General features: G+C 36.7%; 1 protein-coding gene across 5 annotated transcripts; it reads right to left on the reverse strand.

The window, feature by feature from the left end:
- Positions 1-11,598: 11,598 nt before the first annotated feature.
- LOC136202302 (transcriptional corepressor LEUNIG) lies at positions 11,599-32,283 on the reverse strand. Of its 5 annotated transcripts, none has more exons than XM_065992828.1 (18): positions 31,957-32,282; positions 31,508-31,605; positions 31,268-31,377; positions 29,998-30,369; positions 29,808-29,893; positions 29,452-29,530; positions 29,299-29,374; positions 29,064-29,113; positions 28,600-28,911; positions 28,301-28,498; positions 27,633-27,863; positions 27,395-27,509; positions 18,507-18,616; positions 18,128-18,277; positions 17,232-17,387; positions 16,989-17,105; positions 12,798-13,004; positions 11,599-11,974 (listed from the first exon to the last, which is right to left on the reverse strand). In XM_065992828.1, the coding sequence occupies exons 1-18, from the start codon at positions 31,986-31,988 to the stop codon at positions 11,831-11,833; spliced, it is 2,643 nt and encodes an 880-aa protein (XP_065848900.1). In that variant the 5' UTR covers positions 31,989-32,282; the 3' UTR covers positions 11,599-11,830. The 5 variants fall into 5 exon arrangements, with proteins under 5 accessions (XP_065848900.1, XP_065848897.1, XP_065848898.1 ...); XM_065992825.1 differs by having other exon boundaries at positions 27,395-27,536; XM_065992826.1 differs by having other exon boundaries at positions 27,633-27,878.
- Positions 32,284-72,089: the final 39,806 nt, after the last annotated feature.

Raw genomic sequence — 72,089 nt, forward strand, 5'->3', positions numbered from 1 at the left:
TTTGTACTGTGATAACAATGGAGCCATTGCGCAAGCAAAGGAACCACGGTCTCATAATGCATCCAAGCACTACCTAAAGCGATACCACATCATAAGAGAGATTGTGGCTAGAGGAGATGTGAGAATAGAAAGAGTACCTACAGAGGACAACGTTGCAGATCCGTTGACAAAGCCTTTAACCCAGAAAGTACATGATCGTCATTTAACTTCTACTGGGATAAGTTTTAGAAACAATTGGCTTTAGTCCAAGTGGGAGTATGTTGGGGTTTGGTGTCCTATAGACAATTGTTCTAGGATACAAACTTAATGTAAATGAATTGTTCTTTATATCATTTGTTTTAATGAGATATATATTTTATAACTATATTAAGGCAATCCCTTTTAAGCACTAAATAAAGTCTAATAAAAGGAAATCCGTAAGTTTGTTTAAAGTGATTATAAAGTGTTCATACAAGCATGAAGTGAGACAAAACTTTATAATAAACTAATAAACTTAAAACCACCCCAAGTCAAGTGATATGTTTAGGATTGATATATCACTGTTGAGACTTGTATGTAACAATGTCTTCTGTCCGACAGAAAGCTGATCTCACGAGCTTCATATATATAGATATCTGGACAGTTACACAAATCCGATGAAACGTTGTTCATTAGGATTGGGGATCCGATTTGAGATAACAGGATGGGTAGATTCATCCTTGTCACATGTTCATCTCATTGGTATTAATAGGTATAACTAATCCTCAGACTCAAAGGAATGTTAATTGGGCATCCTGAATTACTGAATGTGAGACTTTGATCCTGCGGTCCCACGATCCTTAACAAAGATGACTCTGGGGTGTGAACTACAAAGGTTGGGTGTCACAGGAGGTAATGTCAGGGTAGTTATACATTGGATTGAGCATTTATCACTCCTGATTAATGGGAGATACGTCCATGGATCGCTTGTGGAAGACTCGACTCTAAATCCTTGCAAGGTGATAGCTTAAGACTTGAAATGCAGATTTCACTTAACCTATCTATTTGAGTTGACTCGGCCTGTACAAGTAAAACGAACGTCTCGCTATATGTGACTTGACATCATCCATAGTCATAAGATTCAGTTCAAGGATGTAGTTGATAAAGGATCGAATTATACTGTAACTAATACGGAAAGGTTAACGATGGAATCAACCTGTCTTCTTAACGGACTCTGGGGGAATGATTACAGACTTGCCAATAACATACTCAGTACATCATTCCGTTATGCAAAGATTAAACATAATTCTTGAAGAAATTAATTTAATAGTTGCATACGGCCATAAGTAGTAAGAACCTAATGGATCACACATAAGACTTGGAACCAAAAGAGAGATGGATGTTATTAATTGATGAAAGCCCAATTGAGCCCAGTAAGGCCCATTTAATTAAAGGGGGGGGGGGGGCGAAATTTATATATAAGTAGTAATTAATTATTTTGATTTTATTAATCCTAATTTGATTAGGAATATGAATTAAATTAATTAAGAGATAATTAAGTTAGGAGTTTTAATTAGATTAATATACTCGTATTATTATCCAATAAGGTTGTTTATTATTATCCTAGATATATTAGATATATAGTAAGATAATAATTAGGAATTCTATTCCGAATGGAATTCCTATTAAGTAACCTATTCCTATCTAACTAGGGTTTAGATACAAGTGATTATATATACCCCCTCTTTATGTGAATTTCGACTAGGCCTTATCCCTCCCCTCTTGGTGATTTTCGAAATACTCCTTTAGAGAGAGAAAGTGAATTCGCATCCCCTAGTTCGTGGACAAGAATTCATACGGTTTCCGTCGATTGATTAATTTCATTCATCTCCTTTTCTCTTTGATATTGTGTTGATTAATTAGAGGCAATCTATTTTGGTTGCATCTCATACGGTTGATTCTTACTTAACCTCACCGTGTTTTACTTCGTGCATGGGAACTCGGAGAAGAGTTGTGGGCGCTTCTTTAACAACGGTAGATTGTTCTTCAAAAGGTATTTCTTCTTATCCCTCTTTATATGAAATAACGATTAACGGATCCTATGGTTAAAAAGGAAATAGGCTAAAAATTTTATATTTCCGCTGCTATACCTTAGCCTAATTTTCCAACAGTTATTACGTCGTAAATGTTCCTAAGAACGACATCGATCCCACAGAGACTAGTTTCCTATTCCTTATTCGACTAAAATCCTATATTAACTAATCAATTGATTAAGATGTTGGTTGTTTGATTAATCTACTAAAATGTAAAAGCAATGATTTAATAGTTGGTTATTCTATGAATAAGTGAGAGGCTGAGATATCGGGATCCCTATGTTCATCTCCTATGGTGTCATGTCGTGTGACGTGACAAATAACCAAACCTAAAAGAAGGTAACTTTCCTTAAGAAGTAAATAACCTTGGCCTAAGGTTATCAACTCTATTCCTAATTCCTTAGACCGATGCTTGATTAGACAAAATCTCTAAATGATTAGGAAGCATGAATATTAATGAAAGCTAAATCTAAGTCGTGACCTAGACTACGAAGCCGCACTATCCGGTTAGGGTATAGGTAAAGTTAGGGTTTGCTTGGTTGGATTGATCGCTTGGTTAGGCTACACAATCCAACACCTATACTAATCACTTGGTTAGGTTATTCAGTATAGACAAAGTCTCCTAACTAAATCTTTTGATTTATTTCTTTTCACAACACAGATTAAACATTAACTGGACTTAAACCATAATTGTTAAACATAGTTCACCCTTAATCTCAGCCAAAGAGTGGTTTTAGTTCATGTTGGAGCTAAAACACAGATTGGGGATAAGATGGAGGAAGAGTGAGCTCATGTTCATCAGTTACTATTAAGATTCAATATGATAGAAAGTTCTGGATGAAGAGAATTGAACTATAACAAGTAATTTGATAGAATTGAGATGAAGAACAAACCAAAATTGAAATCTTACAACTAAGGGATGAATGTACCTTGGTTGATTGAATACAAAACAAAACTGAACTTACTTGAATGTAAAACGACTAAGTAAAAGCTAATTTAAGACTAAAACTAAGAATAATTAAAAATGAATGCCTAATACAATGGTTCTAGCCTCTATTTATAATGTTATTATCATTATTCTAGTCTAGTTTGGTCTTCTCTCTATCATTGGATCGGATTGAGGTGTTCCTTTTTTACTTAAAGTTGGATAATTGAAGTAGAATTGGAGCAGGATTCGTAAGTCTACTCGTTGAGTAAGGGGCTTGCTCACCGAGTAGATGACTGGTTTCGAGCTCAACTTGGTTGACTTTTATCTCTCTTTCATTGACTTGGATTGGTGACTGCCTGGTCACGATGAGTTATTTAGCTCATCAAGAAGCTGAATTAACTCGCCGAGTAACAAAACCTACTCGCCGAGTAGAGAGTTCTTTCAACCTTCGTTTTGCTCCGTTTCTTCTTCAATTGTACCTGAAACACCTCAAGGTGCACATCAAGTCTGTAATGGAGAAAACACCACATAAACTATGGTAAATAGATGATAATTACACATAAATGGGCCTAAAACCATACCCAAGACTCTATATAATACGACCCTAACAACGTGCCTCTAAACTTGTTCTTCAAAGAATCTCATAGATCCTTTGCTGTCTCTTTAGCTCGATACTCTTTTGAAAGATCATCATCCATCGAACTAAGCAAGATAAGTCCTGCTTGAGTGTTTTTCTTCTTCCAAGCCACATAAAGATCCATATCCCTTCGATGCTGAGCAGTAGGTCCTTCCTCAGGTTCGGTCATAACCGTCGGTAAGGTACTGAGAACATTATTGTCCTCAAGCAGGTACTCCATTTTGACGCTCCAAGCATCATAGTTGTTTCCATTATGTTTGAGGTCTTTGCATAATTCAACCACTATTGATTGTGTAGCTGAAGTCATTGTGATTCAGATCTACAATAAAGTAAGGTTGCACGACTTATTAAGAAGTTCCTATAATACGCGTTTAAGTTCTTTATACAACCTATATCTAGTCAATCTCAACTTCACACTAGAGGTTAATTCGAAAAAGAGAACTATTTAGGCTCTAATCACCCTCTCATTCTAATGTTTGGCCTTCATTAACTAGATAACATGCATAGAGAACACTTGTTGTTGGTTTGGAATTAACTTAACGGGTGTTAAGCTAATAATTGAAAGTTTAATGGTTTATGTAGTGCTCTCAATTCTATCTTAAACATTTATAAAAGCTATGTTACAGCAACATATTAAATGACAAACCATTATATGAAAAACAAATTCTCACATTTTACTCAATCAATGAAACCAACAATCTCCCGAAAATGGAAGTTCTAATAAAAAGAATAAATGCAAAAACCACATGAACAAACCATCTACTAAAGCAAAATAGAGATCTTAACTTATCCAAAAACAAAATAGGTCCTAACCTATAACCCCTGGACACATCCACTACCTAAGCTCCAAAGTATGATTTTCTAATTGGAACATGTCTTATGACATGTACTATGTACCTATCAATGTTACTAGTCAAGGTGCTGGCGTATACACGAGTAAAAATTATCTTTCCCGATCATAGAGTTATAATTGAACTGTTTCGAGGAACTCTAACACCTATTTCCCCTAGCGTGCCCATGAACAACCGCACAGTCTTACTGTAGCTGTTCTCGTGAATTTCCCATGTTGCATCTAAGATACTCTTAAGCTTCTCATGTTGCAATGAGTCGTGGAGTCGCCTAAGTAGGGCATACTCATCGTACCCTTTATGTAAAACCACCTGCCCAAATGCACTCTTGCATCTGAGTGTGCAATGACTCCAAATGGCGCGTAATAGCCTCAATGTCATTCCAGATGATCTATTTACTTAAGCAACACCTCCTAATGTTCCACTCCATTTGACTAAGTCTTGCACATTAGTGGGGAAAACGAGCAAGGATTGGAGTCCTCACAGTGCCAACCATGATTGGCAAGGCACAAAAGAAAAGAGAAAGATTAGGTCATGAACTAAATCTTTCGGGGATCAAAAACCAACTTTAATCCATTTCTTTGAGGAACATACGACTCACGACAAAAACAATTTTCCAGTTTACGTGTGTATGATTATATTGGTTACGTAGTATTTGCAAATAGATTACAATCATACAGTTATAAGCAACAGACGACGTATAAGTTTTTAAAAATAGTATTTGATTATCTATTATTAATTAATAATCAATTAATTAGAAAATATTTCTAATAATTATTTTTAATGACACGTCTATTCAAAATATATTAAAAATGCATTTTGAATATCTAAAAATTAAAAAAGAATAATAATCTTTTATTGCAAACACTTTTATTTAGAGACGGGTCTCGTCAAATTAAAATTTTCAGAATCTAGAAAAAATTTTAGTTTTTTTAATTTAATTTTAATTTATAATAATTTCTAGGTATTTTTTAAATACTCTTTACATATTAAAAACAATTACAGAAGCCTAATTAATTTGATATCAATTATTCTATGTATCTAAAAATAAATTAAAAATTACAAAAAAATCACAAATATTATTTCGAGCATGTGGGAAAAAATTGACTCTAAGCAGACGTCGGGAAAATTAGCATGGGCCACACGTGTCGTGTATGTGGGCGACGGTCGGCGATGCGTGGCCTTCCCGACGTCCGATGGTTATGGAAGCTCCTATGATGGGGGGTTTTGGGGTCTCTGAGTTCGATGGTGTGCTCAATTTCAGGTTTTGTCGACTAAAAATATGCGTTATAGAGGAAACAGACCCTAATTAACGCGTATTAAACTACTTAATGTCTCTTGAGTTGAGGGGGTTAAATGAATAAAAAGGACAACTTTAGGGAGCTGGACATGCATTAAGCCTATTATTTATGATAATTTGGATGTAATAGCTAATTTGGATATTTTGGATACTTGTTTTTAGTATAATAACTAATGTGGATGATTTTGGATGATTTGAAATAGTTGGATGTAATAGCTAAGGTTAACATGATCTGATGTAATGTTTTTGTCGTTATGGAATTACATGTCAGAATATTTTGTTTAGGTGATTGTGGAATTATAGGTTATAATATTTTGTTTTGTGGTTATGGAATTATAGATCATAATGGTTATGGAATTGAGGTTATGGAATTATCGGTCATAATGTTTTGATTTTGTAACTATTGAATTATAAACCATAATGGTTATAATTGTTATGGAACTATAGGTCATAATTATTATGGAATTATAGTGTATAATGGTTAGAGAATTATAGGTCATGTTATCACAATACACTCAAACATTATATTATCACTTTACTCTCTAACTTATCACATTACCTTATCTCACTCAAACATTACAATATCACATTACACTCAAAGATTGCATTATCACATTACACTCCAACTTAACTTCTAACTTATTGCATTAGCGTATCACACTCAAAAATTATAATATCACATTACACTCAAACATTACATTATCATATTACATTTTAACTTAACTTCTAACTTATCATATTACCTTATCACAAAATAATTAACAAACATAAACACATTTCACATCTTCAATAACTACATTATATTGATAACACAATTACACTAGTGCATTCTACTACAATCACATTAGTACATCAAGGGCAATACATTATATTCCCATTGAATCCTCTGATATCACAAAAAAATATACATAAATAAGCTAATGCTTACACAAGAATACCAATAACTTAGTTCATTGCAATATATAACATGACCACGATACTTTATCATCAAAAACACAGGTTCATCACTTTTTCACTACATGATAAACATAAAATGATCATATCTCATGTGATGACAAGCAATATAAGTAACATTGTCTTTTTTTTCACAACCTTCAAACTCTTCTCCATTTCATGATTCTTATCAAGTTGATCTTGGATGAGGGACTACTAGCATATAACATCATCATTGGCAGTGTATTCTCCATCTGTCCTCAATTTTTGATTTTCCTCCTTTAGATGCTTATTCTATTGGCGGAGCTCATCAATCACATTTTTTGCTCTCACATACATCTTGTCCTACAAATTAACAATCAAACCCAAACATGCTGCATTATATACTTAAATTACATTATAACAATCTTGATTATATACTAAAATTAACAAGCTTTATTATATACTATAATGTACTAGATTATATACTAAAATTACATTATAACATACTAAGATTACATTATATACATTATAATAATCAACCCAAACATTATATACTAAAACCATTTTCTTAATTGATTTGGAGAAAATAAGAAGTATATTTCATAACTTCACACAACATACATACAAATTTTCCAAAAAATTTAAGATTTTATATCTATAAACAAAAAAAACCCTAATAATTTGGATACTTGAAATTCCTAAAATAAAAACATAAAAAACTTACACGAAATTTAGGACAAGCATAAATTCTCATTCCCGTATTCTTAGCATTTCAGCTTGTCATTTCAATGCCTTCAATTTATAATAGTAAAACTTAGATAGATCATCATTGTCTATGTGATCAAAATCAGGATCCTTTATATGTTTGTTCCATCCTTCTATAGGGTAGAAAATGTATAGAAGCAACTGAACCTTCACTTGTCATCTTCTAACTAACTAATACCAATAGGAAAAAAAAAAGAGAAAAACAAGTTTACACAATAAACCTTAAATCATTTCAGCAAGAGAAAGAGAAGAAGCTTAGAATTTGGGAGAAGAACCTTGCGATTTGAGAAGGGGAAAATTGTGTTTTATATAGCCACATCATCTTTTTTCTTTAATGTGCGGCAAGTCACGTGGGTTAGATGCAGCATCACATGTGGCTCGCTGTTTATATCACATATTGAGTTTATTAGTTAAAAGTATTTTTGGTGCAATTTGAAAATTATCATAGCAAATTTGGGTTTTTATTTGATATAGAGAATAATGTTTTTAAATTTGAAAACACGTGAGCAAATATATTTAGTGCCAGCCCCAAATTTATACTTTTAGCCCATGGAATAGATCATACTACCATTTGCATTAAATTTCAAAAAACTCAAAACCTCTCAAGAACCCTATACAATTTTTGCTCAAATCCGGACAAATTACTGAACCAAATCATTGATGGTGACAGAATTCGCAAAGGAAAAGATAAAATGGTAAGATTTGCCGCTTTATTTCGTTGATTTGTAGCTCGAATTGAATCTGTTGGTTTATTGAAAAAAATCGCCGGAATCGCAGTCGGGCGTATGAACATCACGCCCGATCTGCGGTTTGGGCTATGAGTATCACGCCCGACCAGTGGTGCGGGCGTGATAGCCACATGCTCGAACCAGTGGTAGGGCATGATACTCATACGCCCGAACCGCTGATAGAGCGTGATGCTCATACGCCCGCCCAGTGGTTCGGGCGTGATTCCCTTACGCCCCACGCTGTTTTTGTATAAAAAAAAATATTATTTAAAATTTTAGTATTAATTTAGTAGTATTTATTTTAGTATAATGTATTATAATTTTATTAATTTAGTGTAATTTATTATTATAATTAGTATTAATTTAGTGTTATTTTAGTATAATTTTATATAAATTGAGTATAACTTTAGTATAATTTAGTATAAATTGAGTACAATTTTAGTATAATTTATCATAATTTTATTAATTTAGTGTAATTTATTATTATCATTTGTATTAATTTAGTAGTATTTTAGCATAATTTTATAAATTTAGTATAATTTACAATTTTATTAATTTAGTGTAATTTTTTTTGTAGACGGAGCGGCCTACTAGGGGTGGGAAATCCATCCCGTCATCTGCTCATCGTCTAGATATGGACGACGAGGATGATACACCACGGCATATGAGATTGCGTGGTATAGATATATCTGGTCGTAGGCGGAGAGGGGCTGCGACGGAGCAGGTGAGGAGGGGGCCGATTGCGGATAAACTCGATATTCATGGATCAGAGGGGGCGACTGATTTTGAGGTCAGAGAGCCTGATAGCGATTCTTTTCAGGACTACCTAGATGTGGCAGCCCGGGCAGTGCGACAGTCTGCAGTTGCACATGATCGCGAGGTTGAGGAGAGCGATGAGCAGCCGACCCCGGGGAGACAGCCGACCCAACGCGTAGGAGGTCGTTTTGCGAGTACATGTATTTTTTATAATTTTAGTTATATTTATAACTTTAGTATAACTTTAGTAATTTTAGTATATTTATAATTTTAGTATAATTTTAGTATAATTTTAATTTTAGTATAACTTTAATATAACTTTAGTATATTTATAACTTTAGTATAATTTTAGTATAACTTTAGTAATTTATAATTTTAGTATATTTATAATTTTAGTATAATTTTAGTATGTTTATAACTTTAGTATAATTTTAGTATAACTTTAGTATATTTATAACTTTAGTATAACTTTAGTAATTTTAGTATATTTATAATTTTAGTATAACTTTAATATAACTTTAGTATATTTATAATTTTAGTATAATTATAATTTTAGTATAACTTTAGTAATTTATAATTTTAGTATATTTATAATTTTAGTATAATTTATAATTTTAGTATAATTTTAGTATATTTATAGTATATTTAGTATAATTTATAATTTTAGTATAATTTATAATTTTAGTATAATTTTAGCATATTTAAGTATAATTTTAGTATATTTAGTATAATTTATAATTTTAATATAATTTTATAATTTTCAGGGACAAGCAAACGTCCCAAAGCTAGTGAGGACAAGAGCTGGGTAGTTACTGCACCGGTTGATGGTTGTGGCGTGTCACCCAACTATCAGCTACCCACCGATCTGACGAGGATGTTCCACGCATTAAGAGGGAGATGGATGAGTTTATGGATGCGTGGCGTCGGGCGAGCTGAATTTTTGTTGTAGAAATTCATACATTTTAACACTTTTTGTTGTATATATTATATTCAACCATTTACGTTTATAAATGTTTATGTTTATTAATGTTTATTTTAATTTTTAAGTTTTCTATTTCTATTTGTTACGTACAATTCTGTAGTTACGGGCTTAACGGCCTATTTACGGGTTTCACGGCATATTTACGGGTTTAACGAACTATTTACGGGGTTAAAAAGCTATTTTTTTTGCCAATCCGACACGCGGACGTGTGGATATCACGCCTCACCGTGTGGTCGGACGTGATAGCCCCACATCCGACCTTGCAGTGAAGCGTGGGGCTATCACGTCCGACCACGCGGTGAGGCGTGTGTATATCACGTGCGATCACGCGGTGAGACGTAATATCCACACGCCCGCGTGTCGGATTGGCAAAAAAAATTAGAAATTCCCCTCCCAAATTCCATGAAAGGGCATTTTCATCCTTTCACGAGGCTAGGGGTGGGAATTTGGAGCTGGGTTTAACAACACCCTATATTTATTAATCCTTTTAATTATTAACACCTATTGTGTACCTCGATAGTTTGATTAAATTTTTCCACCATATAACCTTTCCTACTTTAGTGCCATATTCCTAAGGCTGAATATTTAAAAGGATAATCAATTATAAAATTTCAAACCAATAAAAAAAAAACAAAAATATTAACTCAATTTTGATTTGCAAATTACTTCCCAAAAAAAAAATGATTTGCAAATTCATATAATTCTTCTTAAATTGATTTTTTGGAATCCGTTGCTTTTTTCAAAATCTGGAATTTACACCAAAACAAAACCTAAATTTTTAAAATTTAATGTCTTGTAGGAGTTGTATAAATATAACTGAAGGTAATTTAGACATTGTACATTGTTCACAAGTCTATGGTATCTACGATTGATGAATTATCCAAAAATGTACTGCTTGCCATGAAAGAGTACAAGTCATGAAAATAAAAATAATATCAAAATGCGAACGAAATCTCAGGGAAGAATACAACATTGTCTTAAGAAATATCAAAAAAATCTATTAAAAGAAAGAGTACAAGTCATGAGAATGAAAATAATGGCCAAGTTTTCATGATTTTTCCATGAAAGAAGAAGAAAAATGAGAGTTATAATTTTTGTACCGAATTTTGAATTTTTTTAAATATAAAAAAAAAGTAAACAAAAATTGATAAATTTACCCTCCCACATCAGCAATTTTGATGGTGTTGGGGAATCGGATCAAACTACAAAGTTGTTGTTGGCGCAAAAAAAAAAAAAAAAAAAAAATCACAAGTAACTTTACTGGGTTTTCTTTAAATTAACCCTGAAAAAGTGACATGCCATCAAGCCCAACCTAAACACATTCATGTAAAAAAAATGGACATGACATGCTTCCTTCTTAACCAAGGTCAGTTTCGCCAGTTTTGGGTTTAGTGACGTCATTTTTTAAAGTATTTTTAATCCGCATAGAGAACTTATTTGCAGTATCCTCCATGTGTCCATTCTAATGATTGTTATTGTCAGAATCCAGTAAAAAAAGACTACATTAGAAATCAAATCAGAGTGGTTTTGATGTTCAAAAATGAAATTTTGTAGCATTTTTGTTCCATTCGCATACTATGGATGCAATTAACCCAAATGAAACAGTAGAATGTAGATAGAATTTAAGAAGAGATTGAACCAGTGCAGAAAGTACTCTACTGGCATAAGAACTTTTCTTACTGACTATGTAGTATTGAAGGAGTGTATATATATAGTAGAAGCAAAATCTGGAAGAAAACACATGAAGCTTCATCTCTAAGTTAACAACACAGCAGTCATGTAAAGAACATAGATGGTTAGCGTGCCGTCTAGGGGGTAGGTTCTATGGACGTGAAATTTTAATATAAAGCAAAATAGGCAGGTCTTGAGGGACCAAAATAAACACATTAAAAGCATTTAGTAGAAAACAAAAGAATGTTGTTACTTCCATAGCTTGATATACTTATCATGACTAGCAGAAGCAACTACCCCTGTGACAGGTGATACTGCCAACGCGGCGATAAGTCCTTCATGAGCTGAAAGTGTCATTGTCTTGTTCTCTGTCATGTTCCACAGCTCCAAAGACTGCAGTAGCATACACCCAAACTACCAAAATCAGAGACAGAGATTTCTTTGCATGAGCACATATATCATTATCAAGTGTAATCTCCTCAGCAAACAATGATGGAAGGCAAAAGCAAAGCTATTAATTGACCTCCGTACTTGCAGCAATTAATCATTTTGATATTCGTATTTTAATTTTGGCACATTTATACCCTTTCTGAAAATTTGATGTCTGGTCAAACTATATCCTCTAATTCTGTGATGGTGTTTGTAATACATTGTTAACTAAACCGCCAATTAAGAGCCAAAATTTGTGAAAAGATTAGGAGCCACGTGTCAAATTGAACTAGAAATTGGAAATCATGCCAAATTTAAAATACATAGGTCAAAATGACAACTTGTGTCAGTAAAGGAGCCAATTTTTGACCTCTCCAAAGGTTAATAATATTGTAGTTTTGATTTTCTCAATAAGAGATGCAAAAGTACAGAATCTTTCATGTTTTTTTAATATAATAGAGATGTACACCAGATCGTTCTTCACAAGTTGTTGCAAGAATTTTCTACAGGTGAAAATCAAGAAAATATTTTTGTTAAGTTTCAAATTCGTGTGAACCCCAAGTGCATCATCATCATTCGAGGGAAATCACCCATTCAATGTTTAGACAAAAAGAATGCAGGTTACAGCCATATTAATGTAGTGTAACTTCATGCCAGTCGAGCAATCCCAGAAGTTAACCATGGAAAACTCATTATGGACGTGTATTCAACTCACCAACCATAAGAGACAACGTAAAGAATAAATTTAAGATGTATATGCAGAGAATATTGGTTAAACATTACTTGCCTGGTAACAACCGATGACTAGCAATGATTGATAAGTAGGGTGAAAAACACAGGAATGGAATTTGTTGCCGTTGCAGCTCAAGTCATGAACGCAGTCCCCCTCACCCCCAGATCCAAGTCTCCAGACTCTGACAGAATCCTCACTCACGGATGCTAGGTACTCGCCCGTAGGATCCCAGCACACTGAATGAATTGGTTTAGTATGTCCCTACAGTTTACAATACAGATTCGATGAAGTTCTATCGTGAGAAAGGAATGAATTGGTTTAGTATGTCCCTACAGTTTACAATACAGATTCGATGAAGTTCTATCGTGAGAAAGAAAGGAGATACGGCAGTTAAAGTAGACAGCAATCATGAGCAAAACTTAAAAACAATCAGATCACTGTCAGGACTTATATGCCCATAAAACAAAATATTAATATCTTCAAGCATAACCAATATGCACGTTTCATAATATAGAACGTCTCGATTACTAGATGGAGATTAACCAGCTACTCATGTCACTCTGAGCTCCAAGAAATTGAAAATTAAAAGCTTCCATTCACCCAATAATTTAACAAATCGGCATCAGTGAATCAAAGTTTAAACCAGCATGTAAGTATTTGTCATCAAGAAATCTAAGAGCATCAGCAACTTCAAAAGTTGCCAAAACTTAACACACCATCCTAAAATATAATATTTTATTCTCTCACTTTTGGCAACTTTTATTAAAAAAAATACTGTGTGAGAAACTCAAAACAGGGAAGGCAATATAAAGAGAAATATTGATAGATTGATAATACTAATGAAATGGAAACATAAGACAAGGGAGAACAAAAGGCAAAATGGATAGAGCCAACCATAGTTGTTAAAGGCGCGCCTCAGGCGCGCCTCGGCTAAGGCTCCAACCTTAGCGCCTCTGGAGCCCAAAGGCGGGCGCGATCAGTCAGGCGCGCGCCTTGGTGCGCCTTAAGCCAGGCGCAAGGCGCGCGCCTTGGCGCGCCTCAGCTACCTTAGGGTATTTTAGGGTTGAGGGTACTTAGGGTTTTGAGGGTATTTTAAGGTTAAGGTATTTTAGGGTCTTTTAAGTTCAGAAAATAAAAGAAAAGCATGGATAGACAAAGATCAACAGTTTTTACTTCACATATCGCAACAGTTAACTCATGCCTTAGTAGTTAACTAGAACTTAACTCATGCATTTTATGGTTTTATTGTTGTTATTTGACTATTTGTGATTATTTGTGACTAGTATTATGAATTTATGATATTTTTTTTGTGTGCGCCTCGGGTCGCTCGGGCGCGCGCCTTAAGTTGCGCCTTGCGCCAAGGCTCCAGGACCCCCCTTGCGCCTTGCGCCTTTAATAACTAAGCCAACCCTCTAATCCCCGCAGGAGAAACCTTCCTCTCTACCGGAGTAGAGCCTCTGCCAAAGGCAACCAAAGAAAAATGCAAAAACTCCCTCTTCCTTCCCTACAACTATCGTTATATACTAATGATTCATACACTAAATACTAGTACTAATGCCTTGTGCCCGAAATGCCCCTTTTTCTACTATTGGGCTACACCATTCTCTATCATACTCCAATGCTAAGCAAGTCCAAAAGTTGTCACTCTAGTCCCACATATCGTTATTTTATTGTTTAAAATTTTATTTGTTATTGAAAAAAAAAGAGATGGCAATCTTACCAAAAAGTGGCAACGTTGCCATAAAAAAGCAAGCGACCTTTGTCTCTCCAATGCATGGCACTACTCATTGGAGATGCTTGTCACGACTATTAAGGGAAATCACAGGGAATTATTTAGCTATTAATTAGGAGTTAATCGTCTTATTATTTGCTTGTTATTGCTTATTTAGTGGTTCTTTCCTATTAGGAGTTTGTTACTCAATAGCTCTAAAATAGTACATGTGTGTGCTATGGTAACTGTTGCCACGTCAGCATAGCTTTTCCCTATTTAGTCTCTTCCTTGGGAACGGATAAGATGAAAATTAATGAAATCTTACTTTCTCTTTCCTTATTCCTCTCTTCTAATCAATGTTCTTCTCCCTTTGAAGCATTACTAATTGGTAGTTACAATAATCTATATCATGGTGTTATTGTGTATTACCGGGCCATGGATAGGAGCATAAAGAAACACAGAATTAATTTCATGGCGAAGGAATTAAAGAATAAAGTTGCGAATGAAGCCAATATAACTTTCTTCATTTATCATAGAGGCACCTGGAGAAAAGACCCTATCGAATTGGCAATTTTTGATGTAGCTCTGGTAGCATATGCTATAGCAACTAAGGAAGTAACAAAGCAACAAATAGTAGATAAGGAGAAGTATGGATTTTCAATTAATAATAAGATGGAGAAGAAGACAGCATCTGATAGATGTTTTCTCAAATGATTATGATAGTGGTAATGTTTGCTAGGGTGGCCTGGTTTAGGAAGATTCTAGATGAAAACCATGGTGAATATGATACAATTGGTGCTGATGTCCAGCCTCTCCATGTGGTGGGGTTTTGTGCTATTGAGCAAATGTTGTCACCAACAACTGACAATGGACTTAGTGCTACTCCTATAATGGAGCCGATGATTACAGTTGGAAAACTAGTCCTTCAATTACATTGGGAGCACGAACTAGTTGTTGATAGTGTATGTTGGTTACTCATGTCTTCCCTTGACATGGAAGGATTTCCCATCTTCATAATGAAGGCAGAGATAGCAATTTTGAAATGTTTGGTTTGGATGTTCCATCAAAAGCTGCATTTTGGTTTATGGGAATTAATGGTACTTGCCCACCAGTGGAGAAATATGTTGCAACGCCATCTACTCAATCAACAAAGGCTGATGAGCCATTGAGTCGTCCTCTGCACTTACATAAGCAAGGACATTTCTTTGATGTAGCTACTGAGAAAGCAATGAATGCAAAAATTGGGTTTAGGGACAACAATGTAGGGGATGGTGATTGCGGATCAACAATGTGCAAGGAAGCAGTTGTTCGTGAGGCAAGAATAATTAAAGGGCTCAACAGATTGAACATGGATACTGCAGCTCCATTAAATGAAACAATCGGTGAGGCAGATGCACCACTTGCTTTGACATCCAAGTTGAAGAAGAATGTGGGGAGTCAAGTTGTTCCTAGTTTTCATAACACTCATATATATGTTAGAGAGACAAGCTCACTAGTGCATATTACAAAGACCACAAGGGCAGCAAGGGTTGATTTAATAGTTGTTGGAGGCGCGGTTCAAGCATTTGAAGAAACTGACTGACAAGATCCGAAAGCATGTTGTAATCTTTAAATTTTCTCGCAAGAGCTATCAAGTCTTTCTCTTCATATTGATAGCAATGATGCGAAATAAGGAAGTGCTAGAGGTTTCAAATTGAGCTACTCATCCAATGGAAGTGCAAACACTAATGATGGCTTGGGAAAAGTAGGGTATAAACATGTTGCTATTGCTGCAAGTGTTTCCATGCATAGACTTCTTGAGGAATGCACTGCAAACTGTTTTGCTAAAAATGTTGAGCAACACTGAAGCTAAGCTTAGGGACGAAGCAATCTCAATAGCTGACAATTTCCAAGACTGAGAGAAGGAAACCATTCTGGTTGTGGTTCATGTAGTACTGGAGCTTAATGTGACAACAATGGGCAACCCTGGGAAGTTTCAGTGTGTTTGGCAAGTTCAATTCACTGCTTTCACACATTCTTGGGGACAAGAATGCTCTGAAGGGGAGGGTATTGACACGCCTATTAAGGGAAATCATAGGGAATTATTTAGCTATTAATTAGGAGTTAATTGTCTTATTATTTAGTGTTATTTCCTATTAGGAGTTTGTTACTCAATAGCTGTAAAATAGCACATGTGTGTGCTATGGTAACTGCTACCACGTCAGCATAGCTTTTCCCTATTTAGTCTCTTCCTTGGGAAGAGATCAGATGAAAATTAATGAAATCTTACTTTCTCTTTCCTTATTCCTCTCTTCTCTAAACTCTGGGATTCCTTCTTCTAATCTCTGTTCTTCTCTTCTCTTTTCTTCTTCTATCCTTCTCTTCCCTATTTCAATTCTACCCTAATTACTACTACCAGGAATCCCTAATCGTTACAATGCTCTAAATAATCCTCAATCAAATTTATGCAACAATGAAATTCACAAATGATGTAGCAAAAACCACCATATATGGGGATTTAAGTCAACATAGATGTGAGAAAACCTTCAACCAACCTGCAAAGAATGCCGGCAAGCTTGTGTCTCGACGTCTAGAATGGACACAACATTCTCGGCTGCTGCAGCAAGATACCTTCCTAGACGAGGCTGAAATCTCATCTGTGCCGTTCCACCCTAATCCATATAAAAAAAGATGAAGTACTATTAGATAATTATCAAGCCTATGCTCATAGGAAAGAAAATTACGAAGTAATAATATTAAGACTCTAATGAAAAGCACAAATGAAATAAAGAACCTACCTTGAATACCCTTGAGCAGCTACCGTTATTAATACTCCAGTAACGTATTTCACCATCTGAATCACATGAGCAGATCAAGTCATCCTTAGTTGGGTGAAAGTCTAGTGACATGACAGAGGCAGAATGTCCCGTGAAAGTACGTAATGAGTAGCCATGCTGCAAAACCAATCCAAGGGAACAGCTTAATGAACCAACACCAAAATGAAACAAAAATTGTCAGTTGAATTGTAGATCTATGGACCATTCCATAAAAATAGACAACTACACAGAAGCTCCAGTAGATACACTTTGCAGTCATCAACACTATGACAGTATGCGTGACTTTTTCTCTAACTATTGAATCTGTAACTGGCGTGAAAACCATGACACATTTATTCATTGAAGTGATGCACTTTATAGAGGTACAAAAGTTTTATCATCTATGTATTAAACATGTTTTATTGATGAGAAAATTTCAACGAGCAACTTTAGAGAGACTGATATTGCAGGATTGAGGATAGACAGCAACCAAATGATACTGATTCTCACATGAAACCTATCACGGCACATTGGGGTTATCATAAAATGCACAGGCATACCCTTCAGATTTAGTTTCTCTCTCAAAATTCACTGCACTCTTATGTCAGTATCAATAATACCCTTCCCTTTTTTTTCAACAAAATCGGTAATGCACTTTTCACTAATATTTTGACCAAAAAAAAGTGGTAAAATTTCTACAAAAATTAATGAGTTAAAACTAATGATGTTATTTTACTTACGAAGTAGAATAATTACCCATTTACATACATTTCAAGAGATGTAAATATCCTTCAGCATATATATGCCAATGCAAAAGAATTTTATAATAAAATATACATAGATTGAAAGGGGAAGACGAGAAAATAAAGTCAACTAACATTGTCAGCATCCCAAACCCGGACTGTTTTGTCAAAGGAGGATGTTGCTAGACGTGGCATGCTTGGACTGAAACGGACATCTGTAATCAATGATGAATGTTCCTCAAGGGTAGTTTTTTGCTTTAAATTATCTGTATACCACAAGGCAGCCTGTATAATAGACCACCAGTCAAAAAAAAATCAAATTCAACTTTTGCTAGCAAGTATATGTCACAAGCTATTGCACATGATATCTTTCTCATCTGTCTTAAATAATGTATAACAAAGACAATTTCTCGAATAAATAAAAGTGAAAATTAAAAATTTCCAGCAATATTATTTTTCATAAGAAATTTTTGGTGTTGCTCTACATTTTTAAAAAGTTCATAGCCGTACTTGCCTTTTTATCATGACCACCACTAGCAAGTAATTTCCCATCTGACGAGAAGTGGCAACAGATTACTTTGCTTGTGCTCGCTCTAACAGAACTCAGTTCAGTGAATGTGAACCCTGAGATCAAAACTCCATGCTCAGAGAATCATGGCGTATGAAGATAATGAATTTCATATGATTTAACCCATTCATTAGTTTCATGCCTAAAAGTGATGCTTCTTGAAACAAATATCTATCAGCCCCATAAAAAACAAGCAGTCAAAAGTAGTACAGAATACTCATTATTAATAACCACAGGTATTGAAATATCTAAACTTGGTTTATTTCTGAATCAAGTGGGAAAATATAGTTATTTCTTAAATGAGAAAATTATATGTTTAGGAAATTGGAGAATCGTTATATTTAAGGGACAAAATAAGGGTATTATTTCATATTATGCGCAGTTACAACAAATCTATTATCAATGGATTCAAGTTAGGAGAGTTTCCTAGTCCTCTTTGAGCTTACAAATCCAGGAACTCTACAGCATATACTTCTTCACATTGTATCAGAGCATTTAGCTCTTTAACAAAAAAAATTTGATTGGTCGCCGTATCACCCAACCGTTGTGTGCTTCACTTATAGCCTTAATTGCTGTTTTTCCAAGTGTGCTATTAATTCTTAGAGCCTTCATTTCTGAGTCTTTTTCCTCTTAATTTCTCACTTCCTATTAACCTCAGTCTCTCATAGCCTCTGAAGCAGGGATACTTCAACATGCCCGCGTATCACGTATCCGATACGTTTCGGATACGGAAACTCTCGGAAACTTCTAGGATACGTTTCGGGGACGTATCCGTAATATTCAAAAGTTGGATACCCGTATCTGTCTGGGACACCCGTTTCCCAAAAAAAAACGATTGCATTTCATTTCAGAAAAAACAGAGGTAAATAGAGCAATTATGGTCGATCCTTATTTGAAGGAAAAACGAGCAGGAATATCCAAAGGAGTACGAGGATCTTTATGTGCAACAATAAATCTTAGGTAAACCAAAAGACAGTGAGGAAAACTTTAGATAAACCAGAGCTAGAATCCCTATTTGTTGGTGAAGATATAAATAAACATTGAAGAAATAGATTTTTAGTAATCAGGAGCAAAGCTTTCATTGTTTTATCTTTTTTTCTCTGAACGTGTTTTTGACATCATTTATATTTCATGAATCTAATGATTATAGTTAGATAAGAGTTTTATAATTTCTTTTATATGTATTTATTTAGTTATATTACAAACAAATATAAAAATATATTTTTAATATTTATAAATGTGCCCCAATATTTTTAATATTTACACGTTTCCCCCACGTTTCTGTGTCCTATGTTTTATAGAAAAGATGTTTCCCGTGTCCGTGTCGGATACCGTATCCGTGTCCGGGTAACATAACTCATAGCCATGCCCGAAGCCATAGAAAATAATTCTGCTTCATTTTAATTAGACCCCGTTTTTTTGCCGGAAAATATTGGGCAAGGGAAAAAAATTGAAAAAAAAAAAAAAATCTGGTGTTTGGCTACAATACTAGAAAACGGGAAGTGGCAGGTGGTTATTATTTTCAAAAGGGAATTTCATTAATGGTGTACAACCTTTGCCCCATTTCACATTTTGGTGTACAACCTTTATTTTGTCACACTAAAATGTACCACCTTATAAGTGACCTCCCACTATAGTGTATAACAGGGAAAAATGACCGGTCAACACGCCACATCATCATTTTTCATCCAACTCATTCGTAAATCGAGACCCACAAATCATAAAAAAATTAATTTTATCTCTTTCTCTCTTTTACCCCTATTCCTTCATCTCTTCATCTTCTTCCCTTAATTTCTTTCTCTCTCTTCAAATTTTGTATCTTCAGGTCTTTTGTACCTATTCTAACTTCACTACGACCATTAATTGCTAAAATTTGAAAAGAGAGAGAGAGAGGAGTTAGAGAGAGAAAGAATTTGAGGGAAGAAGATGAAGAGATGGAGGAATAGGGTAAAAGAGAGAAAGACATAAAATTAATTTTTTAATGGGTCCCACTTTATTAATGAGTTAGATGTAAAATGATGATGCGGCACGTTGACTTCGAGTTGACCGGTCATTTATACATGCTATATACCATAGTGGAAGGTCACCTATAAGGTGGTACATTTTAGTGTGACAAAATGAAGGTTGTACACCAAAGTGTGAAATGGGGCAAAAGTTGTACACCATTGATGAAATTTACCCCAAAAAGGTAATATAATTAATGTAAAGCACTGTAATTAATGTAGAGCATACCCAAGGCTGCTGAAGGGCTACTTAGGCTATTGTATGTCTAGGCTGCTGTGGGGTAAAATGTAAAATGTCTAGGCTGCTTGTAGAGTAAAGATGTCTCCTTGCCATTAGGGGTAATATCACTAGCTAGTTGTGTATATAAATGTATGTGCATGTAATACTGACTTAGTAGAAATACCAATTAAAAATTACATGGGTAGTATTTCACAGATAGTGAATAGAGCTTGGGTCTCTTGAGTTCTTATAGTTTCAGCCGTCAACTTATCTCACCACCCCTCCCATTCCTCTTCTCCGCCTTCAATCGCGTTTACCCAAAATCCTGCCACCATCCGACCAGCGTGTGGGCCTCACGTGCCTCTGACAAACTCCTCCTCGGCTACCTTACTTTTTGGCATCGGAACTTCATTTCCGACCACCCAGTGTGCGCATCTTTGTCAGAAAAGTCCTCCCTTGAATCTGACTTTCTTCTTGTCTTTTCTTTCTACTGTATTTGATTGTGGGATTTGAGTTACTTTGTTTGGGATTTGATTGTAATACTGCTATTAAGCAAAAAAAAAAAAAAATCTTATTCACCTAACTAACTTTAAGCTCCTCTAAAATTACCGATAAAAAATTAATTGGGAGTCAAAACTATCCTCAGTGGCAACAAAGTATTTGTAGGTTTGTCAACAGTGCTGACTTAGAATACCACTTAATTGGTAACCCCCCACCTAAAACAAATGTTGATGTTTGTAAGAAATGGTTAATGCAAGATTATAAATTGTTTAATCAAATTCAGAACACTCTCGATCCCACTATTGATGATGTTGTGACGCACCGTGAGACTGTCAAGGAATCATGGGAATATCTAGAGTTTCTGTATGCTAACAAAAAGGATGTCTCAATCTTCATATATTACTATTAAGGATTTATAGTGCGGAGTAAAAAATTGGTCTCTTCTACAATACTATACTGACGTGAAACAAGCATATAAAGAAGAGAACAGTATGTTTCCCATTGGGTCTGATGTGAAACAGATGCAAACATAGGAGCGGGTTGTTGTTCAGTGCTTTCTAACAGGTTTAGGTCCTGAGTATCATGTGGCCCGTACACAGCTGTTGACTAGTGGGACCCCGTCTTTCGAGGATGTCTATTCTCGTTTACTTAACATCTATAAGGATGGCGTAATGGTTTCTGGTACATTGCCCTATGACACAGTCACATTGGTAAGCAAGGCTAGTCCAGGTCGTAGAGGTGGAGACAATACTATTCCTAGTGGCAACTGTAGTTCCCCTCGTACTTGTTATTATTGTGGGAGAGAAGGGCATGTTAAGAAAATTTACTATATGACACAGTCACATTGGTAAGCAAGGCTAGTCCAGGTCGTAGAGGTGGAGACAATACTATTCCTAGTGGCAACTGTAGTTCCCCTCGTACTTGTTATTATTGTGGGAGAGAAGGGCATGTTAAGAAAATTTACTAGAAATGGCATGGTAAACCGCCTAGGAGATATGTAAATATGGCAACTCAAGATGGCATCGTACCAACCCCGTCCTCTGTCACTATTTCTGCATATGAGTATGCTCGGTTTCAGCAATTCTGTGTAAGCTATGATGTAAAACAGTCATCAACCTCCAACTAATTAGACAAGGGACAGCTCACCCAACATCCACTATTCCTTTATCATTTGTTTTATGTTCACCCATTTTTCCTTTGAACTTATTATCTGTGAGCCAACTTACCAAGACTCTTAACTGTTGTGTTATTTTCTATCCTACCCATTGTTTTTTCAAGGATCTTGGAACGAAGCAAATAATCAATAAAGGGAACTTGGTAAATGGATTGTATCCTTTTGATTCAACGCATTGTCAGGTGCCAAGATCCATTGCCTAGTCAAGCTCGTTTCTTTTACAACTTCACTGCCAATTTGGTCATCCATCATTTCCCATTTTGCTAAAGTTATACCCTAGTCTTCCGCGGGATTCTTGAAACGACCCGGTCCGGAGTGGGTGGCTCTGGGGTAGAAGTCCTGAGCAAGGAGCGGTCCTAAGGGACGGCGATGGGGACAAGAATGAACTGAATCCCACATCGAAAATGGAGAGAGAGTGATTGGGGCTTATTAGTAAGATGATAATCCAATATATGCAGACACGTTTTAAAGCCGTGAGGCCCAAGGTGTTGGATTCGGGCCAAAACAAACAATATCTACATGGTATTAGGGCAGGATGTTACAATTGGTATCAGAGTTGACTCTCCACAATGTGTGGTTCGGAAAACCAGGCGGAAGCTGGTGGGCCTATAACGACCCGGTCCGGAATGTGTGGCGTCAGGGTAGAAGGCATGAGCAAGGAGCGACCCTAAGGGATGGTGATAGGGAGGAATTAACTGAATCCCACATCAAAAATGGAGAGAGAGTGACTAGGGCTTATTAGTAAAATGAGAATCTAATACATACATATGCATTTTAAAGTCGTGAGGCCTAAGGTGTTGGATTTGGGCCAAAGTGGACAATATCTACATGGTATTAGGGAATGATGTTACAATTCTACTCTACAACGTGAAGCTTGTCAATTTGCTAAGCATCATAGTGTTTCGTATACTCCGCGAATAAATAAACATGTGGAGTCTTCCTTTTATTTGGTGGTCCGTGTCCTATTGTGTCCAAACTTGGTTTTCGTTGTTTTGTAATCTTTGTTGATGATTATTCTCGTGTTACTTAGCTTTATCCTATGAAATATAGTTTAGAATTATTTATTGTCTTTTGTGCCATTCATGCTGAGATTAGCACCCAATTTAACAAATCTATTTGTATTTTGCAAAGTGACAATGCTAAAAAATATAGCACCTTCCTATCATATCTTTCTCATCATGGTATTATTTATAACATTTTTTGCATTGTTACCCCTCAGCAAAACGGTGTTGCTAAATGTAAGAATCATCACTTGCTAGAAGTTGCTCGAGCAATGTTGTTTCATATGTAGGTTCCCAAAGCCTTCTGGAAAGATGCGGTTTCCAGTGCCTGTTTTCTCATCAACCGTATGCCCTCTTCAGTCTTTAATGGTCAGATTCCACACTCCCTTCTTTTTCCTTTCTCTCTATTCCCTCTCACACCTCGTGTTTTTGGGTGTACTTGTTTTGTTCAAGACATGCGACCACAAGTCTCCAAACTTGATCCCAAATCACTCAAGTGTATCTTTGTGAATTATTCTCGGAATAAAAAAGAGTATCATTGCTACTCTCCTCAGGGTCGTTATTTGGTGTCTGCTAATGTTATTTTTTGAAAAAACTCTTTTCTATGGTCTTGTATCAACTCCTTCTGTTAATGCGTCAAGTCCTTTTGACAATGATTATCTTGTTTATATGGTAAGTGAACATGTGGTTTCTATTCATTCCTGACCGGTTGTCCGTCAAGTTTATTCTTGGCGTGTACATCACTCAAGTGTTGCAACCCTTAGTGCTCTCGACCTTCCTATCACCTTACAAAAAGGTACATGCCAATGCACTTACCCAGCTCCTTCATTTGTATGTTATGATGCATTATCACCTTCCTCCAAGTCTTTTGCAGCAGCTTTAGATCCTGGATGGCTTAAAGCGATGTAAGAGGAAATGCATACTCTTGAAATCTTATGTCTCTTTCGCCTCACAAGGGTGCTATCGGTTGCAAATGGGTGTTCCCTGTCAAAATCAACCCGGATGGTTCTATTGCTCAACTGAAAGCTCGCTTGGTTGCAAAAGGTTATGCTCAGACTTATGGCGTCGACTATTTAGAGACATTTACCAAACTTTCTTCTGTTCGATTGTGTGTTTCTTTGGCTGCTACTTACAATTGGTCCGCTTGGTTGTAAAGGATTATGCTCAGACTTATGGCATCGACTATTTAGAGACATTTACCCTTGTTGCTAAACTTTCTTCTGTTCGATTGTTTGTTTCTTTAGCTACTACTTACAATTGGCCGCTTTATCAACTTGACGTCAAGAATGCCTTTCTGAATGGTGATTTACGCGAGGAAGTTTATATGGAGCAACCACCTGTTTATTGCTCAGGGGTCCGGGAAAATTCACAATAAATGCAATAAATGTATGGCTACGTGTGAACTTGTATGGCTATGTCTAAGCACATCATGTATTCAATAAAAGAACAAAGCACATGAAGCATTTACCTATATCGCCAACAATCATGTATTCAATAAAAGAACAAAGCACATAGAAGTTGACTGCCACTTTACTAGAGAAAAGCTAGAAGATGGCACCACATATCAGAACAGGGGGGCAATTGGCAAACGTGTTTACGAAAGCGTTATCAAGAAATCGAGTTAACAATAGATGTACCAACCTGGAGATGATTAATATCTATGCTCCAACTTGAGGGGGAGTGTAACTAATGTAAAGCATTGTAATTAATGTAGAGCATGCCCAAGGCTGCTAAAGGGCTACTTAGGCTGTTGTATGTCTAGGCTGCTTGTAGGGTAAAGATGTCTCCTAGTCATTAGAGGTAATATCACTAGCTAGTTGTGTATATAAACATATGTAAATAGAGACCAAGTAGAAATACCAATAAAGAAATTACAGGTAAGAAGAAATGGAGTAGGGTTTCAAAAGACTTAAGAAAATGTTTCTCTTTTCAAAAGGGTAAAACATTTTCCTTGCTTTCTTCGTATATTTTTCTTTTGACTAACCTAAAATTTTCTGTTGACTTATTTTCCTAAGCAAACAAACACCGAAAAATCAGAAAAATATTTTGGCAAACAAATGGGGCATTACTAAACATAAAGCAAGCATATAGATCAAATGGAAAGAATAACTTCAATGGCCAAAGATCATTCGAACTTTTCGAAAAGGAAAGGCAAACCGAGACGCTCGGTAGAGGATCTAAAGCAGGAAATCATAGACCTAATATCTCGTATGAATCAGATGCTATGGTAATGCCTTGGCTATGTAATTCAATGCTACTAGAAATCAGCGATACATGCAGGTTCCTTGCCATTGCAAAGGAGATATGGACACATGCATGTTCCTTGCCATTGCAAAAGAGAGATGGAATGCTGTTGGACAAACTTATTCTGAGGTATTCTGAGGTTGAAGATGCTGAAATTTCAGCAACCAATGCCTTCTTCATCACACAGATTCACCTCTAATAATGCCATGTTCCAGCGATAAGAGAGATGGTACATCAATCATAGGTGCAGGCCAAGGAGGTTTAATAATTAACCAGACTTGGAAACTTGATACTGTTCTTCATGTTCCTAAACAATCCGACCTATTTCCACATAAAATCATAAAAAATCTGAACACTCTGAATTTCAGCACCAAGTTACATGGAAGAATGTAATACTTTATTTATTAAGCACTCATTATCAGGAGATTGCCTTGTCAGTATATGTAGATGATAATATAGTAGCAGAGAACAATATGGAAGGAAGAAAAACCTTGTGGAAGTGCTGATCAATGAGTTGAAATAAAAGAGCTTGGTAGACTGAAATACCCTCTTGGAGTTGAATTTCCTTACTAGTTACGTGAAATTTTTAATTACAACAAAAGTACATGCTAGCTTATGTCGAAGGAAACAAGGTAGCTGGGGTTGTAAAGCTGCTGAAACTCCTGTAGAATTTAATAACAGACTCAAGGAAGCCCTTTAAGATGTCTGATTGAGAAATGTACCTAGCTAAGACTAGTTGGAAGGTTAATTTACTTGTCATACACTAGACCTGACATTGCCATTACAGTTTGTATTGCTAGTCACTTTACACACAATCCAAAAGAAGTGCATCATTAAGCTGTAATCATGATCCTGCAATGCCTCGAGGGACTCCATGGATAGGAATCATTTTCAAAAATAGGAGAAAATTGAATCTTGCAACCTACAAAGATGCTGATTATATCAGGTCAGTGTACTTTCTTGGCTGCAACCTCATAATATGGAGTACTAACAAACAAAGCATGCTAGCAAGGTCAAAGTGCAGAGGTTGAATTTAGAGCAGCGCTTTAGACATCTGCAAGCTATTGTAGCTTAAGATCATTCTAGATTCTTCAAAGATTGAGTGGGAAAAACCAATGGAACTCTACCATGACAACAAGCCTGAAATAGCACATAATCATATAGAAAAGGACCACTCCAAACATGTGGAAATCAACAGATACTTCACAAAGGAAATGCTAGATTGTGGTCTGATTTGCACTTGATTTGTTACTGCAGAAGGATAACTTCCAGATTAACTGACCAATGGACTAAAATGGAGTGATATTTCGAAAGATAACTAGCAACCTTGGCATTTACAAGACAAATTCATCAGCTTGAGGGGAAGTGTGGGAAAATATGGTTATTTATTATTTAGAAAAATATAGTAAGCTGAGGAATCTGTATATTTCATTTCCAGAGATGAAATAAAGGATCATTTCATATTTTTTGCAGTTATGCCAAATCGTTTTGTCAAGGGATTTATGTTGGGAGAGTTTCTGGTCATCTCGAGGGTATGAAGTCGGGCATTATACAGCATATTGAAAAATAATTCAGAATCCTTTTACTTCTCCATGAATCTCATCCAATAAAAATACAAAAATAAATATGTCAAGTTTTGAAAATACTTAAGAAAATGATTTAGATCAGTACTTAATCAAGCATTTGCACACCTTTGCTGACATCCATCCGAGGAACTGTATCTCTAGGATCAGTGTCATCATGAGATAAAAAAGAATCAACGTTATCCTCAAGTGATCCATCCTCCACAAAACGATCCATATCAGCCTGCAATTCAAGATCCTTATCATCCCACTGCCAAAATGGGAATGGCAATGAGAACTCCCGCAAGGAATTTTCAATTCCTTTACCGAAGAAAAGAATGAAGAAGAAGATAAAACCAATGCTTACCAACTGGTTTGCAGGAGATGTAAGAGTGCCTGTACCATCAGTGCCAAACATCACTAGAGGCTTAGAAGAACCACCACTATGCGGCAAAGAAGGCATAGAGATCACATCTCCAGGAGTGTGAGTTGAAGGCGTAGAAGGTGCGGAACTTGGGGAAGGCCCTGCCGTATTTGCAGTACCGGAGCTATTAGCAGGACCTGAAGATGATACTGGCTGTTTCCTCTTCCTCCCAGTCTGGTTTTTTGAAACCTTAAATTGGAATAAGGAAACCCATGTTAGAAACCTGTCCAGGTTACAGATTTGCTACACCCTCAACAATTTTTCAAAAAGAATGCATATTGCCTACATGCTAAATAGAAACCAAGTTATAGAAACCCCAACTTTTAAAAATATACACTAGAATGCAAAATAATTGATCTTGCAAATTACTCAATAAAAAGTTAAAATGCATTCTATGCGCCTTAATCTGTCAGTGTATAATGACTACATATTTCCATACTGTTTTCAAATGGAAACTATACCTATTCCTAAAAACACCAAGAAACCACATTGGAAAGAGAATGACTTCTTCTGGGTGATGTTTTGGCAGGGGGGATGGAATAGCAGGGACAAATTAATATCACATGGACAGCCTGTGAGCGTAGATGTTAGAGTCAACAGAGAGAACAGACCTGATCACTTCCTCGAAAGGAGTTGGACATGCTACCATCTACAGTGACACTACCAGCACCTCCCATCTTATCTTGCTGATGAAGGTTGTGATTTGAATTCTGAGATTGCTGACTTGAAAGAGCATGCTGCTGAAGTTGCTGCTGCGCATTACTGTTCTGCTGTTGTTGTTGCTGCTGTTGAATTTGACCCATTTTTAACTACCAAAATTGTAGAAAATATAGTCATGGGAAAGAAGTCAAATCTAAAGGGGGGGATACATATAACCATTGATGAATGGCAATTGATAAAACCAAGGGACCTTAATCAGATAATCTGCATCTCGGCGAGGTAAGAGGGAGCCACCAGCTTGTAAAGGAGATCCAACATCTGGAACTACATCACTAACAGAGTTTGTAAGCCCATCCTTTCCAAGCCCCATATTACGGTTGTTCCAAAGCATTCTCAATCTTCGATTCTCATCAGTAGCAGAAGGTGATGTTAAATTTTGCTGTGCAAGCATAAGCTGTTGTTGATGTTGTGGCGTCAACATCTGAAGTTGATGAAATGGCTGAGGAGCCTGAATAAAAGATTTCTGTTGTTGAAGGAGCCCAGAGCGAAGCTGATCTAATCCCTAACATGGGAGTTCACAGGTTAAACCAAACGCTGAAGTAGCGAAGTTCTCATAATAAAAGCATTATTTCCTCTTTCGCGTCCAAAACCAATGCATTACAATCGTGATAATGAAGCTTCGGAACTGAGAAACATGAATGGCAGAATACTTACATGGAGAGGCCATCCTTTTAGAGTCAAATTGTTACCACCTTGATTTGACCCTGAAACAGTAAAATGTTTGCCAAAGAAATCTCTAAGCCACATGATTTCACAAACCATAAGGTGTATAATATCAGGCTTCCAAACAAGAAAGAAAGGTTTATTTGTCTTTAAGTCAAATAATTGGTTTTCGGAAACTCATAGGTCACAGATGCCTGAAAAGATAAAATTCAAGAGCCTCTAGTACCAGGAATCCCTATCAATGATGCCTCTGGACCAGCAGCTCTGGGATTTAGCACCGGGTTGATCTCAGTCTTTATGTCCTAATCACAAAGACAAGTTAGAAAGAAAAATAAAAAATAGAAGATGTAAAAATGGAATCACTTTGGGGAGACCATACTGGTGTGGACCCAGGAAGTGGTTGATTCCGAGACTGAACCTGTGGGGACATTCCACCGGCCGCACCATGCAACACTTGCCTGAATTCAAATGATACAACAAGATAAGCTTTACACTGATCATTGGATCAACCGTCAAACTGCAAAAAATAGAAGCCTAAAATGGATGAAGAATTATTTTGGCCATCAGATTGAAAGTAAGCACAACGTGGTCTGGCTAGTGAGACAGAGATTAGTGACTACAAATCTACAATCACCACAGAATTAGAGACACATGTACGTATAAACTGCTTCATCAGAATATTAAAGGTAAGATGAATTAGAAAGAAAGAAAGAAAGAAAAAATAAAAAAAGGCACCCTGATGGCTGTCCAGTTGCTGCAGACTTTAATATTGAGGCATGATTTGGATCCAAAAGCTGGCCCACATTCTCCCCAAATCTTTGCTGTAACAAGTTCGAAAAAATGGTTAAGCCCAATTACCTACCTTACTTTGAAACATAAAAAGTTAGTCATGCAAAGAGATAAAAGAAAAAGGAGAAAAAAATACCTTCATTGCTGCATCATCCAAAGAATCTCTTTGGATTGGCAATTTTAATCTTTCCTCGTACATTTTAGTCGCCAAGGCATTTGTTGTACCATTTAGTAGGTGGCCGCCATCCCTTCGCTGTTGTTGTTGTTGTTGTTGTTGTTGTGCAGACTGTTGTTGTTGTTGTTGCTGCTGCTGCTGCTGAACAGATTGTTGCTGTTGTTGCTGCTGCTGCTGCTGCTGTTGCTGTTGTTGTTGCTGTTGAGCATGCCTCTGCAACAAGATCTGTTGCATCTGCAGCTGCTGTTGTTGTTGTTGTTGCTGCTGCTGATGTTGTGGTGGTTGAGCTTGTTGTTGCTGCTGCTGCTGTTCCCGTGCTTTAATCATCTGTGTCTGGAATTTAAACATGCCACTTAGTTAATGTGGATGTCAAATTCATCTTATGTCCACGAACTCTAATGTATGCCCTTGTAAAATGCGATCAGTTTCTAAACTACAATACATATCTAAAGCCATACACCACAACCGCCTTAGAGTAACTTTAGGGCTAGTCAGCTTTCAAATTATAGCATGCATGCCCTGAGTTAAGTTTCAGCTCACCCTTTCCCTCCAAGTACGTAAGATGATGGTGCACATTTTGGCACCATATTGAACATATCAGGAGGTCTAGTAGACTGAAATAATATAGGAATGTATCAATTCATCACAAGGCCAGCTTTAAAAGAAGAATATAATCTATTTTTCCAATTGAAAAGTTTCAGTACATCCTAGGAAAAATGGGGGAAAGAGCGTTTGTAGGTCTTTCTAATTTTGAAGCCAGTAAATAGTTAAAGGGCATAACAATTTCAAGAAGTTCCTACAACATTGCAACTAGTGAATAATTTAAAGACTCCAATACATATTGATAAAATCAGACTTCATAGGATGGAAAGGCACTTCAGCGGAACATTTGGTTCTTACATAAGAGAAGAGGTGTTTCAAATGTCTGGAGGACTGGAGGCAGGTATTTCAATCAGTTGTCCACACCTTTGTCCTTATGCATTAATGCTAAAGAAACACAACACACAATTCTTGTCCTTTTCCTTTTATTCCTTTTGGAGGATTTCTTTTGAGAATTAAACGTTCAGAGACAACACCAGAATGTTCGAAAGGAGATTATAGGTCCTTGTATTATTATCATACTTTGTCAAACAAAGTTCATCAAAATCCCTTACTCGGTCACTCATAAATCACACACAGATAAAGCGCAAAGATAATAACAAGATATATTGCAAAAGACTTGAAAACCAACCTCAATATAAGATGCAGCAACCTCTGAGTGCTTCTCATTAGTTCTAGCAATAAATATATCCCAGAAGACCGACCACCATTCAAAGAGAAACCCTCCAGGCGCATCAATGGCTGGAAATCAGAGCCCAGAATTTAAATAAATCCATTTGAAAAATGAAAAATAATAATAGAAAAAAGAACAATGAACCTTATAATATAAATGCACAGCTCTTTCCCCTTTATCAATTTTTCGAAAGCATACCTACAGGATCAGATGATACTTTTCCTTCAGCTTGAAAAGCCTGAGCAGAAGCCTTCAAGTCTCTCTTTACTAGATAATCATGGATATAAACATCTAACCTGTTGTTTATACAAACTTAAAATAATGTTAATACTAGCAGGAACTAAACGCTAATATCGGACTATCAACAAAAACCTAGAAAAACATTTGCACTATAACTAGTTTATATCAACAAAAAGAAAAATCTTTAAGAAAAAAAGAAGGAAAAAGAAACCCAAAAGAAGGCACTGTGCATAAATATAAACCCTAGAACAACAATGTGAATGTATCATTAAAATAACAACTGAACTTTAGTCGAATACCTAAAAGAAGCTTGAAACCCATATAAAGAGTGAGCACTAGTAGGGAAGAAAAACCGAAAACCCATACAGAAATTGTAGCAAGTATGAGAGAAATGAAATAGAACTTACATTTTATCTGCTTCCCAGTTTGTTTGAGACATATTGCTTAATCAATATTGTCACATAAACAGTTCACAATATGTGAATAAAAGCTCCCAGAGCTCCCTCAACCTCTAAAATTGCAACCCAGAAATGACCATATCACAAACTTTTACCTATAACAGATATTGAACCGAAAAAGACACAGACAAAGACACCTAGTCAGAGAGAAAGATATGCACAATCCATGTGGGAAAATAGAAGCTTAAGGTTGTTGCAATCTTAGCTAATGGAAATTAAAGAAAGAAACTAAGATGTTTCTTAATGGTACAAATTGAGAAAATACTAGAAAAGAGAAAGATGGATACAATACCTGCAAACCCAAAACTTTTATTTCTTTCTTTCAGAATTCCTATAGAAAAATAATAACAATAATAATAATAATTTTTTATTTAGAAAAATAGTAAATTACACTTATGGCCCTTAATGTTGTTTGGTTTTACACTTTACAAACATAACCGCGCTTTTATAGTTGATTATAATGACAACTCCAATAGGAACTAACTTGACATTAACAACTTTAATTCTTAAACATTGTGTTTTAAGAATATTCAAGTGTTGTTTAGTTAACAGAAAGAAAGTGATCATTTGAAATGATACCTTTATAAAAATTGTGAACTTGAAAAGTTGGTTCGATAGAAAATGTGTTTTAATCAATTTTAATTTTTGAACTTTTTCATTTGAGATCGTCATTTTTACTTGGTCAACGATAAAATTGTTCAATATAGTTCAAAATTTAGAGGCTTTAATGTCCAATTTTGAACAGGATTAGTGAAAGTAAGGGAAAATTTGAGGATCATTAATGTAATTTATCATTAAAAATAAAGATTTGCAAGAATATTAATCATGTTTGGAAATTTTTTTTTTTTGAAAGAGTGGTAGCTGATTATATTAGCTTAGTTGAACTTTTTATTTAACTTCTTTTTCTTTTTGAAAAATAGCTTATTTGATGTATCTAATTTGATTAGTTTTTTTTATTGAAATACGGACCTAGCCCAACGGGAATCCCAACTAGGTTGGCACTCTCAAAAAGGCTATCTAATTTGATTAGTTGTTTATGTAAAACTGTTTGGTAAAACAAATAGTTGTTTGTGTAAAATAAAAATATTTATCTTGAATGTCTATTATTTTCTTCTTTGATAATTCATATCCTTCATTTGGGATAACAGAAAATTTAAAATAAATTCTTCAATCATGTAATTAAAAAAAATCCTAAAATCAGTTTTTTTTCAAAATTAGCGGTTTGAAACCAATCTGTTGTTTGAAATCGTTTTTTATCAAACACCACTATTAAAGGTTATGATTAGTCAGACCTAAAGTCCTAACCTGAAATTTTATCCCACACCTTTTTACTAAAGAAACCATCTGTTTTTGTCAAATTTTAAAGTTAAGAGCATCTCCAAGAGACTCTTAGTTCACTATCTAAAAATAATATAAAAAATTGACTGTTAGTGATTTCAGTAGAGACTAGTACATTTCATCTTCAATAAAAATCTTCATATTCACTCCTCATTTTTTTTATCATTAAAATTATTGTGTATTGTTATATTTATTAATAGTAAGAGGAAAGATACTCTTAATAATAACTTATTAATAAAAAAAATTGGAATAAGAAATGGACTAGGATTGGAGAGATACGTCTCAATAATTGAGAGATTAATAAGGTTCTTAGTAAGTTATTATTGAGTACTCTATTATTGAGGAGTCTCTTCATCCTCTCTATTATTGAGGAGCCTCCCTCCACTATTAGTCCCCTCCTTATTAAGTATTGTTATACTTACCAATAGTGAATATGAGGAATATTATTGAAAATGATATATATTAGTCACTCTTTAAATCACTAAGAGTCGATTGTTTATATTATTTTTAGAGAGTGGACTAAGTTGGAGATGCTGTTTTGAGTAGTCTATCTCCATTCTTAGTGACTCCTCAAGTTATTTTTTTTATTAATAACTTATTATTGAGCACTCTCTCTCTCCTCTCACTGTTGGTAAATATAACAATACATTACTAATTTTAATTGAGTATATCCCATCAATGGTGTACAAACTTTGCCTCATTTCACATTTTGGTGTGTAACCTTCAATTTGTCTCACTAATATGTACGACCTTATAGGTGACTGGACACTATGGTGTACAGCAGGTAAAAATGACCGATCAACGCTCAGTCAACACGTCACCTCAACTTTGACCGGTCAAAAAGTAAAAAAAAATGACCACCTAACATAAAATTACCTCTATACCCATATCCTCCATCCTTCATCTTTTTCCCTCTATTTCTTTCTCTCTAACCTCTTTCTCTCTCTTATATAATGAGATTAATTAATGGAGTACAAGAACCACGCTTTCCCACTACAGATCAATCTAAAAACTAATAATATGCATATGACAGATGAATTTGATTGGAAGAACATACTATCTAGTTAATAATCTTATCAAGTATCACAACATTATAACTCCATAAATGAAGTTGGAGATGCTGTTTCGACGAGTCTATCTCCATTCTTAGTGACTCCTCAAGTTATTTTTTTTATTAATAACTTATTATTGAGCACTCTCTCTCCTCTCACTGTTGGTAAATATAACAATACATTACTAATTTTAATTGAGTATATTTCATCAATGGTGTACAAACTTTGCCTCATTTCACATTTTGGTGTGTAACCTTCAATTTGTCTCAATAATATGTACGACCTTATAGGTGACTGGACACTATGGTGTACAACAAGTAAAAATGACCGGTCAACGCTCAGTCAACACGTCACCTCAGCTTTGACCGGTCAAAAAGTAAAAAAAAATGACCACCTAACATAAAATTACCTCTATACCCATATCCTCCATCCTTCATCTTTTTCCCTCTATTTCTTTCTCTCTAACCTCTTTCTCTCTCTTATATAATGAGATTAATTAATGGAGTACAAGAACCACGCTTTCCCACTACAGATCAATCTACAAACTAATAATATGCATATGACAGATGAATTTGATTGGAAGAACATACTATCTAGTTAATAATCTTATCAAGTATCATAACATTATAACTCCATAAATGAAGTTGGAGATGCTGTTTCGAGGAGTCTATCTCCATTCTTAGTGACTCCTCAAGTTATTTTTTTTATTAATAACTTATTATTGAGCACTCTCTCTCCTCTCACTGTTGGTAAATATAACAATACATTACTAATTTTAATTGAGTATATTTCATCAATGGTGTACAAACTTTGCCTCATTTCACATTTTGGTGTGTAACCTTCAATTTGTCTCACTAATATGTACGACCTTATAGGTGACTGGACATTATGGTGTACAACAGGTAAAAATGACCGATCAACGCTCAGTCAACACGTCACCTCAACTTTGACCGGTCAAAAAGTAAAAAAAAATGACCACCTAACATAAAATTACCTCTATACCCCTATCCTCCATCCTTCCTCTTTTTCCCTCTATTTCTTTCTCTCTAACCTCTTTCTCTCTCTTATATAATGAGATTAATTAATGGAGTACAAGAACCACGCTTTCCCACTACAGATCAATCTAAAAACTAATAATATGCATATGACAGATGAATTTGATTGGAAGAACATACTATCTAGTTAATAATCTTATTAAGTATCATAACATTATAACTCCATAAATGAAGTTGGAGATGTTGTTTCGAGGACTCTATCTCCATTCTTAGTGACTCCTCAAGTTATTTTTTTATTAATAACTTATTATTGAGCACTCTCTCTCCTCTCACTGTTGTTAAATATAACAATACATTACTAATTTTAATTGAGTATATTTCATCAATGGTGTACAAACTTTGCCTCATTTCACATTTTGGTGTGTAACCTTCAATTTGTCTCAATAATATGTACGACCTTATAGATGACTGGACACTATGGTGTACAACAGGTAAAAATGACTGGTCAATGCTCAGTCAACACGTCACCTCAGCTTTGACCGGTCAAAAAGTAAAAAAAATGACCACCTAACATAAAATTACCTCTATACCCCTATCCTCCATCCTTCATCTTTTTCCCTATATTTCTTTCTCTCTAACCTCTTTCTCTCTCTTATATAATGAGATTAATTAATGGAGTACAAGAACCACGCTTTCCCACTACAAATCAATCTAAAAACTAATGATATGCATATGACAGATGAATTTGATTGGAAGAACATACTATCTAGTTAATAATCTTATCAAATGTCATAACATTATAACTCCATAAAACAATAGCATGTTGGTCAATGAACAGTACTCATTGCTAGTTCCTGATATTTAACAACAACATGAACTCAATTCTCCTATGACCCAAATTAGCACATGAATGAAAGAGGCAGTTTATATTTTATTTAATAACAGTACATTAAGGCCTTAATCTAAAAACCCAAGAGACTATATCACTAAATCAGTATAAATTCCTAGTTCACCAAGATATTAAAAACCCAAGAGACTGTATCACTAAATCAGTATAAATTCAGGTCTCTTCTGGTTTGTAATCTTCTTGCTGGTCAAGTTCAGAATCAGCGGCGGCGTCATCGTCGTGATTGGGGATGAAGACGAAGCGTTCTTAGAGCACTTTTGATATTTTGTAATCAATGGAGGTAGTGTTTTGACGAGCTTGTTCTTCCGCTACGGATTCAGAGTAAGAAGCGAAATCCCATGGTGATTGAGTCCACCGGCCTCATGGTTTCTTTTCTACCTTTTCTTCCACTTCCTGTTCACCATCGTTGTCTTCTTCTTCGACAAAGGATAAATTGAGCTCTTCATCCCTTGCAGGTTCAAAGACAAAGTTTGCCATGACACTGGCAGGAATTCTAAAACTTTGAATTTCAGTCATTTATCAATTAAGCACAAATCCGGGTAAAGAAAAAATCTGGGTAAAGCAAAAATTTGAATTTCAGTCATTTACCAATAGTTCAAGAGAGAGAAAGAAAGAGAGGAGAAATAGTCTAAGAAAGAGAGAATTAATAAAAAAAAACTTTCCTTAGATAAGGGTATAGAAGTAATTTATCAATTTTTTTACTTTTTGACTGGTCAAAGCTGAGGTGGCGCGTTGATCGGTCATTTTAACCGGTTAAAGCTGATGGTGATCCCTACACACATCTGAACTCTTATATCGGAGGATGAATGTTGTTGGAGCTACAAGGACTCAGCTTTCCGCCATCTTCCCCCAAACTCTTAGTGGTGAGGCTCTATCATAGTATCGTGATTAGCCTGAAGATGTGCCCCAGAATATTGGCACCCTTATTATTGCATTTGCTAGAGGTTTTGAGCACAATCTTCCTCCACCCACAACCTTGACTGAATTAGTGGAGATTAAGCAAAATCACGATGAAGCTTTCTAGGACTATTTTGAGAGATGGACTAGCAAGATGATGCATCTCTTTGATCAGCCCCATGTATATGTCCTTATCACTATGTTCCTATTGGAAACCTTCGGTTATTCTATGGGATGTTGCGGGTTAGCACACTCACCTTATTCGAGCGAGTACACTGAGTACGGAATCAGCTTAAGAGGATGGAAGTTTCCAACCAAGTCGCTAATGATAATGTCGATTTCGAAGCCAACACCGCACCGACAGCTTGAAGAATCTTCTCTTTTTGTGCTTATTTTAATTTTTAAATGAAAAGTTTCTGCTGGTTCAGTTCCTTTGAGTTTCTCACAAGTGTTAATTTGTGTCAATCAAAATGTCTTTCCCGTCCATTTGGGTTGACTAGTTTTCACTTAATCATTGTGTCAATCATCATAAGCAGCATTCAACATTCATAACATGCATCTGCTGTATGGAGGTTCTAGGCATCACCTGATGTTTGTTGCCTATCTCAGGACCATCTGACAATATAGTTTTGTCTCGAAAAAGACAAAGGTTGTTTAAGTAGAAAATCAGACTCAGAACTAGAGATTCAGAATTTTTAAGAGAGGTTAACAACTAGTGACTTAGACCAAAGTATGAATTCTATTCAAGGGGATTCAGTGCCTGTTGGGCTTGGCCCAAATATAATTTGTGAAATAAGCCCACCCATGTGTCTTCTTGTGTCTTTGAGTTTTTCAAGTGAAAAAACAGCCCACATTGCTTTCAAAGCACTTAGTGGAGATGTATATAAAGAAGGTCCTCACATGCTTGGGGTGTGCCCCAAGGGGTACCTACTTTTGTGAAAGGGTGAGGACCTATCTTCATGGTTGACCACCACACACGCGCGCGCGCGCCGTCCGTCCGACCGAACCGAACCGGGCCGGGTTGGGTTGGGTTGGTGTGGTGTGAAATGTATAATTTTTTATTAAAAAAATTTAATAATATTTTTTATTAATTCGGAAATCAATTTTTATTTAATTATTTTTACTATGATTTAGTCTTTGTGAATGTTGTTCATAACGTCCATTTTTTCTGAACGTGTCTTCAGTCTCCTCCACCTTCCTGATTTTCCTCCTTCCCTTTCTCCATGAAATCAGAGCTCAAACAACTCTTTTTTCTTGTATAAATAGGTGATGTGAGACTGCCTTTAATACACAATTTCATTTTCATTCATTCTGTATTATTTCGAAACTGAGCAAGTAAACAGAGAGTGCATACAGATCGATTTTCGTACGGTGCAATATGAAAATCGTATTTAAGAGGGCTGTTTTATCCTGGAGGCGACCGGAGTTCATACTGTTTGCTAAATTCCGACAGTTCCGCGAACGTCTTAAAGAAAGCGACATTGTCCGCGACTCTGCCCATTTAATTTTGTTCGGTCTGTTCCTATTTTCTGAGTTCGAGCTCCAACAATTTTAAGACGATTTCAATTACTGCTGATGGCTACCGAACAATCAAATGGGATTGCTGAGATCAACAAACCATTCCGGTTTGAAGGAGCTCATTTCCGAAGATGGAGACAGAAGATGATGTTCTACCTCACAACAAAGAAGGTAGCTTCTGTTCTGACTTCTGAAAAACCAATTGTTCCTGAAGATGGTGATGAGGCAGATGTTCGTGCTGCTGTTCGTGCTGCTGAAAGATGGACAGAAAATGATTTTCTGTGCAAAAACTATATTCTCAATGGGCTGACAGATGATCTGTATGATTATTACACTGCTGAAGAAAAATCTGCCAAAGAAATTTGGGAAGCACTATAGAGGAAATATGACACTGAGGAGGCCGGATCGAAAAAGTACGCTGTAAGCCGCTACCTCAAATTTCAGATGACTGATGACAAGTCAGTGGAAATTCAATCTCATGAATTACAGAAGATAGCACATGAAATTATTTCAGAAGGTATGCCTTTAAACGATCAATTTCAAGTTGCTGTCATTATTGACAAATTGCCTCCTTCGTGGAAAGATTTTAAAAATATTTTGAGGCACAAAACAAAAGAATTTTCGATGGAAAGTTTGATTACTCGCCTCCGAATTGAGGAGGAAGCTCGAAAACAAGATTTAAAAGAGGAAGTGCTTATTGTTTCTAATAGCACTAAAAGGTCCACTGCGATTCTGAAACCCACTCAAAAGAATTTTAAGAATCAGAACCGCAAACCAATCCAAAACCGCAACACCCGAGTTAATTTGAATTGGAACCTTCAAAGGAACCAAAATAGGCCACAGCAACAACCACCTAGAAATGATGCTGCTTTCCTATGCTTTAATTGTGGGAAACCAGGTCATATGGCACGTAAGTGCAGGAACAGGCCAAACACTACTCCTAGTGTTAACCTGACTGAAGAGCAACATTACTTTGTTGCTATGATTTCTGAGATCAACCTCATAGGTGGATCAGATGGGTGGTGGGTAGACACTGGTGCTTCTCGCCATGTTTGCTATGATAGAAGTATGTTCAAAACATACAGTGCTGTGACCGAAGATAAGAAAGTGCTATTGGGTGATTCCCATACCACTATTGTTGCTGGAATTGGTAGTGTGGAATTGAACTTCACATTTGGAAAAACCTTAACTTTGAAGGATGTGATGCATACTCCAGAAATGAGAAAAAATTTGGTTTCGGGCTATCTACTCAACAAGGCTGGTTTTACTTAGACTATAGGAGCATATTTATTTACTTTGACTAAGAACAATGTATTTGTAGGAAAAGGTTATACTACTGAAGGCATGTTTAAGTTGAATGTTGAGATTAATAAAGTGAATGCTTCTGTTTACTCCTTGTGTACTTTTAATGTTTGGCATGCTCGTTTTTGTCATGTTAATAAGCGTATCATTAAAAATATGAGTAACTTAGGATTAATTCCAAAATTGAATTTGAATGAGTTTTCTAAATGTGATTATTGTAGTCAGGCAAAAATCACAAAAACACCTCATAAATCAGTTGTTAGGGATTCTGAACCTCTAGATTTAATTCATTCAGATATATGTGAATTAGATGGAAAGTTGACTAGGAATGACAAACAGTATTTTATAACCTTTATAGATGATTGTTCTGACTTTACTTTTGTTTATCTTATGAAAAATAAAAGTGAAGCGTTTGATATGTTTAAGTTGTTCATAGTTGAAATAGAAAATCAATACAATAGGAAAGTCAAGAGACTTCGTAGCGATAGAGGCACAGAATATGGTTCTAGCCTGTTTATTGATTTCTATAAATCACATGGCATTATATATGAAACCACAACACCTTATTCACCAGAAATGAACGGTAAGGCTGAAAGGAAAAATAGGACTCTTACCGAATCTGTAGTAGCTATTATGCTTAGTTCAGGTGCTGCCTCACATTGGTGGGGAGAAATCCTTTTGAATGTTTGCTATGTGCTAAATAGGGTCCCTAAATCCAGAAGCAAAATCTCTCCTTATGAGATCTTGAAAAATAAAACACCTAGTCTATCATATTTTAGAACTTGGGGTTGTTTGGCTTATGTTAGGATTCCTGACCCGAAGAGAGTCAAACTTTCTAGTAGGGCTTATGAATGTGTATTTATTGGATATGCTGTGAATAGCAAAGCATATAGGTTCTATGATTTGAATGCAAAAGTCATATTGGAGTCAAATGATGCTGACTTTTATAAAGATAGATTTCCTTTTAAGTTGAGAAATAGTGGAGGTGCATCATCTAGTAGCATACCTGCTACTAGACCTATAGTGCAAAAAGAGATTGAGGAATCTGAACCTAGGAGAAGTAAGAGACCTAGAGTATCTAAAGACTTTGGTTCTGACTTTTATGCTTTCACAGTAGAAGAGGATCCACTTACTATACAAGAAGCCTTAACCTCATTAGATGCTGATTTATGGCAAGAGGCCATTAATGATGAAATGGACTCACTTGAGTCAAACCAAACTTGGCACTTAGTAGACTTACCACCAGGTTGTAAACCAATAGGTTGTAAATGGATCCTTAAGAAGAAACTGAAACCTGATGGCTCAGTAGATAAGTTTAAGGCTCGCCTTGTAGCTAAAGGCTTTAGACAAAGAGAAAATGTTGATTTCTTTGATACTTATTCTCCTGTCACTAGGATTACGTCTATACATGTTTTGATTGCTATTGCTTCTGTGCACAATCTAGTGGTGCACCAAATGGATGTTAAAACTGCGTTTCTGAATGGTGAACTAGAAGAAGAGGTTTATATGGATCAACCTGAGGGTTTTGTAGTTTTTGATCAAGCCCATAAGGTATGTAAGTTGGATAAGTCTTTATATGGGCTAAAACAAGCACCTAAGCAATGGCATGCGAAATTTGATAACTTGATTATTTCAAATGGCTTTAAGGTGAATGAAAGTGATAAGTGTATCTACTATAAATATGAAAATGGTCTTTGCACCATTATTTGCTTATATGTTGATGACTTGCTTATTTTTGGATCTAATATTCATGTTGTGAATGTTGTTAAGTCAATGTTGTGTGAAAACTTTGACATGAAAGATCTAGGAGAAGCGAACGTCATTCTTGGCATAAAGATAACTAGGTCTGAAACTGGAATTTCTTTAGATCAATCTCACTACGTTGAGAAGATTCTAAAGAAATATAACTACTTTGATTGTAAACCTGCATGTACACCTTATGACCCTAGTATAAAACTTTTTAAGAACTGGAGACAGTGTAAGACAATCAGAGTATGCTAGCATAATTGGCAGCCTTCGCTATGCCACTGATTGTACTAGACCCGACATCGCGTATGTCGTAGGATTGCTATGCAGATTTACTAGTAGACCTAGTGTGGAGCATTGGAATGCTATAGAAAGGGTCATGAGATACCTTAAAAGAACCATGAAACTTGGATTACATTATCAAAGGTTTCCAGCAGTCCTTGAAGGATATAGTGATGCTGACTGGAATACCTTATCAGATGATTCCAAGGCTACCAGTGGCTATATTTTCAATATAGCTGGTGGTGCTGTTTCATGGAAGTCTAAGAAACAGACTATCCTAGCTCAATCAACCATGGAATCAGAACTGATTGCATTAGCCGTGGCTAGTGAAGAAGCAGGTTGGTTGAGAAGTCTGTTAGCTGAGATTCCCCTATGGGAAAAACCAATTCCAGCTGTATTGATCCACTACGATAGTACCGCGGCTATTGCTAAGATTCAGAATCGTTATTACAACGATAAGAAACGACAGATACGTCGTAAGCACAGCACTGTGAGAGAGCTACTCACAAAAGGAACTGTTAGAGTGGATCACATACGCTCAGAAGAGAATTTAGCCGATCCTTTGACGAAAGGATTAGCTAGAGAGAAAGTCCATAATACGGCAAAGAGTATGGGACTTATGCCCCTACAGTGATGAGTTACACACAATGGTAACCCAACCTATAGACTGGAGATCCCAAGAAATAGGTTCAAAGGGTAATAACAAGTTGTGTTGCAATATGAGTCAGATCATGCAATTAGAAGCATGAATATCCTGAAGCGATTTGAGGTTGAGATAATAGAAACTCTTAATGAAGTCTATACTCCATTTGGAGTGAAGTACATAGCTACAGGAGTACTTTTGATAGACTCACCTATATGAATGTGGAAGTGAGGCCGCTTCCGATGAGTTTAGGGCAAAACTCTAGAGCATTCATTAAACCGGGATAGACGTGCAAGGCCATAAACGCACGGGCTACTAGAACTACACTCTGAAAAGGTTATGGCGTGATATAGATCAGAGATAGAGTTCAAGACTACGAGTCACTCTAGTAAAATCTGAACTATACTCACTACGCAAAGGTTCAAATCGAAAGATACCTCTGTTTATGTCTGACCTTATGTAACTGCTCAGTAAAACGATTTCAAAAATTCTAGTGGGGGATTGTTGGGCTTGGCCCAAATATAATTTGTGAAATAAGCCCACCCATGTGTCTTCTTGTGTCTTTGAGTTTTTCAAGTGGAAAAACATCACACATTGCTTTCAAAGCACTTAGTGGAGATGTATATAAAGAAGGTCCTCACATGCTTGGGGTGTGCCCCAAGGGGTACCTACTTTTGTGAAAAGGTGAGGACCTATCTTCATGGTTGACCACCACACACGCGCGCGTGCCGTCCGTCCGACCGAACCGAACCGGGTCGGGTTGGGTTGGGTTGGTGTGGTGTGGTGTGAAATGTATAATTTTTTATTAAAAAAAATTTAATAATATTTTTTATTAATTCGGAAATCAATTTTTATTTAATTATTTTTACTCTGATTTAGTCTTTGTGAACGTTGTTCATAACGTCCATTTTTTCTGAACGTGTCTTCAGTCTCCTCCACCTTCCTGATTTTCCTCCTTCCCTTTCTCCATGAAATCAGAGCTCAAACAGCTCTTTTTTCTTGTATAAATAGGTGATGTGAGACTGCCTTTAATACACAATTTCATTTTCATTCATTCTGTATTTTTTCGAAACTGAGCAAGTAAACAAAGAGTGTATACAGATCGATTTTCGTACGGTGCAATACGAAAATCGTATTTAAGAGGGCTGTTTTATCCTAGAGGCGACCGGAGTTCATACTGTTTGCTAAATTCCGGCAGTTCCGCGAACGTCTTAAAGAAAGCGACATTGTCCGCGACTCTGCCCATTTAATTTTGTTCGGTCTGTTCCTATTTTCTGAGTTCGAGCTCCAACAGTGCCTCAAGAAGAGTTTCTTGCAATGACTACTATCCAAGACGTCAGACAGATGATAGAGGATATGCTCCAGGGTGATGCTCTTAAAAAGGTGGTTACCGAAGCAGTTAAGGCTTCTCAGTCTAAACCTAGTTTTGGTGGGGATATTCCTAAAAATATTATTCTTGAATCTTCAAATCCTAAAAAGAAAGGGAAGAAGCAGAAGTTTGATGCAGACGGTAATGAGTTTATTTCCTCAAACGAGGAAAAAAGCGAGAGAGATTGCAAGTATAATCAACAGATTACTGAAATGAAGAAGCTTCAAGAGAAGCTTGAGAAGAAGATTATGAATCTGACCAAGCTGGTATGTGTGGATATCGATGCTCAGTATGAGAAAGGAGTTGAAACTCTTCTAGTAGGATTTCAAATGCCTAAGCTACCAACTTACATTGGTAAGGGAGAGCCCTCTGATCACATCAACTGTTATTCCCGTGTCATGATGGGAACATGAGTTGCAAAGAGCCAACTGATAAATCTATAACACCTTAGCCAATGGAGCTCTGCTTTGGTACAATAATCTCTCAAATGAGGTTCAAAATGATTGGAAACTTTTATCTGAAGCTTTCCTCGACCAGTACAGGTATCACGTCTAGATGAAAGTCAAAATGAATGATTTGGAAATGATAAAGCAGAAGCATAACGAGCCTTTTGAAGATTACTTCAATAGGTGGATGGATAAGGAGTTGCTTCTTAAGAATAAGCTTGATAAGGAAGACATGATTATCAAGTTGTTAGAAGGGGCACTTCCTGCTTACTGAGACGCGATGAAATATCGTGATTTTGAATCTTATGATGAAGCTTATAGAATGGCTCTTCAAGTAAAAAAGTTTGAAGGATCTCGTGCTGCAAGATCGAGTGGTTACCGTGGCTAAACTTACAATTAGGTCAATACACCTATAAATTTTACCAATCCGAGTACGGGTATTGCTTCCCAAAACAAAGCCTTTGCTCCGGTAAAGGTATTAGATGTGGCAGTCATCACTGAGAAGAAGAAAGAATATGTGAACAACCAGGGCATCAGTCGATGGGGAGTTCCTCTTAGTTCTTTATTCTCCAAGCTGAAGAAGGTCAATTTACTTGAGTCACCCAAACCTTATGAAAAACTGACTCAGGGCATGGATTTAGGGAATTTTTGCTTCTATCACCAGGTTATGGGTCATCACACCAACAATTGTAAGACGTTTGAGTGTGAGATCCGGCAATTAATCGATGATGGAAAACTTGTAGATCCGTCTAAGCTGAGTACCACCAGAAATCCACTTCATAATTTCGGGAAAGGAGTTCACATAATGTCCTTAGGGGTGAATGGGAAATTTGTCTTCGAATAGATTAGGAAAGTGAATCCGAGCATCCAAGAAGTATTGATTAAGAAAGTCCAATCAGTGGGCCCAGTTAACTTGAGCTATGTTTCTTCAGATTCGGAAGGCGCAAATGAGCCAAATAGGGTTAATCACATAACTCGAAGTGGCCGAACCTACGATGTTGTTCCTCCTCCCAAAGGAAGACCATTTGATTTGAATGCCGCAAATGCTTATATCACTACAGTAGTGGTAGTAGATAAGGAGGAGGATAAGGAGGATGTGCTCATCACTCAACTTAAGAAGACCCCATCATAAACCAACATTTATCATCTGTTAATGAAATCCCTATAGCACCAAGGCGCTTTAGTAAAGGCTTTGTCTGAAATGGAGGCTCCTCCAGTTGTCATAGTCGAAGTATGGAGTTGCATGTTGACTCGAATGTGCACCAAACCAGCAGAAATATCATTTTGTGATAAAGATCTACCCACCGAAGGAAGAAACCATAACAAACCCCTATATGTGAGAGTATAAATGCTTGATAGGGTCATTCCTTGTGTAATGGTAGATGGCGGATCAACACTTAATGTCTGTTCTATAAAGATGATGAGTTCTTTGGGTTTGCCAGAAGAGAGTTTGAAGGAGTCGCACACTGTGATTCGAGCCTATAATGATTCTAAACGAAGGGTCATATGTACCTTTGAGGTAGATGTGAAGACATTATCCATAAAAACCAAGGTGGAATTCACTGTTCTGGACATTCATGAAACTTTTTCACTATTACTGGGACGCCTGTGGTTCAACAAGCTTGGAGGTGTTCCATCTACTCTCCATCAAAAGGATAAATTCCTATTAGCTGAAAGGATTGAGGTTATAGAGGCTGACGAAATGCCTAACGTAGCCATGATTGAAGGAGGATTCCCATCTGATAACAACCCAAATTATTCTAGAATGAGGAATAAGGGAAAATTAATAGAAATAATGGCAAACCATTATTCCTTCTAAAAGAGGGATTTATGCATGATTAATATGGAATTAATGCAGGATTTAATACAAGGTTGAATATGCAAATAATGAAGAAAAAGGAAGGAGTCTCTAGCATTATGCCACGCCACGTGGACCATAATGAGACACGTCATAACAAGATACGCCCGATGAGAGCGAGTAATGTAGACCCGCCATTGTTCTAAAGGAGAGCGTACATACGCCTCGACGGTTCTAAGAATACCAAAATGCGACTTTATAACCATCTATGAATGGGAATAAATAGAATTAAATGGCAATTAATAACCATTAAGGGGAATAAAGACTTGACTGTTCGAATACCATAAGTCTAAGGTATTCAAGGATAAAGGCTGAGATTAATGGAGAATTGATAACAATTAAAGATGAGTAATGGCATGACCTTTTACCTGCTTCCCCATAAATATTAAAGGTTACAGAAACTTATATAAATACCCAGCCTCCTCGGATCAAATGTACACTTTTTCAGAAAACCCTACTTTGTGCTTATAGTTTATTCTCAGAAATATTACTGATTTTGCATCGGAGTGTCCTCGGCCGATCCCAACGGCGCCTCACAAGGAAGTGCTCCAATCAAGGATTTTTTCATAAGTTATTAATTGGTGCGGTGAACGAGGATCTCTAACAAATAGAAGATCACAAAATCTTGATTGTATAGAATTTCACAAAGAACAAAACAATGGAGTCAACAGAATAGAAATCCCGACCTCAAACCTTGGCTCAATCAGTATAGCAAATCTATCCAAAGATAGGGTTCTCTATAGATTGGTGGGAAGGAGTTTTCTACATTAAATCTGGAATTTTATGATAAATATGATAAGTTTCTTCCCTTTCTTGTTCCATTTTTAATTAGAGAAATTTGAAGCTCTTTACCCTTATGAAGTGCTATGAATATTGTATATATTATTATGATAAATCTAATAAACTGTGAGAGATAAAGTCATTCAAATAGATATTAGATTAAATCTTGCATACTCAATATGCCTCATATTTTTATGCAAGGCAAATTGCAGGTTCCGTAGAAGAAATGGCCATCACACTGAAGCTTGTTGGGAGCTGGAAAACTAGATAGATTTGTCCAGAATAACAAATAACAAGACAACGACAAACAGAAGATAGAGTCCAGAAAGAAATCCAAAAGTGTCATTAATGTCCTAGCAGGTGGACTAGAGTATCAGCCACCTAGGAAAAAAGCAAAAATATCCGCCCTGGATAAAACATCCCTCAACCACCCTTTTTGAAGAAACAGGTCCAGTAATCCCTCCACATGTAGATGCATTGGTAGTAACAATGGCGACTGAAGGATGGGAGATGAAGCGAGTCATTATTGACACGTAAGTTAAACATGGCGGAAGATGCAACACCAATTGCTTAGAAAAGACGGAACCATGGGCCTGAAAGGTAGAGAGCTATAGAAGAAGAAATAGCAAAGCTGAAGAAGGCGAATGCAATCGAAGAGGTGATATACGCCTAGTGGCTAGTGAATGAAAAGTCCCATATGTGGATCAGCCACCTCAAAGATAGGACAAAATGATCGCCCATCTAGGGCGGGTCCACATACCTTAAAGATAGGACAAAGTGTCTAGGACGGATCTACTTTCCTCAAAGATAGGAAATGCAGACCCTCAAAAGCTTTCTCTAAAGCTCAAATCCCTCCTCATAGGAGAACGTAAAGTCTCATCAAGGACTGGTTTTCTCTCTTCCCAAGGAAAAAAGAAACCCACAAACTTCTCTAAAAAGCTTAAATCTATCCTCATAGGAGAATGTAAAGTCCCATGAAGGGCAGGTTTTCTCTTTTCCCAAGGAAAAAGGAAACCCACAAGCTTATCACTAGCTTTTTAAGGTACGGCTGGGAACTTACCTTAACCATTCGGAGGAATCCTAAGTAAACTAGATTCTAAAAAGTTACTTGCAAAAAGATATATGCAAAAGTTACTTGCCTCTAAGGTTAAAACTTTTCCCCGCAAATGGAAAAATTAAAAAGTCTTAGTTGGCGATCTTTCTCCTCAAAGAAACGAAGAAAATAAAGCCTATTGAAAGGCATATGGCGCAAAGAATGCCTAAGAAAAAGCCCGATGTGGTGATTACAAATATGGCGAACGAAGGAAAAAGCCACACGAAGCGAATGCCTAGATGGCAAAACTAAAGCCTATCGAATGGCGAATGGCGCAAAGCACACCCAGATAAAGCTACAATCTACGAATCTTTCTCATCAAAAGCAATGAAGCCTCATCTTCATCAAAAGCAATAAGCCTCATCTCCATCCAAGACAATGAAGCCTCGTCTTCATCAAAGATAATAAAGCCTCATCTTCATCAAAAGTAATGAAGCCTCGTCTTCATCTAAGATAATGAAGCCTCGTCTTCATCAAAGATAATGAAGCCTCATCTTTATAAAAAATAATGAACCATTATCTTCATAAAAAATGATGAAGTCTCGCCTTCACCAAACCAAAGTAAAGACACTTTAGAATACGAGTAAAGGCTAAAAAGGCAAATGCCTAGAGTGCCAAAACCCTAAAAAAGTGAATAAAGCTTAAAATGGGGAACAAAGCTTAGAGCGACGAATGTCTAGAATGACGGTAGAACTAGGCGGCTTTTATTCCCAAAATATTAATGGGGTACATAGGAAGCTTGACAAATAAGAAATTATCAAGTCCAAGCCAAAAAGATTGGTATATTTTGATAAATCGAGAAAGGAGAGTTCTTTGAGTTACACTCCGGAGCACTTTCATTGGCTTATGGAACGCAAGAAGGCGTTTCGAGTTAAGTTTGATGCTCAGAAAATTTAAATAACATGTCCCATTCCTACTGGTCTGGGGAAATATGTTTAATGGAAAATCATTAAATATAAAACACGCTTTAGACAGCCCTAAAGAGCTTTTTAGACTTTTAGGCTCAATTTATTCTAGAATGAGGAATAAGGTAAAATTGATGGAAATAATGGCAAACCATTATTCATTCTAAAAGAGGGATTTATGCATGATTAATATGGAAATAATGATAATTAATGCATGATTAATGCAGGGGTCAATATGCAAATAATGAAGAAAAAGGAAAGAGTCTCTAGCATTATGCCACGCCATGTGGACCATGACGAGACACGGCATAACAAGATACGCCCGATGAGAGCGAGTTATGTAGACCCGTCATTGTTCTAAAAGAGAGCGTACATACGCCTCGACGGTTCTAAGAATACCAAAAGGCATCTTTATAACCATCCATGAATGGGAATAAATACAATTAAATGGCAATTAATAACCCTTAAGGGGAATAAAGACTTGACTGTTCGAATATCACAAGTCTAAGGTATTCAAGGATAAAGGCTGGGATTAATGGAGAATTGATAGCAATTAAAGATGAGTAATGACATGACTCTTCACCTGCTTCCCCATTAATGTTGAAGGTTATAGAAACCTATATAAATACCCAGCGTCCTGGGATCAAATGTACACTTTCCAGAAAACCCTACTTTGTGCTTATAGTTTATTCTTAGAAATATTACTGTCTTTAGCGTCGGAGTGTCCTCGGTCGATCCCAACGGCGCCTCACATGGAAGTTCTCCGATCAAGGATTTTTTTACAAGTTATCAATTGGTGCGGTGGACGTAGATCTCTAACAAATAGAAGATCACAAAATCTTGATTGTATAGAGTTTCACAAAGAACAAAACAATGGAGTCAACAGAATAGAAATCCCGACCTCAAACCTTGACTCAATCAGTACAGCAAATCTATCCAAAGATAGGGTTCTCTATAGATTGGTGGGAAGGACTTTTCTACATTGAATCTGGAATTTTATGATAAATAATATAAGTTTCTTCCCCTTTCTTGTTCCATTTTAATTAAAGAAATTTGAAGCTCTTTACCCTTATGAAGTGCTATGAATATTGTATATATTATTATGATAAATCTAATAAACTGTGAGAGATAAAGTCATTCAAACAGACATTTCATTAAATCCTGCATACTCTATATGCCTCATATTTTTTATGCAAGGCGAATTGCAGGTTCCGTAGAATAAATGGCCATGACACCGAAGCTTGCTAGGAGCTGGAAAACTAGATAGATTTTTCCAGAATAACAAATAACAAGACAACGACAAGCAGAAGATAGAGTCCATAAAGAAATCCAAAAGTGTCATTAATGTCATAGCAGGTGGACTAGGGTATCAACCACCTATGAAAGAAGCAAAAAATCCGCCCTGGATAAAACATCCCTCAATCACCCTTTTTGCAGAAACAGGTCCAATAATCCCTCCACATGCAGATGCATTGGTAGTAACAATGGCGATTAAAGGATGGAAGATGAAGCGAGTCATTATTGACACGTAAGTTAAACATGGAGGAAGATGCAACACTAGTTGCTCAGAAAAGACGGAACCATGGGCCTGAAAGGTAGAGAGCTATCGAAGAAGAAATAGCAAAGCTGAAGAAGGCGAATGCAATCAAAGAGGTGATATACGCCCAGTGGCTGGCGAATGAAAAGTCCCACAGGTGGATCAGCCACCTCAAAGATAGGACAAAGCGATCCCCCTATCTAGGGGGTCCACTTACCTCAAAGATAGGACAAAGTGATCCCCCATCTAGGACAGGTCCACTTTCCTCAAAGATTGGATAAAGTGATCCCCCATCTAGGACGGGTCCACTTTCCTCAAAGATAGGAAATGCAGACCCTCAAAAGCTTTCTCTAAAGCTCAAATCCCTCCTCATAGGAGAACGTAAAGTCTCATTAAGGGCGGATTTTCTCTTTTCCCAAGGAAAAAGGAAACCCACAAGCTTCTCTAAAAAGCTTAAATCTCTCCTCATAGGAGAATGTAAAGTCCCATCAAAGGCAGGTTTTCTCTTTTCCCAAGGAAAAAGGAAACCCACGAGCTTATTACTAGCCTTTTAAGGTACGACTGGGCACCTACCCAAACGATTCAGAGGAATCCTAAGTAAACCAGATTCTAAAAAGCTACTGGCAAAAAGATATATGCAAAAGTAAAAATTATGGAAGGAAAATAAACCTTTAGAAAGCCTCTAAGGTTTAAACTTTTCCTCACAAATGGAAAAATTAAAAAGTCTTAGTTGGTGATCTTTCTCCTGAAAGAAACGAAGAAAATAAAGCATATTGAAAGGCAAATGGCGCAAATAATGCCTAAGAAAAAGCCTGATGTGGCGAATGCAAATATGGAGAACGAAGGAAAAAGCCCCACGAGGCGAATGACTAAATGGCAAAAGTAAAGCCTATCGAATGGTGAATGGCGCAAAGGACGCCCAGATAAAGCTACAATTGGCGAATCTTTGTCATCAAAAGCAATGAAGCCTCGTCTTCATCAAAAGCAATGAAGCCTCATCTTCATCCAAGATAATGAAGCCTCGTCTTCATCAAAAGTAATGAGCATCGTCTTCATCCAATATAATGAAGCCTCATCTTCATCAAAGATAATGAAGGCTCGCCTTCATCCATGATAATGAAGCCTTGTCTTCATCTAAGATAATGAAGCCTCGTCTTCATCAAAAGCAATGAAGCCTCGTCTTCATTAAAGATAACGAAGGCTTGTCTTCATTTAAGATAATGAAGCCTCGTCTTCATCAAATATAATGAAGCCTCGTCTACATCAAAGATAATGAAGCATCGTCTTCATAAAAAATAATGAAGCATCATCTTCATAAAAAATGATGAAGTCTTGCCTTCACCAAAACAAAGTAAAGACACTTTAGAATATGAGTAAAGGCTAAAAAGGCAAGTGCCTAGAGTGCCAAAACCCTAAAAAAGCAAATAAAGCTTAAAATGGGGAAAAAAGCATAGAGTGGCGAATGTCTAGAATGACGGTAGAACTAGGTGGCTTTGATTCCCAAAATATTAATGGGGTACGTAGGAAGCTTGACAAATAAGAAATTATCAAGTCCAAGCCAAAAAGATTGGTATATTTTGATAAGTCGAGAAAGGAAAGTTCTTTGAGTTACACTCCGGAGCACTTTCGTTGGCTTATGGAACGCAATAAGGCATTTCGAGTTAAGTTTGATTCTTAGAAAATTTAAATAACATGTCCCATTCCTACTGGTTTGGGTAAATATGTTTAATGGAAAAGCATTAAATATAAAACACGATTTAGACAGCCATAAAGAGCTTTTTAGACTTTTAGGCGCGGAGGGGGGGGGGGGGCTTCTGATAATAACTCAATTTATTCTAGAAAAAGGAATAAGGGAAAATTGATAGATATAATAACAAACCTTATTCGTTCTAAAAGAGGGATGCATGCATGATTAATGTGGAATTAATGATAATTAATGCCGGATTAATGCAGGGGTGAATATGCAAATAATGAAGAAGAAGGAAAGAGTCTCGAACATTATGCCACGCCACGTGGACCATGATGAGACACGCCATAACAAGATACAGACGATGAGAGCGAATGTAGACCCGCCATTGTTCTAAAGGAGAGCGTACATACGCCTCGACGGTTCTAAGAATACCAAAAGGTGCCTTTATAACCATCCATGAATGAGAATAAATACAATTAAATGGCAATTAATAACCATTAAGGGGAATAAAGACTTGACTGTTCGAATACCACAAGTCTAAGGTATTCAAGGATAAAGGCTGAGATTAATAGAGAATTGATAGCAATTAAAGATGAGTAATGACATGACTCTTCACCTGCTTCCTCATTAATGTTGAAGGTTACAGAAACCTATATAAATACCCCAACTTCCTAGGATCAAATGTACACTTTCCAGAAAACCCTACTTTGTACTTATAGTTTATTCTTAGAAATATTACTAACTTTAGCATCGGAGTGTCCCTAGCCGATCCCAACGGCGCCTTAAAGGGAAGTGCTCCGATCAAGGATTTTTTCACAAGTTATCAATTGGTGCAGTGAACGTGGATCTCTAACAAATAGAAGATCACAAAATCTTGATTGTATAAAGTTTCACAAAGAACAAAATAATGGAGTCAACGGAATAGAAATCCCGACCTCAAACCTTGGCTCAATCAGTACAACAAATCTATCCAAAGATAGGGTTCTCTATAGATTGGTGGGAAGGATTTTTCTACATTAAATCTGGAATTTTATGATAAATAAGATAAGTTTCTTCCCCTTTCTTGTTCCATTTTTAATTAACGAAATTTGAAGCTCTTTACCCTTATGAAGTGCTATGAATATCGTATATATTATTATGATAAATCTAATAAACTGTGAGAGATAAAGTCATTCAAACAGATATTTTCATTAAATCCTGCATACTCAATTTGTCTCATATTTTTATGCAAGGCAAATTCCAGGTTCCGTAGAATAAATGACCATGACACTGAAGCTTGCTAGGAGCTAGAAAATTAGATAGGTTTATCCAGAATAACAAATAACAAGACAACAACAAGCAGAAGATAGATTCCATAAAGAAATCCAAAAGTGTCATTAATGTCATAGTAGGTGGACTAGGGTATCAGCCACCTATGAAAAAAGCAAAAATATCCACCCTAGATAAAACATCCCTCAATCAACCTTTTTGCAGAAACAGGTCTAGTAATCCCTCCACATGCAGATGCATTGGTATTAACAATGGCGATTGAAGATGGGAGATAAAATGAGTCATTGTTGACACGTAAGTTAAACATGGCGGAAGATACAACACCAGTTGCTCGAAAAGATGGAACCGTGGGCCTGAAAGGTAGAGAGCTATAGAAGAAGAAATAGCAAAGCTGAAGAATGAGAATGCAATCGAAGAGGTGATATACACCTAGTGGATGGCGAATGAAAAGTCCCATAGGTGGATCAGCCACCTCAAAGATAGGACAAAGTGATCCCCCATCTAGGGCGGGTCCACTTACCTCAAAGATAGGACAAAGTGATCCCCCATCTAGGACGGGTCCACTTTCCTCAAAGATAGGAAATGCAGACCCTCAAAAGCTTTCTCTAAAGCTCAAATCCATCCTCATAGAAGAACGTAAAGTCTCATCAAGGGCGAGTTTTCTCTTTTCCCAAGGAAAAAGGAAACCCACAAGCTTCTCTAAAAAGCTTAAATCTCTCCTCATAGGAGAATGTAAAGTCCCATCAAGGGCATGTTTTCTCTTTTCTCAAGGAAAAAGGAAACCCACAAGCTTATTACTAGCTTTTTAGGGTACGGCTGGGCACCTACCCTGACCATTCGGAGGAATCCTAAGTAAACCATATTCTAAAAAGTTACTTGCAAAAGTAAAAATTCTGGAAGGAAAATAAACCCTTAGATGTGAAAACTTTTCCTCACAAATGGAAAGATAAAAAAGTCTTATTTGGCGATCTTTCTCCTCAAAGAAACAAAGGAAATAAAGCTTACTGAAAGGCAAATGGCAAATGCCTAGATGGCAAAAGTAAAGCCTATCGAATTGCGAATGGCGCAAAGGACGCCCAGATAAAGCTACAATCGGCAAATCTTTCTCATCACAAGCAATGAAGCCTTGCTTCATCAAAAGCAATGAAGCCTCATCTTCATCCAAGATAATGAAGCCTCGTCTTCATCAAAGATAATGGAGCCTCGTCTTCATCAAAAGTAATGAAGCATCGTCTTCATCCAAGATAATAAAGCCCCGTCTTCATCAAAGATAATGAAGGCTCGTCTTCATCCAAGCTAATGAAGCCTCGTCTTCATTCAAGATGATGAAGCCTCGTCTTCATCCAAGATGACGAAGCCTCGTCTTCATAAAAAATAATGAAGCATCGTCTTCATAAAAAATGAAGAAATCTCGTCTTCACCAAAACAAAGTAAAGACACTTTAAAATATGAGTAGAGGCTAGAAATGGAAGTGTATAGAGTGCCAAAACCCTAAAAACAACGAATAAAGCTTAAAATGGGGGAACAAAGCCAAGAGTGGCGAATGTCTAAAATCACGGTAGAACTATGTGGCTTTGATTCCTAAAATATTAATGGGGTACGTAGGAAGCTTGACAAATAAGAAATTATCAAGTCCGAACCAAAAAGCTTGGTATATTTTGATAAGTCGAGAAAGGAGAGTTCTTTGAGTTACACTCTGGAGCACTTTCATTGGCTTATGGAACGCAAGAAGGCATTTCGAGTGAACTTTGATGCTTATAGAATTTAAATATCATGTGCCATTCCTACTGGTATGGGGAAATATGTTTAATGGAAAAGCATTAATTATAAAACACGCTTTAGACAGCCCTAAAGAGCTTTTTAGACTTTTAGGGGGGCTTCTGATAACAACCCAAATTATTCTAGAATGAGGAATACGGGAAAATTGATAGAAATAATGGCAAACCATTATTCCATCTAAAAGAGGGATTCATGCATGATTAATGTGGAATTAATGATAATTAATGCACGATTAATGCAGGAGTGAATATGCAAATAATGAATAAAAAAGAAGGAGTCTCTAGCATTATGCCACGCCACGTGGACCATGACGAGACACGCCATAACAAGATACGCCCGATGAGAGCGAGTAATGAAGACCCGCCATTGTTCTAAAGGAGAGCGTACATACACCTCGACAATTCTAAGAATACCAAAAAGCTCATTTACAACCATCCATAAATGGGAATAAATACAATTAATTGGCAATTAATAACCATTAAGGGGAATAAAGACTTGACTGTTGTAATACCCCAACTCTAAGGTATTCGAGGATAAATGTTGGGATTAATGGAGAATTGATAGCAATTAAAGATGAGTAATGGCATGACTCTTCACCTGCTTCCCCATTAATGTTGAAGGTTACATAAACCTATATAAATACCCCAGCTTTTTGGGATCACAGGTACACTTGCCAAAAAAACCCTACTTTGTGCTTATAGTTTATTCTTAGAAATATTACTGACTTTAGCATCGAAGTGTCCCAAGCCGATCCCAACGGTGCCTCATATGGAAGTGCTCCGATCAAGGATTTTTTCACGAGTTATCACCATCTTATGGTGGCTTCCAAGTGGCCGGTACATACGATGAGCAAATGCCTAAAGGAGTAGCTAACTTTATGCTAAGGATGAATTTTATTCTAGGCTTATGTCTTGGCAAAGATTAACCAGGAATGAGTTCCTTCAAAATTGAAACTGGTTAGTGTCGTCGTCATGGCATTTTCACAAGGTTTCATCACAAATAACCAAATTTGGGACTTAGGACGAGGTTTCGGAAGTAAAACGGAGCCGGAAACACATTTTTTTTAACTTTAGTCCATGCACCTCGTCGAGGTGCATCCCAACCTCATTGACGTGGGGGTTTAGTGAAGTTTATTCTCTTTAATCCTTGCACCTCGCCGAGGTGGGAGCTGTAGGTGGAAAGTCACTTGTTTATTAAGGCACAGATTTGACACATTTTCATATTTTAATCGTAACTCTCTCATATGAACTCGGATTGAGGCGATACAAAATGCGTTGGAAATCTAAGAGATAGTGAACAAATTTATAATAATAATCATCTCAAATTCGAAGTGTAGTAGGCTCAAAATATTGTCCTAAGTTGATGTACACGTTGAAGCCTAAAATTGCTTTCCCACCTTCACACATTTTCAACTCCTAAATTGTCAAAGTCTTCCACCACCCTCTTTAAAGCTTAATTTGGAAGATTAGGGGGTTGGGGGACATAAGAAGACTTGGTCTTTGGAAGCATATGTGTCATTTTATTATAAAAGGAGACCTTGGGAGCCATTTGAAGACTCACTGAGCTTAGGCTTAATTCTTCCCCCTCTTTATGTTAGTTTGTTGATTCTTCTCTTCAAGAATCACTTGTAATTGATGTTGTAATTGTTGTTGTTGTTCTAAGTTGTTGTTTGTGCAAAAGTTCATCTAATAAAAGTAAGTTTCAAGTCACCAAGGAAGTCCGTTCGGCAATCGTCAATACAGTTTCTTCTAAACTTTAATCTCTTTTATTACTATGAACTCCATTATCTATCTTTCTAAGGTGTGTTTTAATCTAATCATGGGCTAAAACCCCCTTAACTAAGGCTAAAAGTGGATCTTAACCTTAATTATGTGGTAATCACGTTTAACCTAATTAAGCCATGTTTATCCTTTTAAGAACTAAGTTATGATTCTTAATGCTTGGTGGAGATGGACCAAATCCGAACTCGAATATAATTGACCGTTTATATTGACTGTGATTTAATTAATTAATCGAAACTCATAAGTGGGATATAATGACCATTTAGTGTGGCTTATTGGTTTTCCAAGGTTTTTCACGAATCTTATTACGATCTTATATTTATTACTTGAGCCAGACCAAAGTGAAGTAATAAACCGAAGGTTTGGAACTAAGTAAACTTAATGCTTTCGTGGATTAATTACTTGAGCCGGACCAAAGTGAAGTAATTAATTGAAAGTTTAGAACTAATTACTCGAGCGGTTTTTTTGAATCTTAAGTAATCACTTTAGCCGGACCAAGGTAAAGTAGTTTAAAAAGGTTTAGATTAATAAAACTTAATGCTTCTCTAGATTAATTACTTTAGCCGGACTAAGGTAAAGTAATTAATCGAGAGTTTAGAACCAATCTCGAGAATCTATTAGTTAATAAGAAAAATCGCCATATTAAAAAAGATAAAACAACTTAAAAAAGGTTAAGTGTTATTACCAACAAACTCTACCTTTCGATTGTTTAAACAATAGAAGGAAAGCAAAAAGATTAGTACTTATAATCACCAACCTCGTAGGAATGATACTCTACTTTCACTTTATTACTTGATACACGATTAAGCTGCACTTGCCTTCACATGCATGTATACGTAAAATACGCATCAAGAAGCTGCTATAGTTTCAGATGAAGCTCAGAAGTTGATAGAGAGTCAAATGAAAGTGCTCTCTAGTGATATAGAGAACCCGCTGCTTGAAGATGACGTGGAGACTAAAGATGAAGTTCTTCCTATCATGGAAGAGGACTTTAATGTTAATATTTCATTTGTATTTAATTTCGACAATGATCTTTTCACTAACTTTAATGCAATGAACTTTGAATTTGCTTATTTGTGTGATGTCTCTGATACTGGTATCATATATGCATTAGATCCTCCTAATGACATATTTAGCATTCATAACTCATCTTTAATTGAAATAAATCTCGGTATAGAGGATAATCCTAAAAATGTTTCTATATCGGAGATCTAACCTCTAAGGAAAGAGTAAAGATGATAAAAACATTAAAGAAACATGTGAAAGCTTCCGCATGGTCTTATGATGACATATCAGGAGTCAACAGGTAGATTGTAGAGCACCGAATTTCGACCGATCCAAAAATCAGAGCAGTTAAATAGAAATTGAGATGGCTTCGTCCAGAATGGGCCTTTATGGTAAAAGAAGAGATTGTCAAGTAGTTTGTTACTAAATTTATCGAAGTTGTTCAACTGTTTAACTGGCTTGCTAATATCATGCTTGTTGCGAAGAAAGATGGCAGAGTCTATGTATACATGAATTTTAGAGACTTGAACAAAACATCACCTAAGGATAACTTTCCTTTACCTCACATTGACGTCTTGATAGATAATCCAGCTAGAGCATCAATGTATTCCTTAATGGATGGGTTTTTAGGTACAATTAGATCCTTATGAATGTTCTTGACATGGTGAAGACTTCTTTCATTATAGAATGGGGGACGTACTACTATTGAGTTATGTCGTTCAGATTGAAGAACACCAGGGCTACTTATCAATGAGTTGTGACTGTAATATTTAATGATATAAATTACAAGGAGGTCAAGGTTTACGTCAATGATATGCTTGTTAAGTCCATGACACGAAAAGAACATCCTGTTATGCTAGATCGTTTCTTAACTCGTATTGAGAAGTATAATCTTCGCTTGAATCCTAAGAAGTGTGTATTTGGCATTACCTCAAGGAAGCTACTTGGACACATCATCAGCTAGAATGGTATTGAGGTGGATCCAGATAAGATCAAGGCTATCACCGGAATGCCCGCTCCAAAGACAGAAAAAAGGAAGTACGATCTTTCTTGGGCTCGCTTCAATATGTCAGCAGATTCATCTCTCATCTTACTACAGTTTGTGAACCTATTTTCAAGTTATTGAAGAATGAACAACCGATAGTTTGGAATGAGCAATACCATCTAGCTTTTGAGAAAATTAAGAAGTATCTCATCAATCCTTTTTTTTGAACTGAGTATCTCATCAATCCTCATGTGTTGAAACCACAAATGCTAGGAAAAGCCTCTGATCCTGTATGTAGCTATTGAAGAATCATCAATAGGAGCAATGTTAGTGCAAGGGCAAGACGACAAGTCTGAGCATGTAATTTATTACCTTAGTAAGAAGTTTCTTGACTATAAGACTTTATACACGATAGTGGAAAAGGCTTGTGTAGTGATGGTGTGGTTAACTAAGAAGTTACGACACTATTTTCAACCTTATCGAACCCAAGTTGTGGCGAAGGTTTATCCAATGAAATACCTATGTTCAGCATTGGCTTTAGTTAGAAAGTTATCCAGATGGTTACATCTGTTATATGAGTTTGACATCGAGTATATAATGAAAAAGGTCATCAAGGGAAGAGCTATAGCGGAATTACTGGCTAACCAACCGATTGAATCTGATTACATTGAAAAATCTAGAGTTCCCAAACGAACAACTGAATGTCATTAAAATTAAATGACGGATGATGTTTTTCGATGGCACTATTAACAAACATGGTGCTCGTATATGAGTCATTATCGCTACCCCTGATGGCGAGATTATTCCTATCTCCAAATAGTTGGAGTTTCCAATCAATAACAATAGAGCGGAATATGAGGCTTGTCTATCCAGTCTGGAGGCATTGATTAAGCTAGGAGCACATGATGTACAAGTCATCGAAGATTCTTTATTAGTGGTTCAACAAGCCTAAGAAACATGGAAGGTGAGAGGAAAGTTTGAAGCCATATTCTGAACTTTTGTGGGATCCGAAAACTATGTTTGGCAGTTGTGAATTCAAACATGTAGCTAGATAGGATAACCTGATGGCCGATGCCTTAGCTACACTCTCGTTTATGTGGGAAGGTCCAACTAAAGCACCTATAATCCCCATTATTATCGGTTACTCAATGGTTCCTTGCTTTTCAGCACTTGAGGTAATGGAAATTACTGTGGATGAAAAGATGTGGTATTATGATATTTCAAACTTTCTTGAAAAGGGAGAATATCCTGATAATGCCGAGCAATCAGATAGAAACACTATAAGGTGATTAGCTACACAATTCCGACTTATAGATGGTCAATTGTTCCGACGATCGACCACCAGTCTTTTTTTGCACTGCTTGAATAAGTCAGATGAAAAGAAGGTTATGGGAGAAATTCATTCGGGTCATTGCGGTCCTCACATGAATGGAGTTGCACTATCGAAGAAAGTTCTTCAACAAGGCTTCTTTTGGTTAACTATGCAAACAGATTGTGTAGAGTGGGTATGAAAATGCCATGAATGCCATATTCATGCAGGTCATGTTCATCTTCCTCCACTTGAGCTTCAAAGTCTCATTTCTCCCTGGCCATTTGCATCGTGGGGGATAGACATAATAGGCGAGCTTCGTCCGTCAGCATTAAATGGGCATCATTTCATTATTGTTGCAGTAGATTATTTCTCTAAGTGAATTGAGGCCGAATCGTATGCCAATATTACCACTTTAAAATGGCCAAGTTCATTGAGAGGAATATTTTTACTCGTTATAGAATGCCTCATTGGATTATTTCTGACAACGAAGTCTAGTTCCAAGGGGCAACGAAGGATCTGCTACAACATCATAGAGTTGAACATCATAAGTCTTCTCTTTATCATCCACAAGCTAATGGTGCTGTAAAAGAAGCAAACAAGTCTATTAAGAACATTTTGAGAAAGATGGTCGTCACTTATAAAGATTGGGCTGAGAAGCTACCTTTTGCTTTGTGGGGTTACCGTATGAGCATTAGAACATCAACATGGGATACTCCTTATGCCTTAGTATGGGGTCGAGCTTCCGAAGGAAGAATGGGTTCGTCTCAAATATGAATAACTCATAATGATCAATGAAAAGAGGTTACAAGCTTTAGATAGGCTTCAAATGTACCAGCAATGCATGGCTCGAGCTTACAATAAAAGAGTCAAACATCATAGAGTTCCATTGAAGTCTAGGGATCTTGTCCTGAAATAGTTGAGGTAAACTCACAACGATGTTTGTGGGAAGGACCTTATGCCGTTAAACGGGTATTATCGAAAGGAGCTGTTAGAATCATGGATATGGATGGAAATGAATTTCCTGATCCAATATATAAGGATCATCTAAAATTTTATTACATCTGATCCTCTTAAGCGTGAAAATTTTGCAAAAAAAATAGAAAGGTCTGTTAGGTTGAAAACCCACAAAGTGCGACCTAACGAAAATAAATGACCATAAAATGTCGAGTCACATGTTAGTTTGAAAATTCGAAAGCACGAGCTAAGCAACAGTAACGCAATGAGAGAAAATGGCCAGTTAGAAAACCTATAAAGGCTAATTGATAACAAAGGTTAGTTTGTTTTCGTTATACAAATAAACCTTTGTACCGAGATCATTTTCAAATAAATGCGAGTTTGTATGTTGAATCGCTTCTCTAGGAGTTTAATGCATTTTACCCTATCATTATGATGACACACAAATAAGACATCGCATTAATAAAAAAGAGCATTACATTCGATGAAATGACTATTTCTGTCTTTGTTAGCATCATCAAATAGAAGTAGTGAAACTAGAGTCGTATGTCCCACGAAGCAGGTCTCACGTGTTTCTCTATCGAACATCGGCCTCTGTCTCTGTCAAAAGTATCAAGATCCAATATCGGTATCTCTCGATCGCTGGAGCACAAATTATCTCTTGAGTCTTAACCTCATAGGCTTAATGGCATTCCATTTGGCAATCAGATGTGCAACATATCTCTCAGGTATCTGTCCATAAGTGAATCTTATCATATGCACATGTATATTATGTGGTAACCCAAACTGTCTACACAACCGAGTCAAAGAGTATAAGCATATCAGATACAATCCATAGAGTTAAATGCAATCAACATGCATTTTCATCGCCACTTGAGTAATTCTCCACCAAGGACATGTCCATCTGATATGATCATCAGTAACATTATCAAAACGTGCGTAGAAATCATCAAATGTCAAATTTCTGAAGGTATTCAATGCCAAGCCTCGAGATGGAAAATTGTGTTGGCTGTATTTCTTCCAAGGAACTTGCGGTGGTTCAATGACGCCAAACTTCTCTTGAAGCTATACCTGAAAAATTAAAAAGACAAATACTTGTTAAGTTGCAAACTCGTAAAGGGAAATTTAGGCAAATGTCAAGTAAGCTCGCTAGATTGAAAACTCGTAAAGGGCAATTTAGACAAAAGTCAAGTAAGCTCGCTAGATTGAAAACCCGTAAAGGGTGGTCTAGGCAAAATGTAGAGCACAAGAAAAGAGTTACTCACATTAAGTAGTGAAGGACAACCCATCCAACAAGTCTGTAAGCTTGTACTCTGTCGATCTAAGCAGATGAGAGTCTCAGCCAATGCTAGAGTAATGGGACACGTTCCTCTAAAGAATCTAGTCTCCAACAAAAATCAGTCGGTAATCACAGATCAGATCCACATGTATGCAAAGATGTAGCATCAGATAACACAGAATCATTAGCCTTGGCTAAGAGGCATCAGTCTTCTCTAGGACAATGCATAAGTCTAGAATATCAGTCATCTTCAGTCCATGCACTGAACCAGATTCTTCTATCAGCTTAATCTCGAACCGTTAGGATATTCAGAAATGACTCCAACATGTCGACGTCAGAATAATTAGATATGGGTAGTGCTGGAGGTTCTGACCAAGTCGAGGGAATCCTTACTATAGCCCAGAATTCTTCATATGTAGGATAAAGCTCTTGTGTAGTAAATAGGAAGACACGAGCGGTCTCATCCCAGACAACTAGCTTAACATTCAGGAAAGCTTATTTCACTAACAGTGAAATGTAGTACTGAAGATTCTACATGTAAAGTGGAATATGCTAATTATACCCTGCTTTTGAAACAGTCCGCCGATAGTCGTGGAATTGTTTCTGAAGTCCTTGTATGCAACAAAGGAATTGGTTTTAGTTTGTGGAAATGAAAATGATGTACAAACGTTAATAGTTTTGGCAAACAAGCACATATTGTTTTTCATTTTATAAAAAAAACAGAAATAATAAACTTTGCATCCAAACATTGACATCCATGTTCAAATATCCAACAAAAGCTAAAGCTACATTCTAATCCTACGATCTAATCCTCATCAAACTCATCAGCGTCCACGTTCAAGGCAACTCCTGAGGTAGAGGCACCATACTAACGCTCCATAGCCCGAATCTGTGCTCGAGCCTCCGCCAACTCAATCCTGCTATCCAACAAGTCCTTATGCTTCCTAGCTAGAGCCTCTTGCATTTCACATAAATTAGGAGTCATGAACACGCTTATATATACATGCATACATTCATTATTGCATAATAAGCAGACTCACCAAGAACAAGACATTGTCTCGGTAAATACATATGGCGCTCCATCCCACGGGCAAGATGAGTCATCCTGACACCAGTAGCTCAAGGGATCTATCTCAAACAAAGTCCATAGATTATTAAACAAGTAATAAATAGAGAAATAAAGTGGTTATGATAAAAAAAAACTCACATGAGTAATAGTCGGTGGGTCAAAGGATGGTTGGAAGGTCGTCTCTTGAGGTAGTATCACAGTACCCTCCCCTATCACAAAATTCGACATCGGAGCATGAGTCACTGAGCTGGAGGTAGGTGCAGCAGTAGGATCGGAAGTGGAATCAGTACCCACTCCAGCACTCTGAGCAAATTGCTCAACCCAAGACCTCTATCTAGACTGCACATTCGTAGATTTATCAGTAACCATGATAAAGGTAAAAGAGCTCATCAAAGGATAAGAAGAAAATACTTACATGAATGGGTGCCTCAGGAACATATCTGTCATCCCCAGGGCATACAGGAGTCCAACTCAGAGTATCCCGGTTAAATCTAGGATAGTCACTATCAACTAACTCCGTCACTCTGACTCCTCCGACCAGTCTCTCAAAATTCTCCACATCGTCTGTATAGAACGAGATATAGATCATCTCCTTAGGAGGAGGAAAAGGGATGGTACGTCCAATGGGTCCTCGCTGCCAATGTCGGACCCGATCTCCCAAGTAATATACCCAGCTCAGTGGGCACTCAGCTACCAATCTCTAAAAACGGAGTCGGAAGGCCTTCTTCAGGTCGACGCTCCAGTTAGCCTCAGCCCCCAAAGGAAATGCATGGACCTGCCAAGTATGGAAAAGATAAGTATCCTAACTGGAATTAATACAGTTAAACTGACAGTTATTTATTGTTGTATACCTGAGTGCAGTTCAAGGAAAGCATATGCTCCCTGATGTCATCAATTGAGAACTCCACAGTCCAAGTCCAACTGGACCTGAGACATCCTCACAATACTAGAGGAGAGGGGGAACGAGCAATCAACATTGGCGTCGGCACTAACCCATGCTCATATGCCTAAATCTGCAAGTATAAATAAAGTTAGCTTTTATATAAAAGAAGGCATAAATCCAAAATCTAGAGCTTTACCTGTACAAGATACCCAATCCCTTGAGCTCATTTTGGCCGTCCCGGGCACAGAGTTCAAGCCCGTGAAACAAATGAGCCAAAGAAGGTCTGGCCCAATCATAAGACGCTACCGCACCAAGATCAGTGAGGGCAGGCAGAATAGACAGCACCAAGCCAGAACTACGGGTGTAGAATAATATAGTAGATAGCAGTGTTAGGATGAAGCTCCTAGCATATCGCTCGACGTCCTTGACATTCAATACGATACCATGCCTAGCCTTCTAGAACTCGCATACCATCCTTGCCTGAATTCGGTTAGTCTTGGGGCAGTACCCTATCAGATCCCTGATCTCAGCATCCCTGAGGTGTGGGTGTACTAGCATCATGTCAAAGGCAACCCGTGTGCCTGAAAATTGAAGCCCAGTCATGGTTGTAAAATCTAATGGTGTGATAGTCATCTTGCGAACATGAAGGTGGAAGGTATGGGTAGAATCCATCCACCTATCAGTTAATGTCGTCATAATCTTCGGTGCAGTATTGGTCTTCACATGGTGAAACATCAGCAGAAAGGGCTCGAATCCAGTCGCCCTCACTCAAGCCTGAACCACCTTAGGCATAGGCCTCCACCATGATGCATAAACTGTCATGTTGTCGGCCGATTTGCAAGCACGAGTCTGCAAAATGAAAACGGTAAAACATGTTAGCAAAAACATGTTCTAAACTAGCATTCACTTTGAGTTTTCGTATGAACTCGGGTTTCAAAAAAGGACAGTTTTTTCCAAAATACTCAACTTTCAGGTCTGCCAGCATCGGTGGCTGATCGGCTACCACCATAACAAATCGACGACCGATGACTCTTGATCGGCAACGCCTTACTTGTTTTTTTTATCTATGTTATGGCTTGTCGAATAACAACGATTTCATAGTCGGTCGGTAGCCGATCGGCGACTACCGTGGCAAAAGGCATCACCAATCGGTGACCAACGTGCAGCAGCAACTTAAATTCGTTTTTCATGCAAAACTTGCTAAAACGGGCTAATTTTGGACATGCAAAATAAGACATTTTATCTACTATCATTCCTAAGCATGTTTCTACCCTCGGTTAAAACATGCAACACCCCAAAATTCAAGTTCATAGAAATTTTAACTATCCTAACACTAAGTTGCAGGGTCAAAAATAACTTACAAATAACTTGGATGAGTGTGTCTCCCAAGATAGTACCACCAACACTAAAGTCTCCATGGGCAATATGCTCGAGTACAGGGACGAAATAATAGTCTTCCCATTGTGCACCCCAACAGGGCATGCACAGGAAAGTGTAGGGACAATCTCTAAGTCCCTAGGCCGCTGCTCAAGTAACATAGGTGTAGAAGTAGCACTCGAAATTAAGTCTTAACTCGAAGCACCGAATACCGTGTGATTGTCATCTCTAGACGTGGCAACACGTCTTACTCTCTTGTCGAAACGTCTTTGGCCTTCCATAGTAGAGGTTTTTGAGAAGAAAGGCAAAAGGGATGCCAAAGGTTGGTTATCAAAAGTCTAACCAACAATGGCATCCCAACATTCTATTTATAAGTTGTCTACTCGTAGGGGTAGTCGATCGGCAATCCTGTAGCCGATCGATGACCCATGTGGCTGATCGGTGACCAGTTCGGTGATCAGTTACCACCTTTTCATATTAAAGGTATTTAATTAATTTTGCATTTATTCAGATGCATTAACTATATTAAATGTATTAAATACAATCCATTGATTATTTTTGACATTTTTAACCCCCGAGAAAAAAGAACTCTCTGTATTCTTAATGCAGATTATTCAAGTTATGAACATTTTTGCCCAAGCGCAATCCGTTCAGGATCAAGGTAACGATAGGTCATCGTACGGATCATTCATAATTATCAAATTAACACACGACGTCAGGTTGTTCAAAACGGGTCATTATGATGAACCTCTCGGGCAAGATCAAATAAGTCCAAGTTATCAAGTAATGCTAGGCCATTCAGAACGTGTCATTACAATCAACAAAATTATTCAAATTAGCACATGGCGTCAGACTATTCAGAACGGGTCATTATGATGAACCTCCCTGGTAAGGCCAAACAAGTCCAAATTATCCAAATTATTGCATGACGTCAGGCCGTTCAAAATGGGTCATTATGGTATACCTCTTGGGTAAGGGAAAACAAGTCCAAATTAGCACATGATGTCAGGCTGTTCAGAACGGGTCGTTATGATGAACCTCTCGAGCAAGGTCAAACAAGTCCAAATTATCCAAATTATTGCATGACGCCAAGCCATTCAGAAACGGGTTGTTATGGTATACCTCTTGGGCAAGGTCAGACAAGTCCAAATTAGCATATGATGTCAGGCCGTTCAGAACAAGTCGTTATGATTAACCTCTCAGGCAACGTCAAACAAGTCCAAATATTCAAATTATTGCATGACGTCAGGCCATTTAGAATGGGTCGTTATGGTATACCTCTTGATGCGAACAAGATAGACAAGATTGTGAGGCTGAACGCTCATGGAAAAGCTCCTCCAAAGTTGAGATTTTCATCCTTTCATGAATGAAACAGCCTGAAATTACAGTTCTTTAAGGATTCCTCATGAACAACTACGAAGAAGGGCAGAATAACATAAATTCAGTAGAAATGGGTCGTCTAGACAAATCTTCGGATAAACACATGGGTCAAGCAAAGAGAGAGAGAGAGAGAAAGAGAGACCAGAAGGGTTGTTGATGACCGCTTGTATCCATTTTGCAAGAATGAAAGGCTAGGATTTAATCCTTTTTTGTGTAATGAACAATTGTTTTACTCTTTTACCTTTGTGATTAGGGCACTCTTTTGTTTAGTATAAAAAAAACATATTTTGTGGTTGGTGGAAGTATCTAGACTTCCAGTCACCAAAGTAATTTCCGAATTAAAAGCTCTCAGCTTTGGGGAGCATTTTTGGTCTGTAAACAGGCTGTTCACTCAGTAGTTTGCTTAGCAGGTCTAGCCAGCCATAAATGGTGATTGTAAGTACGCTATTTATCAATGAAGCATGTTTATCTCAGAATGGTTATGAATAGAACTCTTTAAATGCTTAGATTTTGATCAGATCTATGTGATGGAAACAAGAGATGACACGACAGTGCTTTTGCGTTGTTAGGGACGGACACAAGAATAACCACAAATCAGGGTTTTCATTTATGAATGCTTTCTGGAACTTAATGCTTGAATACACTTAACACAAGGACACTTGGTTATTCTGTATTCGTAGTATCTTTGGAAATGGGACATTGGACCTTAGTGACTTAAGAGAAAGTTACATGAACCACGAACTCTAAATATGCGTGTATTAACTGAACAACTGTGCGAAGTAATTGCCTATTCTTGTCTGCACGAGGCCCGCGCCTTCCTAAATCTGTTTTACACACTTTATCATTCTGCTGTTTTATATGTTAAACTCAACTTCAACAAACAACCTCAAATTATTGACAACTAGTTGTTAAGCTAACATTTCATTAAGCTTATCCATCAATCCCTGTGGAATACGACACTTGGTTTTGCCCAACTACACCCGACCTAGTACACTTACTAGCATCACCATTACATACACCAACTTTTTGGCACCATTGGCGGGGATTGAAAAACAAAGTTTTATTGAAATTGAATGCTTAACGTATCTACCTTCTAACCACCTATTTGTTCAGTGTTGTTCGATTTCAGTTTAGTTGTTTATGTGAAGAACATGTATTCATCTCGTTCTTATGGATTTTGAGATTGAAAGAACGTATATGAGGCGAAGAAGATTATTGAGACTCACCGGACAAGCAAGGATGAACAAGATTATTGAGTCTTTTGTTATTACTGTATTTAATTCCGTTCATTCGTGGAATTCGTGCCATATTGCACAATTTAATTCCCAATGGAGAAGTTGATCATATTGTTTTACATATGGTGCCGAATAGGCATGATAAATTACACAGGGCAAAATTTTAAAACTGTTTATTCTAGTGAATGTTCATATTTGGATTCGAGTTTTGAACGTTTGCCCTTTCCCTAAAAGAAGTGTTCTACATCCTCCTCCTTTGCTGAATTGAATTTAATTGATACCACCGTACATTTATATCTTGATTTTTTTTATTATCTAACAATCTTTCTTCTAGACTTTCGAAATTCTCCATGATTGCAAAGATAAAGACTGACTTTAGACATCATATCCCTTACAAGAGTTAGTGATCGGAAAAAGAAGGGGCCAAATCAGAGAAAAGCATTCAATGACAGCCGTCTCTTCCTACCTCGGGTTCTGCTGTTTATTATTCTGCTCAAGATATAATGGTAGGAAGAAGGGGAGAGGGCTATCCATGCTTCCAAACAGAGAACGTGGATAAACTCATTCCACTAGCGGTTAGAGTTCTGATTGGTTGTTCAAATTATAACCGTTTAACACGTTCACCTTTTCACCCATTCTCTTTAACCCCCCCTCCCCCCAATAAAGAGAACAAAGAAAGCACTTAAGAAAATAAAATAAAGTTCAATAAAGAAGTTTCGGTAAGAACTAGCATTCCCCCCTTTTTACTTTTCTTTCCTCTCTCTTTTTTTTCTGACCAATTTTTTTTGATTAAAAATTTTAAAAGTTCAAAAAGAAAGTGTATCGTGCAATAATCAACCGTTAATCTGATTCTTTGTTTGATAGAAAGAAAGAAATAAAAAAAGTAATATGTTCCCACTTTGACAATTCCAAACACTGTGCACCCAAAAGTTTAACCTTTCATTCTTCCTTACTTCTCTGTCTTCTTCAAAAGAAAAACCCTACCTTCAATCAAATGGCCAGGAAAAACACCGAGAAGAAAAATTACAAAGCCATCCAGCACATCGAACTCTATGCCACAAGGCAAATCTGTTAGGATAGTCTCCATACCGTGGGACTGGATAAGTATCATTTTTCTAACTCTCTTACTTTCTATTATTGCTTGCTTTTCAGTTTCGGAAGTCTCAAATTTAGATCAGTCAGAGTTGCGTCTAAAAGTACCAAGTTTGGAAGCTCCTCTGAGGCGCTACCTTCCGAACCAAGGCCAGAAACAATTTTAGTTGATAGTCAACTAAAGTTGCTTCTGACTTTTAAATACTGCCTCTGTACCGTGCTATTGAAACTGTGAGAAACCATTTTATATGAATAAATTTTTAAACTAGTAATAGTTTCATTAACCCCCTCATTTAGAACTATCTCTCACATTAAAAGGAACCAACAGTCTATTCCATGGATCAAGCCATTGATCCTCCAAGGTAAGTAAACATAGCTTCTATGCCTTATCACAATCTTTTAATAATGGACAAGGTATGACCCCACTTTTGGAGTTATTTCAGTACTTACTAACGAATACAAGGGAATCACTACTACTGCAACCAACGCCAAATACTGTCATGAAAAATAAACCCCGATGTGGCGAATGAAAATAAAGCCTATTGAATGGTGAATGGTGAAAAGAGCGCCTAAACAAAGCCTATTGAATGGCGAATGGTGAAAAGAGCGCCTAAATAAAGCCTATTAAATGGCGAATGGCGAAAAAAGCATTTAAATAAATCCCTACGCGGTGAATGCCTAGATGGCAAAAATAAAAAGCCTTAGCTGGCGAATCTTTTTTCTCAAAGATAGGAAAATAAAAAGCCTTAGTTGGAGAATCTTTTTGCTCAAAGATAGAAAAATAAAGTCTTAGTTGGTGAATCTTTTTCCTCAAAGATAGGAAAATAAAAAGTCTTAGTTGGTGAATATTTTTCCTCAAAGATAGGAAAGTAAAAAGTCTTAGTTGGCGAATCTTTTACTTAAAAGATAGGAAAATAAAAAGTCTCGGTTGGCGAATCTTTTTCCTCAAAAATTTTAAGCCTTACTTGGTGAATCTTTCTCCTCAAAGAAATGAAGAATTATAAAGTTTGCAAACAAAAAATAGAGGAAAGAGATATAAGGTTGGCCACCTACGAATATATTGTCTACTCAAAAGACAAATAATTAAACGGATTAGGAAAAATCCCCATTCACGAAAAACACAAAGTAAAGATACTTTGTAAAAAGAGTAAAAGCTAGAAAGGTTAATGCCTAGAGTGCCAAAACCCTAGAAGGACGAATAAATCTTAAAATGGTGAACATAGCCTAGAGTGGCGAATGCCTAGAATGACGGTAGAATTATGTGGCTTTGATTCCCAAAAGAATTGATGGGGGGTAAGTATGAAGCTTGATAATAAGAAATTATCAAGTCTAATCCAAAAAGATTGGTATATTTTGATAAGTCAAGAAATGAGAGTTTTTTTAGTTAAACTCCCGAGAACTTTCATTAGCTTATGAAACGAAAGAAGATGTTTTTAGATTAAGCATGATGCTTAGAGAAGTAGAAAAGCTTAAATGACGTGTTCTATTCCTACTGGTCTGGGGAAATATGTTTAAATAGAAAAGCATTAAATACTAGGTACACTTTGGACAACCCTAAAGAGATTTTTTACTTTTAAGGGGGGGCTTCTGATAACAACCAAAATGATTCTTTCTAGGCTGAGGAATAAGAGTAAATTAATAGAAATAATGGCAAACCGTTATTCCTTCTAGAAGAGGGATTGATGACGATTAATGATGATTAACGCATGATTAATGCAGAATTAATGATAATTAATGTAGGATTAATGCAGGGGTGAATATGCAATAATGAAGAAAAAGGAAGGAGTCTCTAGCATTATGCCACGCCACATGGACCATGACGAGACACGTCATAACAAGATACGCCTAATGAGAGCGGGTAAAAGAGAGCGTACATACGCCTCGATAGTTCTAAGAATACCAAAAGGCTCCTTTATCTGTAGATGGGAATAAATACATTTAAATGTAAATTACTAGTTATTAAGGAGAGTAATGACATGACTGTTCGAATATACCATCATTAATGCCAAAGGTTACAAAAACCTATATAAATACCCCCACTCTGAAGTATTCTAGGCATGCTTACTGATTCCCCTCAAACTCTTATCAATTATTCTTATTATTCTCAAGTAATATACTGACTTTGGCATCGAAGTGTCCCCCGTCGATCCCAACGGCACCTCACAGGGCAGAGCTCCGACGAAGTTTATTTTCCCCAAATATCATATTTAATGTGTTTAACTAGTATATCGAATATAATTAATTAAACACAAAACAGTTTGTAAAATCAAATTAAAATACACATAATTTAACCGAGATATATTCTGGAAAACATATACATATTT

Source organism: Euphorbia lathyris, chromosome 8 (assembly GCF_963576675.1).
Source record: "Euphorbia lathyris chromosome 8, ddEupLath1.1, whole genome shotgun sequence".
NCBI classification, from domain to species: domain Eukaryota; kingdom Viridiplantae; phylum Streptophyta; class Magnoliopsida; order Malpighiales; family Euphorbiaceae; genus Euphorbia; species Euphorbia lathyris.

What these genes read in the sequence shown, in the direction of transcription:
- LOC136202302 (XM_065992824.1), bottom strand. Translation starts at nt 31,988, where the DNA reads ATGTCTCAAACAAACTGGGAAGCAGATAAAAT. An exon ending in CACTTCCTGGGTCCACACCA is followed by an intron (nt 29,375 to 29,451) that starts GTATGGTCTCCC and finishes CTTTGTGATTAG; the next exon opens with GACATAAAGACTGAGATCAA. An exon ending in TCGGATGGATGTCAGCAAAG is followed by an intron (nt 18,617 to 27,394) that starts GTGTGCAAATGC and finishes TTTTGATCTCAG; the next exon opens with GGTTCACATTCACTGAACTG.